We start from the raw sequence: 72,089 nt of genomic DNA on the forward strand, positions 1-72,089 counted from the left end.
ATTTATAGGGGGGAAAAATAAAATCAGTTTTCCTTTTCAGGAGTCTAATATTGCCTTCTTGAGTGATAAGTAGAAGACTCTATTGTGCTAAAAATCTGGATATTGGAAGGGCTCTTTCATATTTCATCTTTTTAGTTGGTTTAACAGTTCTTTGGGTTTTGAACATAAAATTTGAGTCTGCATAAATAGGGAAGGGGTGTGTTGGCACCATCAGTGACCCTCTAGTGACCTTCAGAGCTTCAACATGGCTCAGAAGCATAAGGAAGAATTGGTTTTAGTAATGTCATCAAAACTGCTTGGGAAGAGAATTGATTATCATGATTGTATTGACTCTGTACCATATTGTGTAGCCCAATGATCCATTACATTTTTTTAAATGCTTTCTTTACTATTGTGGTCTTAACCTTGTGCTGCATTCTCTTTAAAAGCTCTTTCAGTTTTGCAACTAATTGGGAACTCAGACTTTTATGTTACTCAGTTTTATGGAGGAAACAGCAGTTGAGCCTATAAATAAGATATTTTTGAACATGCTTTATAACAGCTATTTTTTTGGATCTCAGTAAGTTTTGTCTCGTTCAGAAGATATTATATTTTACATTTTCCAGGATATCTTCCAGAAATAAACACATCTGTTAAAGAAATTACAGGAGGTTAGTTGTATAGCAACGCTGTATTTTTAAATAGTGTTTAAAATTTTATTCTTCCAAAATTTACCAGTTTTGTCGTGAAGTTATGAGAAACTCTAAATCTTGAATCCCAGTTATGGATCATGCCTTTACATACTGTAAGCTGGCCCCCACACAGCTCAACCTGCACTGTTAACATTTTCTTTGCTAACTCAAATATGTTGTACTTGATATGTTTATGAGGGCAATGATATTAAAATGGCATGTTCTCCAGATGAGGCTGGTGACATGCTGAAAGGCACCCACCAGGGGCTTCTGGTGTGCAAATGGCTGTGTTAAGGGCAGAGCTGAAGGCTCTGAGTTCTCCTCCATGCACAGAAATATTCCCCTTTTAGGGGAGCATAGTGGATGGGAAGGTCAAGGAAACTGCTAATTACATCTTGCTTCTGAGTCAGACTACTGTAAGATTCTCAGAATATGGATTTTGCTCACGAAGTACATGCTTTAGGTGAAGTATGTAAGGAAGGAAAATAGAACTTGTTGAAGATAATTCTTCTAGTTCACCTTCTCGTTACTGGCTGAATACAGAAGTTGGAAGGGAAAGTGGCAAGTCAGAACTCATAAATTTGAGATGATTATACATGTGGTAGATTGCCTTCCTTGGAGAAAAACAGACATACTGGAGAACTTTAATCTACAAATAAACAAGCTTTTTTCTCTCCCTTTTATTTTCTTTTTTTTAAGAGCTAGTCTGTGGAAACAATAAATCATAGTGGAAACTCAGTCAGAAGTCTGCAGTTAGTTGTGGCTGTCTACTGTCACTCTGACAGCTACTTCTCAGTTCAGTTTACTTTTGAACATTCCTCATTACTGTGCTTCTGAAGTGTAACGAGAGGAATCCAGGCTGAAAAAACTTTTTCAGTTGTGTTGTGCTTTTGTGCATTTCTCCAGTGGTGGTGAAGCATGCTCCTATGTGGTGTAAAGGCATGCTAAATCTGGTTTGTGGGTTTATTGGGGTGTCTATGTTTTTTTTGTGTGGTGGTGTTTTTTGTTTGTTTTGGTGGGAAACTGTACCCTGTTTATCTCCCACAACTCCAGAGACGTGGGAAACATACGAGGCACAATTACATAGCTTGCTTAACGGGCTTGGATGCATCCATGTGCCTCTTACAGGTACCCGTCTCATCCATCTTCTCTTCCAGGTATCTGCCCACATATGCCTTAGGTCAAGGTCATGCAGATCACTGCCATGGTTACTACCTGACCTTTCTTTGACAATGTGTATGTATTTATTTTTTTAATACACAGAGGTATTCCTAGTGTATTTCCAGTTCCCAAGCTTTTACCATGATCTCTAGCAACTTGTTTATTTGTTTGCTGGAAACCATTGGTGAATTATTTTACAATTGTACATCTTTGTTCATTTAATGGAGAGGCTGATGCACAGTTTTTACTCTTCTGAGCAGTTCTGGGTGGGATGTAATCTGCAAATGGGAGACTGTTTTATGTAGACACTAGAACATGTATAATACTGCATTCCATGAACCAAACATTTGTTTACCATTATAAGCCATGAGTTTTAAAGATAGAGAGATTTTAATGGCATAATGAGGTACCATGCACAGATGTCCTTCGATTTTTACAGCTCACTCCTACTCCAGAGAAGTCCATGGTAATTGAATTCAAGGACTAAATGTCAGCTCCCGCGTGGTTGCGAGCAGTGTCCTCAGTTTTGGCTTCTCTGAGGCTACTGTACTAATGCCCACAGCCCCTGGTAGAAATTATGTAGTAATCTCTGTCAGTCTTCATTCAAGATAAATAAGAACCATGTGGGTGTACGATGAATGGCTGCAGCTCTTCACATACTTCTTTGCCAAGGTACAAGGAGAGAGGTCACTGCTACTTAAAGCAGTCTTGGCATGGCAGTTCCTGGCTGAGACCTTGCCAGGCAATTCACTGAAGATAAACTATCTGGTTTATAGTTCTTATTTATGATGCAGCCAGATCCCTGATGGTAGCAGTACATAAGACTGAGTAAGAGTGAGATGTTTTGATAAACTTTCACTGGATTTCCTAATATATTGTGTCTTTCACACAAGTGCTAAAGGGTTTCCCAATTTGCATGTGAAAATGAATTCTGTTTGTCACTGGATATACTTTTTTTTTGGCCAAATGTGTGCTCTCTAAGGCTTGTTTTCAAAACAGAACAGCTGTTTTGTGAATGTAACTATCAGAAAGCTGTCTGGAATAATTACACTCTAGTAACTTCAGCACCCTAACTGGCATGAAATTCTTCAGAGATTTTTTTCATGCCTTCCTGTTGAACTTCAGTATAGGGTTTGCATTTCCTTTTTACACAAACTGACTTTACTTGTGGAAATAAATGCCAGGCTTGGTAATCCCCTCCAGTCCAGTGACTGCCAAGATGCCTCTGGCAGGCTGTGTGCTGGGGGAGCCCTGCCCTGCCAGGCAGCCCATACCCTTTGAGGTGTACCAGTACCCTGCAAGTGTGGAGGGCTGTGACCTCCTGCTGTATGCTTGGTTTCATATATGTTTGCAGTTTGAGGATGATGTTACAGTTTGTTGGAAAGTATTACCAAGAGTGTGTGTTTGTCCTCTTGTGTGAGGAGTACAGTTAAACTTAAACTGGATAGCTCAAGTCTGTATTACATACACCTGAGTGGAGGGCAGGGCTTTGTGCCAAAGTGGATGGTGAAGCAGTAACAGTCTGCAACTAGAATTCATCGTGGGTTTTTTGTGAAGACTGAGAATTTTGTGGTTCATTTGCTGGGGAGTACTGGGCCACAGTGGTAACTTGGGGTCTGAGTAATTGCTGGCTGTTTGCTGCTGCTACACCTCGATCTTCCTTGCACAGCTAGAGCCCTGGAGTCAGCACAGCGATGCTGCTGGGGACTCGGCCCATCACTCAACCCTTCAGTATGACACTTGCCTGCACTATGGGCTCTGGTGCTGCACTGAACCTCTGCCCTGGCTGGGCTCTTCGTGGGACCAAACCTGCTCGGCACAGCAGGGACACTGGGTGGCTGTAGCTAAAATAGATGTAGCTAAGCACATCCTGAAATGGAAATGCCACTTGGATAAGCTTACTCCCCTGGGAATCTGTGTTGTACTCGCGCATGGACACTCCTGTGAATTCATGAGAGTAATTTTGGCTTTGTGTTATTAGTAACACATAATTACAAATGGGACAGGTGTTCTAAGAGGTTGTTGTACCCTAAATGTAGCAAAGAAGGAATAGATTTTTTTTTCAAAGTGAATGGAGTTATAAGGTTAAAAATAAATTAGCAGAAGTATGTGGTGGTCAGCATTCTCTTCACTTGCTTCCACCGGAAGAAATAAATACCACCCATGCTACTCTTAGTGGAACTCTGCCAGTAAAACTGGTGCAGGTTGTCGTATAAATAAAGTCACAGGAGCTTACAGGAATTACATTAATATTTTTGTAATGTCTAACTAGCTAGAAGAGAGTGGTGCTGCTTTCCTCATTTGGTTAATAATACTCTAGTGTGTCAAGGTAACTAGTATTTAATGCATCTTGCATTGTCTGTCCATACGCACTATAGACAGAATAAAAGCATGTGTCTCTGAACAGACACAGATTGCTTTAAACCTCCACAAAACAAACCCAAATAATCAAAAATACTACCACCCCTCCCCCCCAAAACCCCAACCAACAAAGACTAAGTCTATAAAGAAACTCTAATTCTATATGACCTCTAAATGCTATAATTACACTTCTGCTGTACTTAATTTTTAAGTACCACATGCACCTAAAATTCTGTCATGCAGCAGAGACATGGAAATAAAGCCTTTTAAACCTCTTCATCTGTCATTTTAAAAAATTGACCAGTGGTAAGTATGCTAAAAAGAAAACATTTCCAATGTGAGTAATACCTTTATAAAAATAGCTTCCTGTTCTGTAACTGTTTGCAAACCTGACTCAGGCAGCATACTTAGATTGCTTCACTGGCTGTGAGTGTAATACAGATTCTTTTGCAGTTTCTTGTCAATATGAACTGCATATTATTTGTCTGCTCAGCTTTCTCCATTTCATATAGCCCAAGCTGAAATGCCTTATGATTTGGCACATTGTTCTCTTGCCTCCTATTCCACAAAAGTCAAGTAACATACGAGGCTCCAAAGCGAATCTTGAAATACATGAACAGTGTGTAGGTGGAATTACTGTGTGTTCCACTAAAAGTAACAATATCCCATACAATATCCCATACAGAACAGTAGATTATTTTTTGCTTGCCAAACTGTACTTTTATGTTGATTTAATACTTTGACTTAGTGACTATGGGAACACATTTTGTCATTTACATCATGTTGTGAAGTAGAGATTTTTTGAAATCCTTATTGTTAGCATTCCTCAGGAAGAGGTAGGTGTGAAATATGCCTATCCCAAACCAAATTCCACAGTTATAGTCAGTGCTTGACTGGTCACCTAGGAAACTTTCAATAATGGATTCACTTGGCTTGGCAATGCAGGCTGGTATGCTCAGATTTTTCCAGTTTCCTCTAATTTGAAAATGCAGTGCTTGAACAAAAAAACTAATCATAACTTAATCTGTTCCATAGAGAAAAATCCTATCCTCTGTCTTCAGTTCTGTTTTAGTCATAGGCTGAGATATCATGTTCTTTATTCATTCTGTAGTAACTCCTGTGGAATTACTTTAGATTGCATGACCTTTAGAATAAATGATTTTGAAGGTATCAACCATTATTGCTGTGTTTATGTCTGTCTGTGAGTCAGTGTGTCTGAACACATTGCACTGGAATCCTCTGTGGAGGTCCTGCTGCTCTTATGAGATGTACTCATGGGATTTTCTTTTGATTTTTGCCTACAAAAGATTGCTGGCACTTAAGTGGGAAAAAGATGGAGCAATTAATCTTAAGCTGTCTTCTCAAAATTTTGGGGTGTTCAGGTTGAGTTGATTGAAGCATTTAAAGTATTTTCAGTTTCTTTGCTGTGTGTTGTATTGGAGCGTCTGATTCAGTAGAGCCCACAGTTAAAATCTTTATTAGAACTCTTGAGGAAGAGGAGCATCCTCCCCATGCCATGCCAAAAAAAAAAAGCTACAGCAGCATGTGAGAGAAATCCACAAAATTGTAGGGAGGGCAGGTAGAGATGTCTGTAGTTGAACTTGAGCGGTGTCACATAAAAACTGTAGGAGCCTTGCTCAAGGCACAGAAGATTTTTTTTTTTTTTGGAGTAGGTACTGGATAAGTGGTGCTGTCACTGCTTAAAGGTTACATCAGTTCAAGGAGTGACTCAGTAAAAGCAAGGTCATGGAGTGGGCCGAGGGTTTTGGAACATATGGAAACTACATCCAGGTCAGGAAAACCCATAAACTGATACCGGTAGAAAAAGCAGAGAAAGTATTATATATGCCTGTCTTATCCTTGCTGTTCCTTGTGTATGCCCTTACAGCTCCTGTTGAGGAGGGACTAGCCAGACCACCGTCTGACCTGGTAGGAGTGTTCTTGGATGTGATTTGTTCACAAGAGCTGAATCTAAGCCTTATTTCAGCTGAAAAAATGTCAGCGGCTCCTGAGACTAGTCTCCATAATTTGCCTGCTGTGGTTATTTTAGACAGACTTGAATTTTATTAGAACAAGTGTCTCTTGTGTACAGGCATTTTTGTTTGATTGAGCAGAGGTGCGCTTGAAATAATACCCCGGTGCTTGGCTGCAGAGCATTGCATGAATAACTTGCAAGATGCACTTCTGCAAAGTGGGGAGCAGATCATCATCTTGTTTAATTATGTTGGGTGTCAGATAAAACAAAATGGCAAGCAGTGATTGATTTGAATACATTCAGGATGACATCTTGTGTGTCTGAGGGCTGTTAGGTCTGCGGTCGTGGACAAGGCTGAAGGGTTAATAGGACCGTTTTTCCCAGCAGCCACTTCTAGTACATGTTACTGTGCTGGTGAAGATAAACCCAGAGGATGTTTTGGGGAAAATGAAACAACAACAGGCGCTGTGTCTGGAATGCTCATTAGAGGCAATTAATTTTACTTTCTTGTAAGGATTGATCTCATGGGCTCTGTTTAGAGTGCAGCTGTTGCTTGAACTCAGACCAAATTGGGGGACTGCAATGTGCCCTGTGATCCAGGCTGGTCTGATTAGATACTTGATGTTGGATAGAGGTACTGTCTTACTCATAGCTCTGAATTACATACCTTGATTATGCAGCATATTGCACAGGGTACTGAATGTTGTTCAATAGTTTAATCGGGAAGCTGCTTAGTAGGAATTCATGGCCTCAGTTGAACTATGGATTATGAAAGCCCTGGGATATGAAAAGGAAATTGGTTGCGTAGTCATTTGCCTGCATACATTAAGAGGGGAAAATTAGCACTGCTGTAATTTACAGAGGATCTGAATAAAAAAACAGACCCCCTTGCCCTTTTGTCTCTGCCCAACAACTTAAAAGCACTAAATGCTGCCTGTTGGGGGACTGGTTTCCATGGTTCCATGGTTGGGTTTTTTCCCTGTTTTCATGAAGAATATGAACCACTTCCTTTCAAAGGAGTTATTGAGGTTGGGTGGTGTTCTCTGGTACCATTCAGTCCTGTGCTAAGAGGTCACAGGCTTAGCTCAGACTGCAAAGTAATAGGTTATTTTTATTTTTAAGATTCCTTCCTGTCCAGTAGTCATACTAGTTTTGTTTTCATGTCTTGAGCTAGTTGTTTACATAGTAGGTAGACTTCTTTGCTTTCGCTTCCTGAGGATAATTTTAAATACAGCACACTTGTCCATAGCAGTTCTTGTTTGATAATGTCTCATGCATATAATATGACAGTGTACTTGCCTCTTCTCGTTGAACAAAATGCAGGCAAGTCATAAAGCCCCCTGATCTAGTGCTGCTCAGTGCATTTTGTTTGTTATAAGCTGTGGCCTTGAAATATATTTTACATGTTCCTTCTCTTTCTCCCTCAGATAAACTACTGGTTTTCACTGTAGCAACTAAAGAAACTGATGGCTTTCACCGTTTCATGCAAACTGCAAAGCACTTCAACTATACCGTGAAGGTACTGTATATTTTCATACCAAATATTCATCCTATGAAGCCTTTAGGAGAGAAACAGTGTAATAGTAGCTGAAGTTATGTTAGTTTCCTTCCATGCTGGGACAAAGTAAAACAATGACAGAGCTTGGGGGCAGGTAGGGCGCTTGCATGTGGCCCTGTAGCTGTCCCTGTTGCTTACCTGCTGGTCCCCTTTGACCATGGGAGTGTGCTTCCTCCATGGCCTTAGGAACTGTTTTATGGATTAGTAGCTATTGTGATCAGTGTCCTCAGTCACTTATGGTTTATTTCATGATTTATCATACAGCCTTGCTTTTTAGTGCAGCTGATCTTGTTTGCATGAACGCTTCTGGAGCTGTACTGCACTCAGAGGGCTTTGCATGTCTCCTTCCTCCTTAAACAAGGCTGGATCCCTGCTGCGGGGAAGGAAGGAGAGTCACAACTGAAAGTTTCACTGTTTCCCAGGAACCTGTAATTCTCTGAGAATTTTGTCATTCTTTCCAGCTTTTTCTGTCTTGCTCCACATCTCCATATGTCACGTACTGAGGTTGGCCTCTGTGTGACCTTGGGAAAAAGGGAGGGCACTAACCTTCTAAACTGACCCCACAGATTGGTGTGGCGTTTTTTTTCCTTAAGGAGACACATTTGAATAAATAGTGGTAGCAGGCAATTGCTCAATACTTTTTTGGTTAAGAAATGTGTCTCATGTTTTTGTAGTGATGTCATTGTGCTGAATCCTACTTCAGACATGGAAAACTTATGATGCTGGAAATGCTGCCTTGCTATGCTTTAATGTGTTGCTTCTGCTTTAACATCTGTTTTCAATAAGAGTCTACTTTAAAAAGCCTCTGGTTTTTGGGTACTAGCAAGAAGTGCTTTTTTTGTTATTCCAGGTACTTGGAAAAGGTGAAGAGTGGAAAGGTGGTGAGCTGCCTAACTCTATTGGTGGAGGACAGAAAGTTCGGCTGCTGAAAGAAGGCATAGAAAGCTATGCTGATCAAGAGGACTTGGTCGTAATGTTTGTTGAATGGTGAGCAAACCTGGCTTGTTGCCTTTACATTTTAGTCTGGGTAGGCATACAAAAGTAGCTTCTGTGACATGCTGAAAGTTGCATGCTGCTTTTCCCCCTCACTGTTTATTTTTAAGAGTTTGCTTCCATTTTTCTCCATTCATAAAAATAGTAGATTGTTCTTTGGGCAATCATTACTTTTTTAATGGATTTACAGATGTAAGAATTGTTCATAGTTCTGTTGCCTCAAGGGGGTGAAAAAACAGGAGCTGACAGGCTTTTAGACAAGCATTTGTTCTCTTCTCTCCCTGTTCAGCTGCAGAGCAAGCAGGACGTGGCTGTGGGCTGGGAGCGTGGAACGGGGGGGAGCAAAAGCGGCTCCAGAAATAAAGTGGCCAGTTAAGAACAAGAGTGTGATCACAGCTTGTTTTAACCAGAGCAGGGTCACAGCTCTAAAAGAGTTGCTGCAAGGAAGGTAAAGGATCAGGTCTTGAATCAGGGATATGAAGCCATGACTGCAAACAGGCACTGGGGAGGTGGCTGAGTGCGAGCTTGGAGAGGTTCATACTTGGGTTCACGCTGCTGTTACTGAGTCATGTTGGAATGTCTGCTCCAGAATTTTCATTCAGCATTTAACCTGCTTTTAAAATTTATTTTTCTTTTTAAAATTTTACTTCTGAACAATTTTAGGGACCCTTTTGCAGGGTAGAGCTTTGGCAGAATTTGTGCAGCAGATGCCATCACAAGAGAGAAAGTGGTCTGACAGTGGTATTTACTGGAAAGTTCCCTTGTTTGCATAAGTTAAAAGTTTAGGAAAGTTGGACTAGTGTATTAAACTGGTAGCAAATTTAAAGATGTTACTCAGTGTTCTGTTTTAATTTTACCTCTTGTGATATGTAGAACATAAAGCTAGACAGCCAATGTCTAAATCATCTTAATTCATGATCAAGCTTTATAAGGGAAACATTATGCCAAATATTTTCTTTATATGCTTAGTTGACAGTAAAGGTAACATAGTGTTAGGAGGTACACATTCATTTTTTGAATTTTTCTTCTTGACTTGAATAGTTTTGCGTTTGGTAAGTGGAAAAGGTATCTTTCTAAAAATGTTACATTTATTCCTAGTGTTGTCCTACTGATCATGCAATAACTGAAACTTTTTAAGATTAATTTGGGAGATTATTTTGTTCTTGATGTTCAGATGAATCAAAGGTTTCCCAAATATTTGCTACTTACATTGAATTTCTTTATTTTCAGATTTATTATCCTGATTCATTGTTATTTTCTCCCTGTATGCTAAAACATGCAAATTTGTTATCAGATTTGAATATAGTTTAAATTCTACTGCAACATAATTTATTCTATTGAGGGGCAGGCTGTCTACTGGCATGGAGGAGAGAGTACAAATGTCCATGTGTGTGAAAGTGCAGATGCCATAATCTCTCTTGCCATGGAAAAATCACAGGATTTAAGACCTCCCAAGTTCTTGAGGTCCATAATCCGAAGTACATACTGCTTTAAAGCTGGTGGAACTGATTCCAAATAGGAGAAAAATATAGTTTGCTGATTCTAGTGTTATATTTTAATTCTAATGAGCTTTTTCATTTCCAGGAATTCTGTTTTGCAATTTAAACATTGATCAATGTAACAGTAAGTTTGGAAAAGACATATATAGTGAGCTTCCTTTCTTTTTCAAGTGTTTTTATTATATTCTTTGTGAAGCATTTGGAATATTAATCTTGGGGGTGGGGAAAGGAAGTGTCTGATTTACTTAGTGTAGCTAGGCAAATATTTCTAATGAACTGTTTACTTAACAAACTTAGCTTCTTGCCTTTTTTTGAGCAATTTTTTTATATGGGTCACAATTATGGAAATAGTTTGAACTTCTGTGGACATCTTGTGTCTAGGTGCAGGTAGCAAAACGCTTTGTCTGCAGATGGAACTCTGTTTAAATTAGGCTTGTTTTTGCAAGGGCTAACTATTGGTTTACTTTGGACCATTTCAGATTGAACTGGCTAATGGCCAGTGTCGACTGGATAAAATGGTTGATGCTGTGACTGTTCATCCAGAACTCCCACAGTTGTCTATTTGTCTTTTGGTTTTTTTAAACATTTGTCAAAGTAAGGGTTGATTACATTTTCAACGTATTTCAGAATGTCTAAGGTGTGGTGTAATCCTGTTGGGTATACAGTGTAAATGACAAAATGGCTGTGTGGCTGAACAGTCCTGTTAAATAAGATAAGGTATGGGATCTGGATTGCTAGTTACTAGTAAGCCCACTTGTTTGTATTTTGAGCTCTTAACCTGCAGCTGCAATAGTAACAAGTCCTTGTTGTTATAAAAGTTGTGTATGCAAAAATTGCATATTCAGTTCTAGAGGACCCAAGCCACAGCTGCCATTTCCCTCTGTTGCTGGGAGCTCTGGATGTGTAGCTAGGATGCTTTACTCCTGCAAAAGAGGAGGAATGGGTCGATTCCAGCCCCAAGCATCTGCCATCTGGGAGCTTCAGGAAATAGGATTGGAGCTGTGGAAACTTTCTGGTTTATTATTTTTATTCTTTCTTTCTACTTAATTGAAAGGATTTATGAAGTATAAATAAAAGACTGTATGAGCTCTTCCAGCTTGCTAAGGCAGCCTGCTTTTTCCTGGATATATCCACACTTTTTCTTCCCTGTCAAATTTTGAAGCCGTTTGGAGTAACTCTTGTGTGTCACCCATAATAACAGTATAAGCTGTCAAGGATAGTCCAGAGGCCCACTTTGTGATGGTCTTAGTGGTGTAGACCTGAGGTGAATCCTCCCTCACAGTAGGAGTTGAGTGCTGGACAGGCTGAACATAGTCTGACAGGGCAGGTAAGCAAGGCCAATAATGGATTTAAAAGTTTTAGTTTGACTCTAGAAGTGTTCCTGTTGCCTGGAGAGAAAAGCAGGAGCCTCATAAAGCATCTGATGGGGAGACTGGCAGCAAGGGGTAGGAGGCTGGTGGAGGTCCTGCACAGGAGGAGGTGTGGTGACAGTAAGTCACCTCTTGACAAAACAGAGGACTATGAAAATCAGTGGAAAATGTAGGTCCATGCTGGATTCATACTCTTGCATAATATCCATTAGTGTATAAAGTTTACAATAATTGGTAATGCAGTTTAACAGCTCCGTACTGTGCTATTGTGAAATGGGCTATATTAAGTAGCCTATCCCTTTCAGAAGCAGAGCCTGTGGCTAGCCCAGCACGTTGCTCAACTTTGGCTTTCTTTTACAGAATGACGGTCCTTGGAAGCAATTTTCCAGGGGTGTTTGGTTCCTTCCCGCAGCTGTAAATCATTGCAGCAGCAGCACTAACCTGATCAAAGAGGAGAAGCACAGCCTGCCATAAGCTATTAAGCTATCACAGATCTCTGTTTTTGTCTGTCTTCTGCTTGTGTCCTGTTTCTTGCTTGTTCTTCAGGCTCATTCTGGCTTTGAATCAGGCCATGCCAGTTGAATGGAAGAGGGAGAGAAGTGTATCCCTGTATATTTGGGCAGAAACAGGCAGTTTTTGCAAAACTAGGGAAGCTCCAAAGTGTACTTTTTTTTTCATACGTTCTTCTGCCAAAGTTACAGAAAAACAAAACAGTTTTCAGAAACCCACTTACTTTATATAGACTACATAATACACTTCCTCTCCAGGGTTCATGCTTTGTTCTGCGGTGGAAGCGTTCTCTTTTACATTTGTAAGCCAGCTGTTGTTCAGTTCTCTTAGGCCAATTGCTTGAAATCCCCTTTGAAGAAAAGAAGATTTAAATAATTTCAGAACTGTAATAAAGAAGTACCAGAAGTCAGTAACAGTTGATCTGTTGGCACTGTTGTTGGGTAATACATTGCAATGCAAAAGGTTCTGTGTACTGCAGGTGGGGGCCCTGCTGTCCTTAGCCCAGCTAAAAGACTTTACAAGAGCAAAATCTTGGTCAGGGTTAGACATTGTGATTTTTTTAGCTGTATCATTCCTTTGCCCTATATCAGGGCTGATGATTTTCAGTTACTAAGGTAGATGTATGGAATAAGAATATGTCAGCATTCATGTAAGGAAACTGTGAGGCTGGGATGCTGCCATTAAATCCAAATATTCTGCTTCCAGCCAGAGACTCATCTATGACATGATTCTGATATTACTGTGTCATGGTTTCATGCTGTGTTTAATAAACCTTGAAGTGGTTTGCACATTTGTATGTAGATCTCAAGTACAAACAAAGGACCTTTATGCTTTGAATAATTAGTCATTTATACATATTTTGTGGTTTTGGGTTGTGTGGGGTTTTTTTGAGGCATCAATTTAGATACAGGATTTTTACATGGAAGTAAATTATAATTTAATGAGTCATTTTTCAGAATAAGTGGGCTGTCTGTATGATTTTAAAAATTTGAATACTCCAATCACTTGCTGTTTTAAATACAGAGGCATTAAAAATAAACTAATCTAATGGATATACTTTGTTTATTTTCAGCTATGATGTCATCTTTGCAGGGGGCCCTGAAGAACTGCTGAAGAAATTTCAGGAAACTAATCATAAAGTGGTGTTTGCAGCAGATGGACTCATTTGGCCGGATAAAAGGCTAGCTGATAAGTATCCTGTTGTCCGGAGTGGAAAACGATTTCTGAACTCAGGAGGCAAGTGTGATTCTTGAACGCATTAAAGTCCTGAACTTCAACATGACTCACTTCTGTTATCTGTTTTATGTATTTGGATGTGGAACTGTTCCTGAATTCTCGAAGTATAAAATCAAGGACTGGATTTGTTGTCCTCTTCTCTTACTCCCCACCTGAATAGCTTCTCTTCTGTGCTCAAGAATAGTTTTAATTCAAACTTACATAGTATTCGTTGGCAATAACTTGTAAAAAGCAGGTAAATGAAGTAATGGCCTATCAGGCCGCTGTGCCTTGCAATGAAGTGCTGTGTAGGGGTGACCCAGTGCCACCAATTGCTTCTGAAGTAATTCAGTCTAGTGTACAAGCCCAGTCAAAGCTGTACATGCTATCCAGAATTTCCTGACTTGACTACTTTGTTCTTGGGGATCTCTGCATACAGTGCAGGTGTGCTGGCAGCTCTGCCTGGCCCATCAGCATGGCTTAGGTAGCTCATTCCAAGAGAAGTGTGAGTCGCTCCTGTTAATCTCAATGACATGTTAATTCTGGAGTCCTCCTTTAAATGCCAGTTTTGTTAATTTGCCATTGATTAATACATGCACTGACACTGATAGTGTTTAACCACTACAGAGCTCTGTATGTCACTTTTTCTAGGTACATGGTGCTGGGCAGCATGCAGATCTGGGAGTGTCCCTGTTCCTTTCCCTCCCTTCTTTACCTTGCCTGTCTGCCCTATCTTTTTGTTTTGGCATAAACATAGTATATGTTGGTTTTGAGTTGAATTCTCTTTGCAGTTCTAGCAGTATTAAATTCAGGCTTCTCTGCCAGCAAGAAGCATTTGATGAAAATGAAACTTTTTCCACAGATGGGATTCTTAGGAACAGTAGTAATCTAATCTTATGCTTTCTAGTTCTCAGGACCATCCTAAACAGATCTGTTTCCTATGTTTTCCCTTAAAATAGCCTTAGTATAAAAATAACCCTTCATTATGAACTCTTTAAAACAGAGCTGGTACATATCACAGGAAGAAAACTGGGGTTTTGAGCCAAGGTGTATGAATTTCCTACTTTTCCTTTGCTGGCATCAAACAGAATGAAGTCTCTGACTGGTGAACGGCATTGGCAGAGTACTGCTTTTTATGGAAATAACTTACATGTGTGTGATATTGCAGGATTTATTGGTTATGCTCCATATATAAATCGTATTGTACAGCAATGGAATCTGCAGGATAATGATGATGACCAGCTGTTTTACACCAAAATCTATGTTGACCCATTGGCAAGGGTAGGTAATGACTGGCTTCCTCGTTTATTTCTGCTTGAAATAACATGCTGCTCCTCATAAAACATCAGGAGATAAAAATAAAAGGAATGCTGTCTCTTTCTTCCTGAATGCCATGTTGACAGTTGTGTTTGTTGTGTGGAGGCTTCTACTGTCGGAGTGATGAACAGGCTTCCCAAGGGTCATGACTTGATATATTATTTCAGGCTGTCTGCAGATCCAGGCAGGTTGTGCTTCGTTGTTAGAAATAATAGCTTTGAGGGATGTGATCAGACACATTCATCTCAATGAGGGTCCCATGTACTTGGCAGTTTGACAGCCATAGAATGTGGCATTTTTCCAGGGTGTCACTGAACTACTTGCTGATCCAGTGTTTTATATTTTTGGCTTGCTGCCATTTCAGATCCTGCCTGTGGCTGCCTCTGACTCTTCAGCTTTTTGTGCAGATACATTCAATAAAGCTGCATCATAAATTTTTGGTGAAGACCTCTCTGATATAGCTTAACAACGTTCTCTGCTGAGTAGCAGCATTAAAGCATGATAGATGTCAGAGGCATGGCACTGATGCTGGAAAAAGAGGGCTAAGGAGAGTTAATGTATTGATGCAAAAAGACTTTTAAAAGCTGATATTGCAGAATTTTGAGGTTGATTTTGAGCATTTGTATGCTTAAGGTAGATGTGAATTTTCTGAAATACATATATGTTTTTCCATTAAGTTATGCATGAAACATCAGGCATGTTTAGATACGGGTACAGAAATAGAATAAATAGAACATTTCAGATGAAAGGGACCTAAAACAATCACCTAGTCCCACTGCCTGATGAATACAGGGCTGTTCAAAAGTTAAAGCATGTTATTAAAGGCATTGCCCAAATGCCTCTTAAATACTTTACAGTCTTGGGGCATTGACTACCTCTCTTGGAAGTCTGTTCCAGTGTTTGACCACCCTCTTGGTAAAAAAAAAAAAAAAATCTTCCTAATGTCTGGTCTGAACCTCCCCTGGTGCAGCTTTGAACCATTCCAACATGTCCTATCACTGTATACCAGAGAGAAGAGCTCATCATGTCCCTGCTGTCTTCCCCTCCTCGGAAGGCTGTAGACAGTGGTGTGGTGACCCCTCAGCCTCCTTTTCTCCGAACTAGCAAACCCGAAGTACTTAACTGCTCCATATAGGACATTCTGTCCAGCCCTTAATGTTTGAGTTGATTTTGTACAAGTCAGGTGCTAGATATGCATTTGAAAGGACAGGATGTAGAGACATTAAAGCTGACTTGGTATGGAGTCAGACTAGTATAAACTAGCTGTCTAAACAGATTGTCTTCTAGACAGAAAGTATGTACATCTGCACAGTGCACTGCTGCACTGTGATTCAAAATGCCTTTATGGTACTTGGCCTCGGGTACTGGACTATACATTAGCACTGATTCTCTGTATGGTGTTGTCCACCTCTGTAGACTGTAACAAAATCTTGGAAGACTGAAACAGAATGCTATTACATAAGTAGGTTTTAAGTGTGTTTTAAAGTTGTATGCTTTGATCAACATGTTAAAACTTCAGAACATGGTACTTTAAACAAGGATCTAAGTAGGATTAATATAATATTAGGAACATGTATTAAAACCACTGGTGTTTTCTATTCTGATATGATACTTAAATTTGACTTTTATTTGAGACTGTGAAACACAGTATGTTTTGTTGCTTGGCCAAAACTTGTTAAATTTATTTTCAAGATAAGACACAAACTTTCTCTGGCTTATGCTGCCAAATTGTAGGGTTTTTTTGAGAGTTATGATCTTTATCCTTCAACTTTAGATAAATATATAAAACTGGTTGCTCTACATTTACACAACTCAGGAATATAGAAAAACAATATAAAAGTAAGAATTGCATCTAAGAGTTAAATATGTAGAGTAGTTTTGCCTCTTTGCTTGCTGCCACTGCAGTATAACTGCAACATTACCATAAAAACATTGGTTTTTAGAATGCCTCAACATCTTTGGTACTTTTATTTCAGGAACTCATTAACATTACTTTAGACCACAAATGTACAATTTTCCAGACCCTAAATGGAGCTGTTGGTAAGTGTACGATTTGCATGTCATGTGTTCTGTTAACTGTTACTAATTGTTAAGCCCTTCCGTTGATTAACAATGAATATCATTCCCATAGCATATGCTTGTTTTAAAGAAATATTTGGACAGGTAAACCTGATTACCAGATTAGATACAGTTCTTTTGGGTTTATTATTAATTATTTTCTCCCGTTGATAAAATGTTTGATTTTAAAATGGAAAAAATAGTTTTCAGTAAATAAAGTTAGCAATAAGCACAAAGTTAAGAACCATTTTTCCATCTGCCTTTTACAAAATTAATTACAGGAGTGAGATTGGTAATTAAAATAGCATTTTAGATGTTCTTAAGCAAATGGCAATATATAATGAAATGTGATGTAGACTTTCCTTTATTAAACTGTCATGAATTTAAATTGAAAAATGGCATCTGTGCAAACTTCCTTTCTTGCCTTTAAACTGACACAGCTTTTTATAATCAGGTTGTATCTGAAATAACTATGATTTCTCTGAATAACATTTGAAAAAAATTAGTTTTATTTTTAAAGTAGATTTTATTCAAATACTGAAGGCTGCTGAAGGCAAACTAAAGTCTGATGTAGCCCTATATAGCATAAAGAGCTTAGAATTCAAGATCTAGTTAAAAAAAATTAACAAAAGCTTCTAAATAAGTAATATTAACAATGATAGCAACACCAATGTGTATATTGTATCAGCAAGAACTTAGAACTGTGAAATTTTTGCTCTTATTTATAAACTGTAAGATATATTACTATATGATCTTTGAGTTACAGATGAAGTCCTTTTGAAATTTGAAGAAGGGAAAGTAAGAGCAAGGAATTCAGTGTACGACACATTACCGATCACTGTTCATGGAAATGGTCCAACTAAAGTGAGTGACAGTTTTTTATTTTCTGCAAAGATGGCAAATTTAATAGAGGCAGAAACAGTGGTGGAAAAGTCTGAAACAGTCATAGCACACCGCCACTGCTCATTTCCAATTAATATTAATAAGAATTGCCATGATAAAAACCCCATTCTAATAGCTCTCTCCATGTTATTTTGCTGTCACTGTAACTTGATGTCGCTGCTGAAACAATTCGTTCTGCTCCCAGATTCATTGTAACGTGGGATATTAGAAGCAAGTAAGCTTGTGTTCATTATCAGAAAACAGTTCTTGAAACTAGTGAAGAATGTCTATCTGGTTATTAAACAGTAACCAGAATAGGTTTTAGGGGAAGAAAAATCTGACCAGTAGTCACAGACTGGGGAACAAAGTAACACATCTGATCCTATCACAGACCTTGGTGTGTGTTTTTATGAACGTGTATAAAAAAACTAAATTGTATATAGGCAAAAATATATATAAAAATGTGTGTGTGTGTGTATACCTACACATGTGTGGATGACTTTTGTTGCATCTTCAGTGTCATCGATCAGTGCCTGCAGTGTACCCATGGCTCATGAGCTTTGAGTTCATGTCTGCCCTGTGAAATAGCTGTTTTGGCAGATTTTGTCCACGTGTAAGGATTCAGTAGTTTAGAGGACACGGCACAGCTTCTCTGGGAGAAATGGCTATATTTTGGACATATGGCGGTTATTTTTTTTGTCATATGACAAAGTAGTGTAAAGGTGCATGATTTCTAATACCTTCTGTTGACTGAAGGATCGGGCATGACTGTTTTCTAAGTTCTTGTGAAAACATGTTCTTACCATAGTTGCTTATTTTCAGAAAAATGTCTACCAAGAGAATGAACAAAGTTTGAAACTCATTAACATCTCAATGACTGCTTAGTTTTTGCACTATATTTCATCTTTGGAATTGGGGACTATAATGATGCTGTTATCTGTTTGGCTTATAACTACTCAGTAGTGGTGAATTACATAACCAATTTCTTCCATGTTGCTACAGTTTATTTTTGCTTCAATTAAATCCTGAAGTTATCTATCATCGGTGGTTTTGCTGACAGTTTGCCAGTGAAAAGAAAGGTACTATATTTTGCAGTTGGACAAGCAGTTTAGGTTGGAACTCCTTATATTAATATGTTATGCTACATTAAACAAAACTCAGTCTCTGCATGCAGTGATGTACTTTTAAAAACAAAGAGAAAAACTTGCAATATGTCACTTTGTCAATGTGATTATTCTTCTGTTTAAATCAGAGTAAAATTAAGAGGACAGTAGTGTAATAGTATTGGAAAATTTTTCACTGGTTAGTAAATAAACTAGCATGAAAGTGATTTCCAGAATTAACTCCAAATAGTAAAAGTTTGTTTATAAGAACCTTTGGTTTTGTATTTAATATTTTCAGTTTGCAGATTAGTAAATTGTATTGGTCAGAGACACTTCTTCAAAATGGGTGCCGAATTATTCTGCCAAGACTTTTATGTGAAATACTCATTTTTGTAGACTTCATTGTACATCTCTGAAATTAAGTTCAAGCAATTCTATTCATAATCTGTCTAGAATGATTTTCAATAAGCATAAATAAACACCCAAAATATTATAAAATGCAGATTGAGTATTGGACTGGAGTATATTTTCTGTGAAAAATGTTCTATCTTTCCATTTTTTTGAGGACAGTAGAGTGAAATGAATAAAAGGCTTCCTTCAGGCAGACTCTTCCCAGCATAAGAGATCCCTTAACCATTGCTAATGGCAGTAGAGAAGAGTGAAGTTCTGCACAGTTCCTGTGGAATCTGGGAGGACAGGGCAGCTCAGGCAACACATTGATGGAAAAAATACATAATTTGATCAGTGCCAATTCAATGTAAAGCTAGATACTGCTTAAATATGTATCCTCCTGGATGGATTCTGAATCTTGGCATAGCTTGTCAAAAATACATCATCTGGGCATTTATCTTCTACATTTTCTGTGTGTTTCATATGGTCACTTTTTGTGTTTTATGTAAAATGTTGATGATTCTCAGACTCAGATTTGGGAAAAGAATTAAACTGATTTTTTTTTTTTCCCCTTGAAATAATGCCTAGTAGCTTTTGGGAGCTGAATGATCTATAGTCTGTGTCTGGGAAGTTCTACAAGTATTTAGTTGGTAGTTATACATGCAACAAATATTTAACTGAAGCAATAAATGTAGATGCTAGGAGAATATAATCTGTTTTGTAAATAAAAAGAAAAAAGCCTTTACCAACTATTTTTCTATTCTGTTGTTTGTTTAATCTTAAATTTAAAAAGACAGTCAATTGCCTTTAGGTATAAGAGATTCAGTGAGTAAGCCTGAACTCTTTAAAAGGCACACATTACCATTTGCACCCACCTTTCATTAATCTGAATTGTTCATTCATTTACCAGATTCACTTGAATTACCTGGGAAACTATATTCCTAATGCTTGGACACGAGAAACTGGTTGCAGTATTTGTGATTTAGACTTACTAGACCTGTCAACAGTAATGGTAAGAATACTTTTCACTAGAACAAAACCCTTTTGAATGCACTTGATAAATATATAGTGATTTCTGAGACAAAAAAAAAGTCTTTAGTATGCAATATTATGTTTTATAGACACCTCAGGACACTTTTTTTCTTGTATATGAAACTGCAAAGATGGAATTTTACTGGAAATAACAATACTTTTGGAAATGTTTTTATGTATGCATTTTATTATAGCTTCCCAGTATTACTGAAGATGATCCCATCCCCAAAATCCCTCCAGATCCTTTGCTCTGTTCACTGAAGGTGAATAAATCATTTTTGAATCATGAAAGATACAGGTGAATAATTCAAATTTTTAGGGAGGTAGAAAGACTCTTTTAGATATTTCCGATTTCTAACAGCAGAAGTACAAGAAACTTGATATGTATCAGTTTAACAATTTCTATTACAAATAGAGGTTAACAGTTAAATCTAACATGGTTACAGTTACTATTTTTTGAGAGATAGAGAAATAGTCAAAACTGCTTTACCTTGTAAAGGATGATACAGATATCTGTATATGCAAATGTGTTTCTGTAGAATAAATCTGATCTGAGATTGGATTCAGTTTTTCGGAATTCTTATAGGACAAACATACATGTACATGTGGCGTGTGTGTATATTTGGGAACTCATTTTGGCTCTTTGGTTCCAAACATGATATCTTTAGTGTCTTTATGAATATTTCAGCTTTTACTCAGTAAATTTTAGGCAGAGTAAATACTAGGATCTACCATGTGGAAATGTAAGGCTTGTACTTAAAAGAATGTTCTGATTATTAACACACTGTTTCCAGCAGCTGTTTCATTTGTTCTGTATTGAAGATTTGAATGAGAACAGGTCTTAGAAGGTCATGCTGAGGATAGCATGAAAGTAGTAGTAGCTTGTGATCTTTGTAATGAAAGGACAAAGCAAAATAATTCTGAACAATAAATAGCTTGTGAGCTGGAATATAAATTTAAAAAGTATTGCTGGAATTGTAATAACTTTCAGGTTCTTTTTATATCTTTTAATTTCAGTTTTGAAGATATATTAGAATGGTGTTCTACTGAAATAGTGTTTGCACTCCCAACATAAAATTTACCTGAGAAAAGTTGTCTAAGTTTTTCCTAATGGTGTTGGTAATGAAAGCATGATTGGGAAGCAGTTAAGTCTTAAAGCCAGTAATGGGGAGTGACTTGCAATGGTTTACTGGATAGCTTCCTATAGTTTATGTATATCTACTTGGAATGTGTCTTCCTTACTGTAATTCATTCTTTGGACTTCATACCTCACTCACTGTGCCAGCAGAAATAACGAGACTTTTCCTTGGCCTCAGTGGAAGTGTTTACTTCAGGCACTTCTAAGTACAAGCAATATTTCATTTTCTGAATGCGTTTTCTGTTCAGGCCTGGCTGGTTGCTACTTAACAAGAAATCTTCAGTGAAAAGAGCAATACTAGCTCTGTGCCTCTAATCATTCTTCCCATATTATTTTATTTAACTTTCTGCATTGATACACTCAGATCTTCTACTTATTCTTCTCATAAGCAAGTAGAGAATCAGGTTTGCTTGTTACCAACTATGTTTTGGGCTTTGAGTTGCTTTAGATGAATTCTGATGTGAATGGATCCTTGACTCAATGAGCTGAGGTGTTGCAGATGCAGTGTTTTGGGCTGGACTTACCTACAGATCTTGACTTTATCAGTACAAAACAAATAAGCTCCACTGTAGGACAAGGAGCTGAAATAATACTGCTTTCATCATGGACATAGGGATATCCTTCTGTGAAGGTTGGGGTAGGCATGTGCAAGGCAGAGATGGGTGGAAGGATTGCCATGGGTTGTGCAGGTCAGTCTGAGATGGATGAGCACAAGAGCCCAAGGCACTACCAGGGTCAGTGTGAGTAGATGCTGGGAGCATGGCCTGTGAAAAGGTGAGCTTCAGGGTTACCTGTAAAGAAGCTGAGCCACATATGCAGAGTCTTTTGCTCAGTCCTTGTCCTCTTCATGGAAGCAGGACCTCCCATGCTCTGATCATGGCTGAGATGTGGAAATACTTGGTAGATGCTTGCTTCTGCTAATGTCAGCAGCCGCTGCCACCCCCAAAATTAGCTACCTGCCCAGGTCAAAGGATGGTAATGGCTAATGAATTGAACATACCTTGACTTAATAAGTGTAAATTTTTGCCACTTTTCTTAAAGGTTTTTTTTTACTAAAACCTAAATTAAATTGGACAGGAAACTTAATCTCCCTAGAGCTGCTACTTAAATTCTGAAGCTTGTTACTGGTATGGAGATTTCCTGGTATGGGTGGAAAGGATGACCTCACTCATTCTCTAGCTTCACTGGCAACTCTTGTGGCAAGGGTTCCTGGACTTTGCTCTGTATAGTCATACTGAGATATTGTCCTGTATTTCTTCCAAAAATTGTCATAGGCTCAACTCTTGCTTGTGAAAAAGTAAACTTTAAAAGGCAAATGTATGACCTTGGTGAAAATGAGAAATTCTGTTAGAGAAAATGTAACATCTTGGTAAAGACTGGGTATTTCCGAAGTGGTTTTGCTGAGTTACAACTGGAAGAACCAAAATTTCTGACTTGATGTACTCAAAATGCTGGTTATTAAAACTTTTCAGTGTGGATCTAGATTAAGATTATACAGTAACAACTGTATATAGTATAGTGAACCTAGGTCAAGTTTGAACTCTGCCTTGAGGAGATGCAGTGGGAGATGCAGCGGAGAACTCTGCTTTGAGGAGATACAGTTTGCAGGAATTTTTACTCTTAATTTTCTAAACACTATTTTGCTTTAGCGACGCTCCTGGGGCTCTAGTGTAGAGCCAAGTGTTTCATGCTTTGGTGTACTGAATTCCTCACTGTCCCTATAATCTTTGCAGATCCAACCTGAACCTGCTTCTCTTTGTCCTGGAGAATAAGGGGGAAATGGCTTGTAATTACAGAAATATGCAAAGTAAATTGTTGCAACAGTTCTGGTATTGGTAGCAAATGTGCATGTTCGGTTTAGTAAGCCCGAAGGTACACCTTGTTTTCCTTGTCACTCACAAACAGTGGTGCCAGTTACCATGACACCAGCCTCAGTGGAGTGGTTGCCAGAGAACACCACGGTTGCTTTTTTCAAGACACATTAGTGTACTTGTCTGCATCAGCCATTTTGAAGTTATTAGCATGTCTGCATAGGTAGATATTAGGTTTGCAGATGAATTTGGGAATAGGAGGTAGTCAGGGTAAACGTTGGTGCCCAGTGTTTCCAATCTGATACACTTGCCAGCGTATTTCTGGATTTCCGATGTAGACAGTGACACTGTAAAATCCCAACATCTGCTGATGGTTTATCCAGATGCTTTTCAAGTGGGTGTTTGGCTTGCTTAAGGAAAGCTAACTTGCAGCCTTTTATACTCATATAAGGTTTCTCTGAGCCTTGTAGTGGCTTAGACATTTATACGTTTATATGTCTGTTTTAGAGAGGGAGAAAATTTTTGTTCAGTCAGTGCATTCCTTTGTGTAGGAGTCGATGCCTTTGAAGGTTAACTTTGTCTTGCATAATGTAATAATATATTTTAAGAATACACAAAAATGCTGTCTAGATTTGTTTTGGTGGTCATGATCTCTATCAAGTACATACAAACCAGGAATTAATACTACTGTTCAAAAGATGTCAGTTTACATTAAGGTGCATAAAACTTCAGTATCCCTGGATGCAAGGAAAGAAACTCTAGTTAGTTCATCAAAGGTCTGGATAAAATCAGTTAGTAGGGAAGCAATGCAGAGCCCGCTTAGAATGATCAGGGGAGAAATAGTGCTTATAAGTGTATGGAAGGGTATTGCAGTCTGTGGCTTAAAGTACAGATGAGTAATATATTTTATGATATTCTTTACTTTTAAAAATACTGGTCTTCTCTATATGTATGTTACTCTCAAATGCATTTTCCATGCAGTTCTAGGTTTATTTCCTTAGATACTTTTTTTCTGTTCTAATATTTTTTTAAAGTAAGAATTTTAAAAACCACAATACTTTATTTTCTACTTCCAGTTTCTGTTATTGGAATTCAGAGTTTTCTAGCAATATTAAATCCATTATCTTTGCCTATTTAATGAAGCCAGTGGGGAAAAAAAAAAGACAGGGGGCATATACTTTTGAGCTAGTTGGTTTTTGATTGTTTGAAAGCTGTGTGGCCTAAGTTACTACAACATGACACTAGCTGTTTTTTAATATAACTAATCTCAGAAAGGAGGCAAGTCTTATTGGTTGTGTCAAAATATCATTTTTTTTAGGAGTATCCAAGAGTAAAAATTGGTGTTTTCATTGAACAACCCACTCCTTTCCTACCTAAATTTTTAGACAGACTGTTGACTCTGGACTACCCAAAGGAGACACTCAGTATCTTCATTCATAATAATGTAAGTATGATGTTACTATTGTGAAAAGCTTCAGTTTTGAAATTATGGTATGAATGAAAATGTGTGAGGGAGTATATGGATTCTATATATGTAAATAGTTAAACTGCATAGGAAGAGATAATATTTCAGAATTTAGTAGGGAGAAGTGGAAAAATACACAGATGAAATTGTGACAGTGCTTATTGAAGTCTATTTAAAGAAACTGCTTAGATTCTCTCTATTTTATTAATGAAGTAAACTGTATTTTAAAGTGTATGCTTTTGGAGTAGGTACTGATTGACATAAAACAAGAGAGTAGAATGAGAACAGAATAGTTCAGTTGGATGAGACCTACAGCAATCATCTAGGCCAACTGCCTGGCCACTTCAAGACTGACCAAAAGTTATATCATGTTATTAATAACTATTATCCCATAGTTAACATTGGATTGCTTTTCCTCTTGCTGATATCCCAGTACATTTCTGTTTCTCATGGTGCTCCTGTTGGGTGCCATGGGAAAGACTGGTGTGTCCAGTATATTTTGAATGGCAGTACAGAAGTTGCTCTTGTGAATATTATTTGGAATGCTTTTTGCTAATTAGCTAATGATCTGGTGTTGCTGATAATTCACTAGTAAGTCAGTATTGCTATTTTCATGAGTGAAGTGACAGATGTGTGTAAGTCTTTTAGAAATAAAACTGGGCTGGAGGAAAAATGGGAAGAATATATAATTCTGCCCTTTTTCACTTGGCTTGCATTACTGTTAACGAGAGCACAAAAGTCCTGGCTAATAGAAATAGAATTTATCTTTAAAGTTTTCAGTGTGCTTTTGTAAGGGGATGTTGAAGGTAGAAATGTGATATGCACATAGGAATTGTAGACTATGCTAGGGTTCATTGTTTCAGCCAGAAGTCATATGGTAGTATTTGAAATTAATATAAAACACTGAATAGCTTTTTTATCACGGAGGGGGGGAAAGCCCTGTCCAATATTTCAATTATTCAAATATCAGCCATAACACACAAAAGCTACAAATGAGGGTGCTGGGTTGGAAGCATTGTATGCAGCTGAGATCTCTTAAATTAAAGGTAGGGTATTTAGAAATTAAAGAAACAGTCACTGTGACTACCTCTTAAAGAGACAGTAACTGTAACTGTCCACATGGGTACAGGTGGCAGTTCCCTCTCTAAAGCCATTCTCGAGTGGCATACACTCCTGTGTACCACTGAAGTTGTAGAGTGGGTTCTGAAGATGGTAAAATAAATACCTTGAAGAAATACAGTTTGTGAATCTAGCATCGTTGGTCTGGAGGTACAGCTTTGCTGATGTGTTGGATTCTTTTGCTAAAATTTTGGATAGAAGAGCTTCATTTTAATGACAGATATACTGGAATATCTTCAAATACTGTTTGCTAACTGTTTGTTTAGGATAGAATACAATGTGTTCTTGGACACTATGTTTATGATTTCACAGCAGTGTGTACTTTTCATTCACTATAAACAATGTTAACATGATTACAGGAGGTTTACCATGAAAAGCACATCAAGAAATTCTGGGAAAAAGCCAAGAACATTATCAGAAATATAAAAATTGTTGGACCTGAAGAAAATCTGAGTCAAGCAGAAGCCCGGAACATGGGAATGTAAATTCTAATTTATAAATCTGTTACAGTGATGCATACACTAACATTTTTTTTAAATCTTTTATGTATATTATTTTGTATCTTAAACACTAACAACTTTCCATCTTAAGTTACAAAAGTGGGAGCTTTTGTGGTAGAACGTGATCTAGATAGAAGATATGAACTGTTGAGTGTTTTATGATTTCTGTCTAATATGAAAAGCTGTTGGTCATGATGACAACATATCTCTGGTTTGGACTAGTTTGATAGTCTGTCATAGTGTGTTCTAATGCCGGCATAGACAATAGTAGACTACAAAGAAATAAGAGGTGTCAGATTATTTTTACATTATAGTTATTTCGAACACAGGTATATATTAAAATGAGCATAAACTGTAAATTTTACATATTTTCATGAAAAAGAATTCTATTGAAATAAAATATAAGGCACAAAAAACTTTTATTAAAGTTTGTGCGGAAAATTATATGTAGTAGTAACAAAAAAAGGTGCAAGCAGGTGCAAATATAAATAGAAATTATAATTGCAGTGTATTTTCAAAAAAATGTATCTGGTTTTATTTTTTTATCCAAAACCTTTCCAAGCTAATCTATCAGAGTAATTTCACAGAACAGAAGTACCTCTTGCACTGGATATGCATTTAACACTTGCACTTTTGTTGTCCTAGTGTCTCTTTTTTTTTTTTTCAAAGTTATGTTAGATTGAAAATACTTCAGTATAAATGTAGTTAAAGCTTGACCTGGGTATACAGGTGGCAATTACGTTTCTTCCTATGGTTCAAAGACAGGAACATCCCTTAGAAGTGCTCTAGCAGAAGTTTCTTCTTTCAGGGGAAGAAAAAAAAAAGACTTGCAGAGACAACGGACTTTTTTATCTTATCTTTGTTCTTGCTTGTTTTATATTTTTTCTTTTTTCCCTTTCATTTTTACTAGGGAATCCAAATCTTTAGCTTTTAAACCTGGCGCTTGCCAGGCCTAAATCTGAACCTTGAAATATGTATCCTGTGTCAGACCTGCCTGTCAAGGGATCTCTTTAGTGGCTGCAGCACTGGCTACTACCACAGGTTGCTCATGTCTCTCCCAGTATGTCCATCAGTCAGATTATGGAGTTTTACAGACCAGGATCCCAGCAAGACCTTGCTGTGGCCCTTGAGCAGGCTTCATTCTCACATAATTCTTCTACTCTTTTCTCTCAAATCTTCCATGAGTGTCAGAGCAGAGAAATTCATTTCAAAAGGCCCTTTTCTGTTCTATTCAGAGGTTAAGAGCATAGCATGGGCTGTTCATAGCATCAACTAAAAGAATGAAGGTCTAGTCCTGACTCTGATGTTACTGGAAATTTGTTTGAATGGGGTTTTGTTGTGCTGAAGCCACTGGGAAACAGATCTTTGTCTGGGGTCCAAACCTCTCCCCTAGCCTTTCCAGGAAACACTACAGATGTAGTGTTAGTGTAAGCAGCCATTTACATGTTTATAAATCATTCTTTATTTCCGATAGTGTCTAAAGCAAATGTACCATGTTTGCAAACTTTTTGAAGTAGTGTATGTTATGTGTAACCAAGGTGGACTTTCTGGAGTTGTGTTTTACTCTGTTATATAGACACTATAAGGCGGAATTTTTGGTGTAATCCATTTCTATACTGTTACTAAATCTCCCCTGAAGATCTTTAAACCTGTCATCTTTTGATAGACTTATGTGACAGTTTTTGATATGATATGTGATCTTTGCTTGATCTGTGGATAAAGAGGAATAATTTAAATGTATATTTGCACAAAATAATTTCAAATTCTGTCATGTAAGTCAGGAAGATAATCATACTTGTTATGTGTACCACTGGATACGCTACACTGCGTGATATCCATTGTCTGGATATAATTTTATCCATGTTGCCCCTGCTTTGAAGGGCCTCTTTAATAAAAGTTCTGTCCCAAAGAGATAAATAGCATATAGAGAAAATGTGAGGTATAATGCATGTGGAATGAGACCATATCAAAATATTGAACCATCCAGAAGGTATGGGTGTTAGTAGTAGGATCTTTCATGTGAACAATGTAGATATAATTTGACAGTTTCTTTCAATTTGACTGAAAGAGGTTCAGTTCATCTGCTGCTTCCTTCGCACTGCTGGTCTGCTTGGCTGCCCTTGTGAACATCACCAACTTCTCTGGAACAACTGCATTTTACTTTTCCTCAAAAAAAAAAAAAATTAGCTCAAAAGTACAGGATGTTCATGGCAAAGGCATTTTACTATAAAAAAATTATTGCTTTCAACCCTTCAGCTGGCTTTCAACACAATAACCTCATTTATTTCTCACTAATACTGTATCAGGAATAACTTGAAAAGAGTGATTCTTCAAACCTGTTTAATCGTTTGATGTACAGAGATTGATATATTTGGTGTTCTAATTAATCTTCTGCCTCTGCCTGAATTATTGACTGATAATTTTATTCCATCCACCTCAAACTTGCTTTCTGTCTCTTTTGATATTAGCTGATTTTAGTATCTCTATTCATTTCCAGTAGATTTAGAATTTGCTCTCCTTACTTGCACGTTTCACACACAGTCTATTTGTCTGAAGCAGCAAAACAGGCTTCAATTAATACAGAGAGAGAGAACTTAATTATGGAAGGTATGGCTTGTTTTCAACAGAATACTTTTGAGTGTATAATACAGTTGGCTCAATTTTTTTGTCCTTACCTCTCTTTTCCGTTTTGGCTCAGTAAAAAGTGGTGATAAATCACATTGAGGTTTTCAATAAATATGACTCTTATGGAAGTATAAATGTGAGAAAATAACATTTTTAAATTTCACTCATAGTTATGCAGCAAACCTCTGCCTACTTTTCTCATTCACATAATAAAGAACAATTGAAACACTTTCTTGCTGCTTCTTGACATGCAAAGCCCTCTCCTGCAATTGTGGAAGTTGGATAGGTGTTGGAAAGGACCCAACATTGTGCAGTCATCAAAAACTTGTTGAAATTCAGCAGTATTAGCAAACAGGAGTACACAGCTTTCCTTACTGTGAGCTGAAACAGAATAAAAAGGGAGAAAAATAAAGTAGAATAAAGAGAAGGAAACTGTAGTTGCATGTTGTCTGAGTATTTTCTCTTCATGTACATCACTTCAAATCCCAAAGTAGCATTTCCATGTCTCTTTTCTTAGTCTTTGTCTGCAAGGAATATATTAGTGATCTTACAATTGGTTCTTTTTTCCTTTTAGAAAAAACGCATTTGTGGTTTTGCCTTGTTTGGTGATGAGATTTCAGCCAGCTGTTATAGAATTGGTTATGACAGAAAATGTAAAGTAATGATATGAAATATGTTCAGGCAGTAACAAGAAGTAGCAAAATACAGGAATTTAGCTCATGCACTTCTCTGAGGTTTTACTTATAAAAAGTTTGGTTTTCACCCCAGTACTTACAGACTTCAGGGTTTCTTGGGGGGGTGGGAGTTGGTTTTTTTTCTTCCATCAAAAATATTAGCAATAGAACTAGTTAGGATTTTTCCTGGAAATTTTTAAAAATGTGATTTAGCTCAAATTTTAGTGGGAATGTGCACATTTTAATGAAAGCTTACATTAAAAGCTTTCAAAAATTTGGGAAAGAATAGTGGAGAGATCAGAATCAGTTAGAGTACATTGACCTCATTGCTGAATTTTGAGTTGAATTTGGGATCTCCTATGTCTGTCTTGAAAGAGGATATTAGGATGTCATCTCTGAGCTCCCATCTGGTGTTGATGAATAATGACATGAACATAGAAGGACTCCATTTCAGCCCTTTGTGTAGGGCAAGTATCTTGGCTGTGGCTGAAGGAAGAGCAGAGATTAAATCTGTGTCTCCTAGTTGTCTCCCTGTGTCAAGTGATTTCTGTTGGAGACTTGGATTTTCTGGAGCTGCTTCTCCTGAATGCATCAGCACTTTTGGGTTTCAGCCTCAGATAGGAGGAACACTTTGAAATTTTGAGTGCTGCAGAAGAAAAACAACTTCCCCACCCATACCTGATTTCACTATCTTCGAGGTGTGGTGACTGTGATAACAATACTTAAGCCTGAGAAACAAAACTAAACACTAGTGCTTTATCTGGTTTGTAGCTACATTTGTTTGGTCTTGGTGACAGTTGATAAGAGTTTCTCTATATTACTGTGGCTGTCTGGAGAAATGCAAAATGTAGCCCTAAATGGGAGGCAGTGTCGCTCAGTCTTTCAGCGAGTGTTGCAGACTTGTACCTGGGACACATTTTCTTTCAGAGATCTGTCAAGTGGTGTAAGTGCTTTCCCTTTGGGCTCAGTCTACATCTTGAATTTTATTTCCAAACTGTGAGTGGGATATATAAAAAAGATACATTGATTAATTGTGAATTCAAACTATGTCTAAAAAAAATGTGACTCAAGATAAATGATAAAGAAATTGGGTAGACCATATGTCTTACATCTATAAACAACTAGCCCTTTGGAGTATCTCAGTGGAAAGTTTGAAGAGAAGAGCAGTGACACTTTCCCTTTTCAGATGAGGTCACTGTTCCAGATGGGCTTGTAGTTTGTAAGCAAAGCTAAATATTGTTCTGATTGCAAAATACTTTAAACTGATCTGTTAAGCTTCATTTCACACTTCCAGCAAAAAAAAAAAAATTATCTTGGTCTTCTACTAAATATTTAATTGCTACATTGAAATGGCTTTGTTATCTACAAAAGTATCTTTTCAACATTTGGTTTTAGTTTATAAGCAGGTAGAGTGTAAAGCAAGTAGATGAAAGGTTTTAGCCATTGAGTGTAGATTAGTGAGTATATTGATATAGATATGAGTAGTGCTAGAAAGCACTTTCCACTTGTTCCTTGCTGTGACCTGCATACATAATAGTTTCACATATCTGGTATTTCTACATCTGGAGAAGTTAGCATACACTGTAAGAAGGTAATATTTTAAAGCATGAGAATATCTGGGATTACTTTAATTCTTTGGGAAAGCTACTTGACAACATTGAAAGCCTACAGAGAAGATGAATTAATTTCTTGGATAGGCTTGCTTTGTTAATTTTGACAGAAACTTTTACAACTTATTTCCTGTATATCTGAAACCTGGAGTGTTTTGTGGAGATTTGTTAGTGACCTTAAAGTGCAAAGGCAAAACTTCGCACTTGATATGGTGACTTGTATCTGGAAATGCAAGGATAATTATGCTTTGAACATGAAGTTTTGCCATTTGGTTATCCAGTCTTCAATGCTGTATAGAAAGAAATAGGGGGGAAAAATGAGTTACAAGTACAGTCAGAAGAATAGCCCTGATTTTTGCCCTTTTTATAGCTATGTTTATTTTTCTTAGTTGCAGAGGTTGAAGTTAGAGGTTTCACATTGAGGTGATTTCTACTACAGCTGAATTTCCAGCCTACTTAAGGCAGCAGTGCTTTCAAAGAGTTCTTGATATGTCATTGAATGACTGAGTGTGACTTAGACCAAGACTTTTAATTTAGTATTTTGTCGTTTGAATTACTATGAAGGATTTGTAACACTAAACACATTGGATCGGTTTTAATAGAATTGTCTGGCTTTGCATTTAAGGAGGGGGAGAAGAAAAAAAAAGGCAAAAGTTGAAGTATCATACCTTTTGAAATGATCTAATCACTTTTGCAGTCATGTTTGCTTACAACTAAATATAAATCTGTTTCACTTAAGATTTTAATAATTAAAAAATTAATTTATATTTTATATAAAATATATTATAAAATTATATATTATATAATATTTTATATTTATATATAAAAATAATGAGGATAATGTAGCTGAATGATTTTGTAAGAAATTGAACATCTAATGTCAAGTGCAATATAAAAGTCACACTACTATTAATAATTTTAATTATACTAATAATAAAGCTACATGTAAATTGAGTGCGATAGTTGTAAAGCTTTGCACAGAATAGGTTAATAATGGAAAATGCCATAAACACTTAATTGCTGGATTGTGCTATGGCCAAAATAAAACCTGCTGGTTTCAATTGTGGCAATTATGTGAGAAAGTGCTGATTAAAGAACTGCTGTCATAAAAACATGTATATGTAAAGATAGGAAACTGTCAGTTAAGGCAAAACCAGAGACTGACCAAAGATTTAAACTATGGGGGTGTGTCCAAACACGGTGATTTCAGCAGTAGTGGGAAGACCATTTCTGTCATTTTAGCATTTTAAAAATTTGGTTTAAGTCATTACTGTATCTTTAGTGGTTGAGTTTGAAGGATTGCTTAGATTTATGGAATAAAAAAGCTCTACCTTCTACTGTCACTCCAACAAAGTCATAGCTCTAAAGTCTTTTGAGCAGAAGAAAGTTTGATCAAAAAGACCCAAAAGGAGTTGATAAGTATTAATCCTTACAGGCAACAGACTAAATGCTGACCGAAGTGCTGTGCTAGGTAGTGGAGGGGAGCAGAGGAGCAGGCAGGAAGCCATGCCAGCAGTTGCCTTGACTTGTATGTGGCCTGTCACATCCACTGTTTGTCAGATTTTCTGAAGTGATAGAGATCTTTTCCTTTGCAGAAAACAGTCACAAGCAATCAGGTCAAGTGGAACTTAAACTAAAGCAGTGTTTATAAACATTCTAAAACAAGAAAGTAAAATAATCTTAATGTTTCAAGCTGTCACAATTGAATTAACGTTCTGTCTATAATAGTGGGGAAAATAGACAAAAAATCAATAATATCACCTGCATGATCGAAAGCTACTGCTATAGTATGACTTGAGGAAATTGTTCCACTTTCTCTATATTTGATTTACTATAATCTCCTACTATTGTGTTGGCATAGGAAAGCTGAATTCACTATACTGGATCTTGGCATAGCAAGTGTACACTGCCAGAAACACAAAAAAATTCTGTGTATCTTTTATAGTAGAAAGTGTCTTCTGTTTGGTAGAAGCTTGCCCTTGAAGGTGTGGGAATCTATGCAAGTTATTTATTTTTCTGAGATCAAAGTCACAACTGATAGAAATAGTGTACAGGGTAAATTAAATTCCTTTTTCTTAACTACCATTTACAGTCTGTGCAATTGTTTCATGTTTCTCTTTACCAACTGTGTTAGTCTTTTTGTGACCCACAAGAATAAGAAAAGGTCTTTAAGTGTGTATTTCTTAATGCTTTGTCTTACGCTCTCCATAAGGTTTCAATTACTGTTCAGATCAGCAGATCACATCTGTACCATCTTTGCCCAAAGGCAGTGTTACAGCCACATGCAGCTAGTTACTAGAGAAGCTTACTTAATAAGCTCATACTTCACTATTAAGTGACTGTACTGATATCCAGCTATATAAATCATGGCCTGATTCTCCCCACCCCACCCCGACCCCATTTTTAATTAGGACAGCACATAGTAGCTCTTACTGAACATGGTAAAGGTTAGAGATCACTTGGTTTATTAAAAAAACAACATAGGGCATCTGATTCACGTTTAGTTTATCACACTACTGTAATATAAAGTCACTTTTTCTTTTACAACACTACACTGCAGAGGGCTCTTAATGCAATATGCAAGTATAGCACTTGGTTGTGGTTTGGGGTTTTTGAGGTTTTGTTTTGTTGTTTGTGAATCTTTTCTGGACATGTGAGTTAACCATTCCTTTCTGTCTCTTTAGGGACCTTTGTCGCCAGGATAAAGCATGTGAATATTACTTCAGCATAGATGCAGATGTTGTGCTGACAAACCCAAAAACTTTAAGGATACTGATAGAACAGAACAGGTGTAGTATATATCTTTATTTTATAGAATTTCCTTTATCTTAGAAGGATTCTCCGGGGCCTATCCAGAGAAAATAAGAACTTACCTGTTCTTGGAGAACTAGATCCTCTTTGTTTACCTGCGGTATTTGATTGCCAAAGTTCATAACTGGCTTGGAAGCCACTAATTCACAAAGGGTTTTTCTCCTGTCAAACAGCAATTCCTCATGTGAATTTCAAATGCTTCAAAGTTCCTCTAAAGAAAATGGTATGGTATAAGCAGATTTTAGAAAATCAATTAAGGTTTTACTGACTAATGATTTCAGTTGTTAACACAAAATGTTAAAAACAACCCAACCACAAAAACCTGAAACAAAACCAAGCAAAAACTCCCTAGAGTTGACTATTACCAGAGTTTACTACTCTGGTATTGTAGTATTATTACTTTTTTCCAGTCAGAGATGCAATAAAATAGTGGAAAAGTATTGGAGTTGATGCAGCTGTAATGACCAATTTCTCCTTTTATTAGTATGATTTCTTAAGTTATACAAAGCTGTGAATTTATCAGCAGCAGCTTTCAGCAGACTGGCCCACTGTGAATGCTATGCCCTTCACTCCTGGCAATTTGTAAATTGTCATGTTATGAAGGTAGGTAGTGTTTGCCTGTTCATAACAAATCTGGGTATCTCAGGTGTATCACAGAAAAATAAATTATCAATGTCTGTTTTGACCTACTAGTGACAAGGAATGGAGCTTAAGTAAAGATGTGGCTGCCAGTCGTTTGCATTATATCCCTTGTAATATTTACTGTTGTAGAAAGAGGCTAAAAGCCGTGTACAAGCCAGAGGGAAAAGCCAGTGGAAGAAACAGAAGCTTTGCAAAATATATCTAACCAGTAGGCCATTTCATTGTTTTAATTTTGATCAGTTTTTATTTCCCCTTTTGACTCTCCTAATTTTGAATAAGCCAAGTCTATGTTGGTTTTTTTTTCTTCATGTCTTGCTTTGCTTTTATCATTATGCTATGGGCAAGGGTTTTGGGGTTTTTTTGATTGTCTTGAAATGAAGTGACCTCTGATTTATAGGAGTCTTTGCTTCTGTTACACTGTTGTTTCTGGGCAGTGGGTGCTTGGATGCTATTTCTTCCAGCTTAAGTTCAGAATAGCTGTTCTAAAATTTGACAGTCATTGATGTTTTAGCTATATTATATTCCACAAACTGAATAAAGCTGGTATATTTTAATGTGTAGTATGTATAACAGTTCATATTTTCTTATTCAATATGTCACTTCACAGAAAGATAATTGCTCCGCTCGTAACTCGTCATGGGAAGCTTTGGTCCAATTTCTGGGGTGCTTTGAGCCCAGATGGTTATTATGCTCGATCAGAAGATTACGTTGATATTGTCCAAGGAAATAGAGTGTAAGTAATTGTAAGCTAATTTTTAAAGTCAGGGCACCCAGTATGGTTATTAGCAACATATTCTTACATTTTCATGCAATATGGTATTATTTCTGAAGAGCTTAAGGTTAGTTACATTGTTTAGCTTTTTCTATTTCATAGAAATGAATCCCTTTTTCCATTTGTTTTTTCCTATTCACAGCTTAAATAAAAAAGCCAAGTGTTTAACATGATGAGCTGGTATTAGTAATGGAGATAGTCATAACTATCTCCATTAGTCTCCACAGTTCCTGACTGTGTCTGGTTACTCTAGCAGTGCATTAATACAGAAAATGACAACACAAACGAATAGTGAACCCCAACCTTTGTATCCCAGGAACCTCAGTCAAAAGAAATGATTGTTGGATCAAATTACTTCATCTCTTTGGGGCAAATGTTTAATCAACTGAGCAGCTATAATTTCTTCACGTGTTTCTTCCTGTATACTATGTCAGATAAGTCCAAAGGAACTCTTAAGAAGTACTTTTGTCACAGACTTTTGAGCTTGTCCATCCCCTAAATGAATATGGTGCAATTTGTTCTAAGCTTGACTTTCCCATGTGGTGTTGCCTTTTCATTGCCCTTGAAGAACAAAAAGGTCTGAAACAGATTGACTGCTTGAATAAGACTGGCTCATTTTCAGTTGCACTGAGAGACGTGCTCGTGGCGCTGGGAGGGAGGAAATCTGCAGAGCGAGCATTGTGACAGCAATGCTTTTTTGTTGATATTGGCCCAACTCACATAAATACGTGGCCTGCTGTGGTCTGTGGGTATTTGTGTGAAGAGGTCAGACCAGCTGTGTGAAGCCTCAGTGAAGTCTTTGAACTCATTTAAAAATCTGTTTTAGAATTACTTTCTCCATCTGGTAGTGTAGAATAACATTACAGAATAGTTTGACTGATTGCCTTAATTCTAGAAACATGAAGTACATTTGTACTTAAAACTCTTTAGAGAATTTGACTTTTCATTTTTTGTATCAATGCTTTGTAAAAGTTGAATTACTGCCTACGCCCACTTTTGTGATGTCCACAATGTGTAGCTGTAGTTTTTCAAATGTCCTGGGAACTTTCCAGCTTTATTTCCTTGAAACTTGTTTAATCTTGTCAGCAAATATAGAGACCTGAATTGATAGAATAGGCAACAAATTAGTTTTCATGGCTTTAAACTATTTACATTTGTTTTTTTTTACAGAGGGGTATGGAATATTCCTTATATGGCTAACATATACTTAATTAAGGGACAAACTCTCAGATTGGAGATGAAAGAAAAGAACTACTTTATGCGTGATAAATTAGATCCTGACATGGCACTGTGCAGGAATGCCAGGGAAATGGTAAGCTGTATCTATAACAGATTGCTTTTAAATACATGCGGACTTCTTTGTGTTCTGCTACACTCGACTGCTTCACTTGATTGATCTTGGATATTGTATTTTTACTTCTAATTCAAAGTACTGGCCAATTTTTATGACACGGAACACTTTAAGTGAATTTAAATCGTTGACAACGGAGGTTTTTGCAAGGCCAGTGCACTGATGCACTGACTGCATGATGGTTTTTATTTAAATTTACAGAAAATTCCTGTTGAGGTTAAAATACCTTCCTTGCTGGCACAACCTCAACAGATGAAAGAGAGCTCAACTTCTCTGCTGTATATGACTTTAAACTTAGAGATGCTCTAAATGCATTGATATTATGCACAGTTTTATACAGTGTGAAACTTCTAGCAGACTAAGTTGAAATATTTTGCAATTTTATATTTAAGTAGATATATATTTAAACTAATGATGGGCAGTGTTGAGATAAAAAGCCTAAGTAATATATGAAATGGTAGGAATATTCTTAGGGAGCATGAATTACTCGTTAATCTTTCCAGATAGTTTTAATCTATCAGAAATTTGTTACTTGCATTAAGTTGTAAGTAATGAGAGAACTTATTTGTACTGTAAAACTATGAACATGTAAATCCACATGTCTACTGATATTTACACTAGTTTTGGCACAGAAACAAATAGACCTAAACCAGACCTATTTCCAGACACTATAGCATTGAAAATTAATTTTGCTGAATTGAACAAGAAAAGTTGGCAAGTATTAATTTTTTTATTTCCTTATAACAAGGCATGATCTCCTTTTGTACTTATTCTTCAGAACATCCCCATTCAATTCTGTTGTATTCAAACCTTCTCAGCATCAGTTACTGCAAACCTGTGCTTCCCATGCGCTCATTAAACTAATTTGACTGGCTCATCAGAAAATTGCTTTCTCTTTCCCTCTTTCTTGATCTGTGCTGTAAGATGATCTGGTACGTGCTTGTTTTTGTATTGCAGCAGATAAGAAGGGGCTGGTGGAAACAGCTTTGACATGTGTATCGTGAGCTTTGCTTGGAGATGCATGTTGTCTGTAAAGGCATATCAGCTTTTGATCAAAGGCTGCTATTTTCCTAATGTAACTGTGGAAACCTAATAGTAGTCAGAAAGAGAGATTATGTATCGGAAAACTGATGTGATAATTCTCCTTCATTTTAGAGTTTACAAAGGGAAAAAGACTCCCCTTCTTCGGAAACATTCCATATGCTCAGACCCCCAAAGGTGTTGCTTTACTTTTTTTATTCATTAGTTGTTATTACGTGCAGTATTATTCTACCACAGGAAGATACTTCTCCTCTGTCCACTTACTCTAATGAAATACTGCTCTAGATTTCTCTCAATCTTCTAAGGTTCAAGTTTTTGCCAGGGACAGGTTCTTGATGACCAGCTTAAAGAATATTAGAGAGGCTAAATTTTCCCTCAGGGAGGTTTCTCAGTGCTTCTGAGGTCAAGGTGTGTTGAAGCTGTGCTTCCGTAGCTAAAGTTAATTCAGCAGTTCTAGGAAGGACTAAAGCAGGTCTGCCAGGCTTCCTCAGTGACCATGTAGTGCAGTTGTGAAATCAGTGTCACTTTAAGCTGTTTTTCTTGAGCCAGACCCTCCTTATTCTCCCTGCTGCAGCTATTTTATGATTTGGTAAGTGCCCAAAACTGGGCATGTGTTTAACATAATAGTTATCTTTCTAACAGTTTAACTCTTTTTCAGACAAAACCATACAGAAATACCAAAGTATCCCAATGGTAATGTCTTCATCTGCTGCAAATCCCAAAGTCACATCCACATCAGAAATAGTTTTAGTCTGAAAAACAGTAAACTGAAAAACTCCACAGAACCTGTTTCTTTAAAAAAAGACTATTTTCTGCTACTACTTCTAATTAAGAGAGTTTTGTTAACATCTCCTGTTAATAACTCGATAATAAAGCTATACCTTACCACACTTGATATCTTGCACATATTTTGCAATGTTTGCCTAGGTGAACATGCTTTAAAGCGCTCAGCTGTTTTGTACCCTGATGCTGTATGTGCCAATATCTTTTTATTTCAGGCCAATTCACCAGAAGGATCACATAGTGAATACTCTGAAATAAGTTTCTTGTTCTGACTTCCATTAGCCCTTTTACTGTTAGCTTATTCTTTCAGTTTTTAAACAGAAACTAAACCCTAGATGTTGATTCTCTTGTATTTTTAGTTTGAGTACAGGTGTTTTCTGTATGTCTGCTTAGGTCTTCTAAAAAACAAATCAATCATTTCTGTTTTTTCCTTTCTATAACTGTATGTAGGTTTTCACTATGAATAATACATGTTTTGGTTTAATGTGTTAAATTCAACTAAATGCTTGTAAACAAGAACATACGAACACTAGTTGGTGATTAGAATCAACCATTTGAAAATTTAAAGATGCTAAATGAACAGCATGTGTATAGTATGTATAAACAAGTGCGTGATATATTTCATGAAAGTGCAGGCATAAACAGACTTTTCTAAAACATCATTTTTGCTCAGATGGACAGTTTTGCTAATGATATTTTCTCTACTTGGTATAGGGTGTTTTCATGTACATTACCAACAGACATGAATTTGGAAGACTTATTTCTACAGCCAATTACAATACCTCCCACTACAACAATGACCTCTGGCAGATATTTGAAAATCCCGTGGTATGCATCTTATTATTGATGAAACATTTATTTAAAAAAAGTGAAGTTTATTTATTATAAAGAACTTGTTATTTAAAGATTTTACATGGAGAACATATGTTTATTATGTGCTAAATATTGGTTGTGTAAGAAAAGGTGTTCTATACCACCCATTTAAGCAAATGACAATATATCATACCAACAAGCCAACTGGTGACCAGACTAAGGACTTGGAGAAATTACTCTGATGTAACAGGTTTCATGGGTTTTGACACGATGAGAGCCAGTTTGTTTGTGGGTATAAGTAATTTTCTAATTCTTTCCAATGCTTTCACTAGGGCAAATTAATAGAATATAAATTAATTTTTGTCACATATAAATCAATTTGTTCTGTTTTAATAATTTAAAATCATGGTTTTTAGGACTGGAAGGAAACCTATATAAATCCCAACTACTCAAAGATCTTCACTGATAATATAGTAGAACAGGTGGGTATAAGTGGTTTTCTTAAAATTCATGGGACTGGCTGATAATAAATTGGCATACTGTAACTATTTCTATGCAAATGTCATTTTGGTCTGTGGCTGAGCAGCTTTTTGATATTTTGGATTAGAACTGAATTTTTGCCACTTTGAAAACTAGGTGAGAGGAGTCAAATAATTGCTAGATTGCTCAGAATAATGTAAGTGCCTTCTCTGTAATATGGATACATTTAGCTTTTTTATTTGAACTATTTAGTACCACTAGTAGAAGGCCTAATAAAATTTCTGTAGCAGATTGCTGTGTTTTCTGTTATCTAGTAAAAGCAAGCTCATCTAGGCTTTCATTGGGCTGTGCTTTTCCCTGCGGATTCCTAAGGTCTGACAACCATGAATCCAAGGTAAAGCCTTTTGCTGGATATGAAGAGGTCTTTTTTTGTCTACCTGGCTGCTTACTTTCATGCAACTGATCTGGACAGTGCACTTCTAAAATGGTAACTCTTGTACCAGTGTTGGATGATCAGTTCTGTGACAACTGGGGACAGTGATTTAATGAAATTTGATTCCTTAAGAAGGTGGGATAAATTGTGCTTAAAACAATGTTAAGTTTTAAACTGTTCTTAATAGTTTGTAATGTAGAAGATCAGAGTAGTTGTTTAGAGCAAACAGGATACTGAATATGTGGGTACACTGATGTAGCCATTAATGCTGAGTTATAACTTACAAGGTAGCTCCTAGTGTTTGCTTCATTCTGCGAGAATGTGCTTATGGATCAGGACAAAAAGATTACTTACATGTATTTGAATTATGGCTCAGATGAGAACAGCTGATATTCTTTAGCAAGCAAGATATGTCCTTTTTTTAACAGCTGAAAATAAAAGATGTCAAAGCTTAACTCCACTGAAAGAGATGAATGTAGGTTTTTTAAATCTTTCTTTTATTCTTTTGTAGCCATGTCCAGATGTGTTTTGGTTTCCCATATTTTCTGACACTGCCTGTGATGAACTGGTAGAAGAAATGGAACATTTTGGACAATGGTCTGGTGGAAAACACCAAGTAAGTGTCAGCCTATATAAATGACCTTAATGAGTATGATTGCTTATAGTAATAAGTCACACTGTACTGCAACAAACAAGCATTTCACTAATTGTCAGTGGCCCCGGACATCTGCTTTGTGGTATAAAATGCTTAGTTTAGTCTACCACATAGCTTGTTTTTCAGTAGATTTAGAGACATTCCTCAATTAACCTCCTGGTAGGTTGACCCTGACTGGATGTCAGGTGCCAACCAGAGCTGTTCTGTCAGTCCTTCTCAGCTGGACAGGGGAGAGAAAATATAATGAAAGGCTCATGGGTCAAGATAAGGACACGGAGAGATCACTCACTAGTTACCATCATGGGCAGAACAGACTCAGCTTGGGGAAAGTCATTTAATTTATTACTAATCAAATCAGAGTAGGATAATGAGAAATAAAACCAAATCTTAAAACACCTTCCTCTCACCACTCCCATCTTCCCTGGATTAACTTTACTCCCAACCTTCTCTACCTCCTCCCCCTGAGCAGCACAGGGGGACAGGGAGTGGGGCTTGCAGTCAGCTCATCACACATTGTTTCTGCTGCTCCTTCCCCCTCAGGGGGAGGACTCCACACTCTTCCTCTGTTTCAGCATGGGGTCCTTCCCATGGGAGACAGACCTCCATGAACTTGTCTAACATGAGCCCTTCCCACGGGCTGCAGTTCTTCATGAACTGCTCCAGTGGGGTCCCCCATGGGGTCACAACTTCTGCCAGCAAACCTGCTCCAGCCTGGGCTCCTCTTTCCATGGGCCCACAGCATGGGTTTCCCACAGGGTCACAGTCTCTTTTGGGCACCCACCTGCTCTGTGGCATCCTCCATGGGCTGCAGGTGGGTATCTGCTGCACCGTGGACCTCCATGGGCTACAGGGGCACAGCCTGCTTCACCATGGTCTTCATCATGGGCTGCAGGGGAATCTCTGCTCTAGTGCCTGGAGCACCTTCTCCCCCTCCTTCTTTGCTCTGGGTGTCTGCGGAGTTTTTCCCCTCACGTATTCTCACTCCTCTCTCTGGCTGCAGTTGAGCAATTATTTTTTTCCCCGCTTCTTAAATATGTTATTGCAGAGGCGCTACCGCTATCACTGATGGGCTTGACCTTGGCCAGTAGCGGGTCTGTCTCAGAGCTGACTTTGTCTGCCATACATGGGGGAAGCTTCTCTCAGCTTCTCACAAAAGCTATCCCTGTAGCCTCCCTGCTACCAAAACCTTGCCACCCAAACCCAATACAAACCTTGAACTAGCAAGTTCAAGCACTAACAGTGGTGAAGTTGCTATAGTAGTTATCTGACGGTTATCCAAGGCTGATCTTGAATGGCTGTTGATAACTGTTCAGAGAAGTTGTGGAGGTTTGAACTCAGCCGGCAGCCAGATGCCATGCGGCCAGCAGTTCACCTCCCCCTCCCCACTCTGATAAGATAGGGGAGGGACAAAAGAGGAGAATTCGTAGGTTGAATAACAAAAAAGAATTTACTAAATGTAACAAGAGAACAACAGTAACAATAGTGAGTTCAAAAAGAAAACTGGTAGAATGCAACAGTGGCTTATGGAACACAGCGACCACCCCCTTGGGCAGTATTGTTGCTGTGGGAGCAGGCAACATGCCTGAGTGAGAGCCAGCCCCCACCCCACCTGGGCACGATGTCACGGTGTGAAATACTGCAATGAAAATTTACTCGTCCTGGTCAAAACCAGGATACAAGTCTTACCTACCTCAAGTACTAACTTGTCAGACTTGTCCCCCTAAGCAGTTACTCACAAATGTTACGAGCTTTTGTGTTTGCAGAATGTTCAAGGTATTCATTCACTACCCCTGAAACTGGAGAAATGTATGTTGTATTCACAAATGTGGTACCTTGGAAATGAGATAAATTCCAGTCCTTATCTTATTGCAGGTAGGAGCTTCCAGAGAGTATTTTAACATACTTTTATCTTCAAATTATTTCAACACTTATTACCATGTCGTTGAGGCTTGTACTTTCGTGATCTGATATAACTTCAGTTGCATCTACATCTCAATCAATAAAACCATTACCCCAGGAAGCCCTTATTTATAGGCAACATCCAAATATCGACTAATTTTTCAGAAAGTCTCCAATTTTTGCTAGCTCCAATTTTTGATAGCTCAGCACTTTTTTTTTCCACAGTAGTTAGGTGTAAAATTATTGTATAGCAAGCTCATATATGCCAACTGAAGCATTGCTTTGCAGTTTTGTGATTCTGCAGATTTCAAATAAATATTTGTAGAAGAGCCAGAAGCATTCCATGTCCATATTTCAAGGCTATTTATGGTGTTTTCTTTAGGACAGCCGTATTTCTGGAGGTTATGAAAATGTCCCAACTGATGATATTCATATGAAGCAAATTGGACTGGATAATGAATGGCTGCATTTCATAAGAGAGTTCATTGCACCAGTGACGCTAAAAGTGTTTGCTGGCTATTATACCAAGGTATGGGTTTAAAACTTCTGCAAATAATTGCTGCATAGCATGACTGATTCTAAGTATTTTACTGAACATACCCTGTTTGGTTTGGTTGGGGAGTTTATACATACTATGTCTTGAGTTTAACTCTGTCTGACTTGGAAGCTCACATGTTGAAGTCTGTATATTTTTTTTCAGGGGTATGCTTTATTGAATTTTGTTGTAAAATATAGCCCTGACAGACAACGGTCACTCAGACCTCATCATGACTCCTCTACATTCACAATCAACATTGCTCTCAACAAAGTAGGAGAGGACTTTCAAGTAAGCTGACAATTTACTGATTTAAGAAATGTTGTCCTTTGAGTGTCTAATATCATTTCCAAACTAGAGCCAAATAGATATATTTAAAGACCATGCTGAAAAGGAAAAGACGTGTTATGAATTGCAATGTAGTATTCCTTGGTGTCTTTTCACAAGTACTAAATTGGCTCTATTGCAGGATACAGAACTGTTGATGCAGTCAGACTGAACTAGTCAAAATGGTTTCAGATGGGAGATGGGGTTTAAAGAGAAGCTTTGGAGATGTTAGCAATTTCATGTTTAACATTTCTGAAATGCTTAATTTCTGTACAGTGAAAACCATTTTTTCAAAATACTTTAAAGAGTCCCAAGTTGACTCAGATGGCTTCTTTACATTACAAGTTTTTTAATTATTCTTTTTTAGATCAGCCACAGAAGGAAAACTTTCAACTGTTGTTCCTGGTTTGTTTTTTTTGAGATAATTTATTTCTACTCTGATGCTGCTTTGAATAAAACAGTCCACAGATTATGGAGATAGACAGGGCAGTGACAGTAATATCCAGCTTTCACTAGCAGGGAAACTTAGCCTGTCTATAAATCTCTATTATTCAGTCCCACTTAACACCCATAAATGTGTTTTTGAAATATTACTGTAGAAAACACACCTTCATTTTGAGAGCAATAACCAGTTTAATTTATTTAAGATTTTTTAAAATGTTATCCTGGATAGGGATACAGTTCAGGAACAAGGCCTGTGAATGTTTTGCTTCTCTTGTATCACCTACAGTAAAGTTATTGAAAATCTGTTTGTCAGAGTTGCTGCTTGAATGACTTGTTACCAGGGAATGCTAAAGCAAAGCAAGGGGACATTTTTGATTGCAAGGGCTAAGTCTTATGGGCATCCCATGTTGTGGGATGGCTCCTATAACTGGAGTGTTGACATGGAAGGATACAGGCTCTTTAGGAAGGATGGGCAGGGTAGATGAGAAGGTGTTACTCTGTCAGTGACCATCTGGAATGCATGGAGCTCTGCCTCAAGAGGGATGAGGAGCCAACCAAAAGCTTTTGGGTCAGGATTAAAGGGAAGGCAGGGACAGGAGATGTTATAGTAGGGGTCTGCTAGACGCCACCTGACCAGGAAAACCAAGAGGATGAGGCCCTCTATAGACAGATAGCAGCCTCACATTCACAAGCCCTGGTCCTCATGGGGATCTTCAACCACCCTGATATCTGTTGGAGAGAACACAGCAGGGCACAAGCAATCCAGAAGGTTCCTGGAGTCTGTTGATGATAACTTCCTTGTCTAAGCGGTAGAGGAGCCAACAAGGAGAGGTGCTATGCTGGACCTTGTTCTCACCAAGAAGGAGGAGCTCATGGGGAGTGTGAAGCTCAAGGGCAGCCTTGGCTGCAGTGGCCATGAAAGGGTGGTGTTCAAGATCCCTAGAGCAGTGAGGAGGATGCATAGCAAGCTTGCTGCCCTGATCTTGTGGAGAGCAGACTTTGGCTTCTTCAGGGATCTGCTTGGCAGAGTAGCATGGATAAAGTCCTGGAGGAAAGAGGGCTCCAGGAAAGCTGGTCAATATTCAAGGATAACCTCCTCCAAGCTTAGGAGTGATGCATCCTGATAAAGAGGACGCCAGGTAAGACTGCCAGCAGGACTTCATGGATGAACAAAGAGCTCCTGGACAAGTTCAAGCACAAAAAGGAAACCTACAGAGGGTGGAAGCAAGGACAGGTAGGTTGGGAGGAATAAACTGTCAAAGCAGCTGGGGATCAGGTTAGGACAGCCAAAGCCCTGATAGAATTAAATCTGGCCAGTGATGTCAAGGGCAAAAAGAAAGGCTTCTATAGGTATGTTGGTAATAAAAGGAAGACTAGAGGAAATGCAAGCTCTCTCCAGAAATAAATGGGAGACACGGTTACCTAGGATATGGAGAAGGCTGAGGTACTCGCCACTAAAGACTGACGTAAATAAGTGGTTGAGTGCTCCAGCCATACCACCCAAGATGCAGAAGGCAGAGACTGGGAGAATGAAGAACTTCCCACTGTAGAAGATCAGGCTTGAGACCATCTAAGGAATCTGAAGACACACAAGTCCGTGGGACCTGAGGAGATGCATCCATGGGTCCTGAGGGAACTGGCAGATGAAGTGGCTAAGCCACTATCCATCATATGTGAGAAGTTGTGGCAGTCTGGTGAATGTCCTGACTGGAAAAGAGGAAACATAACCCCGATTTTTAAAAAGTGAAGAAAAAAAAAAAAAGACCCAGGGAACAACAGGCTAGTCAGTCTCACCTTTGTGCCTGGCAAGATCGTGGAGCAGATCCTCCTTAAACCATTGTGCATGTGTGAAATAAGGAGGTGATTGGTGACAGACAACATGGCTTCACTAAGGGCAGATTGTGACTGACAAATTTGGTGGCCTTCTGCAATGAGGTTACAGCATTGATGAATAAGGGAAGAGCAACTGATGTCATCTACCTGGACCTGTGCAAAGCATTTGACATTGTCCCACACAACATCCTTCTCTCTAAATTGGACAGACATGGATTTGATGGGTGTACCACTTGGTGGGTAAGGGATTGGCTGGGTGTTTCTACTCAGAGTTGCGGTCAATGGCTCAATGTGATGAATGTGTTGTGTTGTCCATCTTTGTTGGTGACATGGACAGTGGGATTGAGTGCACCCTCAGCAAGTTTTCCAAGTCTTGACCAAGCTGTGTGGTGTGGTCAAGATGCTGGAGGGAAGGGATGTCATTCAGAGGGACCTGGACAGGCTTGGAAGGTGGGGCCATGTGAACCTTATGAAGTTCAACAAGGCCACCTGCGAAGTCCTGCACATGGGTTGGGGCAATCCCAAGCACAAATCCAGGCTGGGCAATGAGTGGTTTGAAAGCAGGCTGGTGGAGAAGGACTTGGGGGTATTAGTGAATGGAAAACTGACTGTGTGCTCGCAGCCCAGAAAGCCAACCATGTCCTGGGCTGCATCAAGAGCAGTGTGACTCTATATCAGGAAGTGTAGTGATAGGTTGAGGGGTAACAGTTTTAAACTGAAAGAGGGTAGATTCCAATTAGATGTAAGAAATTCTTTACTGTGAGGGTGGTGAGACACTAGAACAGGTTGCCTGGAGAGCTTGTGACTGGCAGTGCTCAAGGCCAGTTGGATGGGGCTTTGAGCAACCTGGGCTAGTGGTAGGTGTCCCTGCCCATGGCGGGGGGTTGGAACCAGAGGATCTTTAATGTCCCTTTGAACCTAAACTGTTCTATATAAAATACGTGTCTGTTATGTATTGCTCTGAAGATGGTGTTGTTTAAACAATCTTTTTAGTAGGAATAGTAAAAAAACAATAATTACTGTTATCAGCCTATTAATAACTGCAAAATATTATAAGTTGTGGATGAGTCAAGGAACTTCTCTACTAAAACACAAGGTAAATGTTTGGGGTTTTGTTTATGTTTTTACTACAGGGAGGTGGATGTAAATTTCTTAGGTACAACTGCTCCATTGAGTCTCCCAGGAAAGGATGGAGTTTCATGCACCCAGGAAGACTTACTCATTTACATGAAGGACTTCCTATCGTGAATGGCACAAGATACATTGCAGTATCATTTATTGATCCTTAATTTTTTTTTCCCCTCTTCAACAGCAGTGTTTGATTCTTTATGTAAACATTTATTTATAGATTTCTTCTGGAAGATGGTGATAAAAGAAACTTTAAGTTACTGTTCCTAGACAGCAAAGTTACTTTGGGCTAAAAGAATGAAAAAAAGCAAATGTTCTAAAATAGTTGAAGATTTCTCAATATCTGCTCTGAGCCTTGAGTCACAAAGTAAACATGTCCTGCTTGTTTTTCCATTCCACCGTCTTAAAAGAGTAGGTAAGGAGGGAAGATGGAAAAGCATTTTATAATAAATCCATGTCTTTGTTGAAAAAAGCCAAACCCTAGATACAAAATTATCTGAAAAATTTATTGTGGCTTGCGTTCAGTGAAGTGACACAGCTAAAGTTTTTGTGGTGTGTGTATATTTGGTACCAAGCAATTAAAAACCAGAGTGTGAAAACAAAATCAAGTGACTCTTGTATACAGTTGTTGGGATAAGCAATAATTCTATATGCTGGTATATAGTGAAGGGAAAACACAGAAGCCTCTTTTCTTAATTGATTTCCAATACCAAAATGTACACCTTTAGAAGAAAAAAAATAATTGTGGAGTTGGACAAGAATTAAATAATTTAACTAAGAAAAAATGGTTTATCATTTGTTTTGGGAACTCTTCCTGTTGAAAAACTACTTTTCTTCACCAAGTGACCTTCATTAAAAATGAGTTATTTTTCTAAATGTGTAACTGCACCCCACTGATACTGGAAATTTGATGTTTATTTTCAGAATGCTGGTAAATTTTCATAATAGGATGTTTTATAAAGATAATTTTCTACTCTTAGAATTACTTGAATTTTGTATCAGGAAAATGAAATGGTGGCAGTCTCTCTTTTAAAGCTAAGGGTCTTAACTTGCCATTTGTTTTAAAGCAATTGTTTTAAAATATTCTTACTGTATCTACTGTTTGTAATTTAAAGAAACTTGAAGCTATCTCAGTCTACCATGCCAAAATGCACAACGTGTTGGAAAAACTTGTGAAAAATAAAAGGTAATTTTAAATTAATTTAACAGTTTTTACTTGACTGTGTTAAATGACTTCTTTGCATTTTGCCATTGTTCTTACAGAAATTATATTTACTGGTGAATATTTTTAAAGGAATTGTAGATACATTTACATTGGAGGTTTCTAAGTGTCAGTTCTTGGCTAATTTACTCTGTTACTATTGAAATTTTTTCTTATGTGTTGATGCTTGTGTACCAAACCTTTCATTACACTTTCAGAACAACCCCAGCAGGATGGATGTTTCTTGCTTTCTGTACCAACTTCCCATTTTTATATAGAGGCTTTTTGGTGATCTAAACAGTAGTTCACTTTTTACCTGCTAATATTTGAAGAAGCTGTATATCGCATTTCCTAAACAAGGAGCTTGATTTGGAGGGTTGGGAGAGGAGTTCAAAGGAGCATGTCTGTTTTTCTGTTATCCTGTCTGGTAGGTTGACCCGGGTTGGTTACCAGGTGCCCACCAAACCTGCTGTATCACTCCTCTTCCTCAGCTGGACAGGAGAGAGAAAATATAATGCAAGGCTTGTGGATCAAGATAAGGATAGTGTAATAAAGTCTTGTGTGAAAGCAAAGGAAAACAGAAGATAATATTCTTTACTTGCTGTCAGCAGGTGCTGTCCAGCCACCACTTCCCAGGAAACAGGGCTTCAGTACCTGTAGCAGTTGCTCAGGAAGACAAATGTAAATAACAAATGCTTCCTCCTTTCTCTTAGCTTTTATTGCTGAGCAGATGTCATAGGGTATGGAATATCCCTTTGGTCAGTTTGGGTCAGCTGTCCTGGCTATGTCCCCTCCCAAAATCCTGTTTACCCCCAGCCTACTGGTGGAGGCAAGAAATGTTGGAGAGACAGCCTTGATGCTGTGTGAGCACTGCTCGGTAGTAGCCAGAACACTGGTATGTTATCGGCACCTTTCTAGCTACCAGCACAAAGCACAGAACTATTGTCATGGTTTGAACTCGGCTGGTAGCCAATCACTGTGCAGCCAGTCACTTTTCCTCCCTCCCTGGTTGAAATAGGGGAGGGACAAAAAGAAGGGAGAATTCGTAGGTTGAATAAAAAAAAAAAAAAGCTTAGTGATAGTAACAAAACAACAGTAACAATAGGAAGTCCAATGAGTAATACACAATGCAGTTGCTTACCACCTATCAACTGGTACCCAGCAGCGATCCCCACAGCATGAAAAATCCCACTGACTGGAAGTGGAAATGAGAGAGCACCCACTTCCTTTATATACTGAGCGTAACGTCACATGATATGGCTTACTCCAATCTGGGCCTGGTCCTCCAGCTCTGCTCCCTCCCAGCCCAAGGACAGTTAACTCTATCCCAGATGAAACCAGGACAACTGAGGGCTGCTATGAGGGAAAACTAACCATCTCAACCAGACTTCATGTGTTTGCTTCAGCATTACTTTAAAATGTACTGACTTCAATACTGTACTAAAAATGGGCTGCCTTGAAAAGAAATGGCTTTTCACAGGAAGCTCTTTGCTTTCTTTTAATTTCTCTTTACACTGACTTTTCTCCATTTCAGGCTAATATTTGGAGATTGATATCCCTTGTTCTTGTTTCCAGACATGAAACACCCATGTCTTAGTGAGTGTCTCTTTCTCGATAGCCTGTGCTTAAGCAGGCTTTACAGATAAGAAAATCTTCAGGCCTTCAGAATGAAAGCCACCTTTGTTAATCACCTTTTTCTGAGCGTTTGCCTGTGGTCTCTTAGGCTAACTCAGAACAGAATAATATTTTTACCACTGGATCAGTTACAGACAGTTTACTGTTATGAGGAGCTTTCTTGGAAAAACCCACAAAAATACAATCCTATAACATACAGGGGAAGTTCTTCTGCAGAATTATCTTCCATAACTTGCACTTTATTTATATATTTTGTAATTCTCAGTCATACTTGATTTGATGTGTATTTTTTCTTACAACATACATGAGGGCTTACTTGCAAATAAATCTAAAAGTAAATAATTTTCTTTGTTACATAGTGACATGTAATGCTACATTTACTGTGCTGCACATCTGTTAGAAGGGAAAAATGTGCTTACCATGCCATTGTTGCTAAGATTCTCTCTTGTTTTTTATTTTATTTTTTTTAATGAAGTATGGCTTTCGGGTCAATGGCAACATATATGAAAGTGTCTTCATTAACTTCTTAATAATTGACCGATACCAGAAAAAAGGTGGTTCTTAGTTTGGAAAGCTTTGCTGTACTGTTAGCATGCGAGTACATGACCTCACACAAACTAAAGAGAATTGTCACTATTAGGAAATCAATTTTAATATTTATTACTTTTAAAAACATTTAAGGACTCTTGTGTCTCTCCTAACAAAGTTTGTTCTGGGGCATAGAGGATATATGCATCAGGAGGAAAGCAACAACCTTAATTCCAGCAGTGTATGAGAAAGCTTAGGAGTGCAGGGACATAGAGGTGCACTGCAGCAGTTGAGACATTTATAAAGTATTTGATTTGTTCTGCTTTCATCTATCTTTATTTTTCACCTTTAAGTACTTGAAGAGACTATGGTGTGGGTAAGAGGTGGGAGAGCAGTATATGGGCAAGAGATTTCTCAATATTTTTAACCAAAAGGAGATTGAGCATAGCTTGATTTTTATTTCATATTCATGAACTATTCCAACTCCTAAAAAATGTTCAATGCATTTGGTAGTATTTTACACATTTAATTTTGTCTAAAATCATTGTGCAACAAGTAATTTCAATGTGTATTTGTCACTTCATTTTTTTTCACAAAGGGCTGCTCTTTCACTCTTACTGTGAGCTGATAGGAGTAAGACTAGAAGATAGATTTTTAGTGAGGCAATAATAATGAAGTCTAATTGCTTGTACCTTTCTTCTGTAATGGCTCTTCCCCCACATCTACTGTATTCATGGAATAAATGTTAATTCACTGCAGGGCTTCCACAACAGCTTCTCTTCTGCAGTTTGTAAGAAATAAGGAGACAAAGACGTTTAAAGAGATCAAAATTCTAGAAAGGACCCTTATAACTCTTTCTCATGTGCATGTACTAGTTTTGCTTTTGTTTTTCTGCTTGAAAGAATTTGTTCAGATTTTTCAGCTACTGCAATGAGCTTTTAAAAGAATATATGCATTATGGTTTCCTTTTGATTTATTTCTGATACGGTCTTCAGTGGATTCAGTTCTGAAAGAAGTATGTATTTTTTGTCTTCACTTTCCCTGAATCCTCATTTTCTGGTATGTCAGAGTAGATCACTTTGCTATTTTTGTGAGAGAAAAGGAAGAAAATACCTGTCTCGGCAGCCCCCTGTGATTGAGGTTTCAGATATTTTTCATTACAGGATTTTTTGATTGCATAGCCGCGCATGAATTAGAGGGCAGAGCCTTTATAATATGTATTTGTAGACGTGATATTGGCAGTTCTTAGAGCTGAGATTTGCACTAGTAGAGTTAACTGTAAAGTTGCAGGAATAACTAATTAATTTATGACTGCCAGGAGGCCCCAGTTCTGTTTCTTCCCTGTAGCTGCTGCCAAGAAAGATGGTCCCTGACAGGAAGGTAGATTCCAGCCAACACTAAACTGAAATGCAAATTGATGGTTCAGGGTTTTGTTGTACCCAAGTGGGGGAAGTGTCACTTCAAATGGCTTTCCAGCATGGTTTCCCAAATGCTTTCTCTATCTTAATATAAAAGGTTATTCTAGATCTAATGAAGCAAAAGTCTTGCTCAGCAATAGTGAAGAACCTTGTTTTTGTGTACAAATGAAACTGTAAACACAATTGGAAACAGATGCTTCTATCTTCAGTGAAATATTTTATTTGCTAGTTTTATTTTTTTCTCTCTGTAATTGTCTTCCCATTTGACATATCTTTTAAGATCTGTTTAAGTGCATCCCATTGATGGGATGACTGCTGTCAGTGCATTTTGGGGCTGGGGGGAGGGTGAAATGAGAAGGATATGGGTCAAAGCTCAGGAGAGTTCAAAATTCACCCCCCATTTTGCAGTCATTGGCAAAGAGCTGTGCGGTGTGTTCCTACGGCACCTTGATCCTAAACTAAAAAGAGGACATCTGAGAAGCAGTTGATACCATGATATACTAAGGCTGCTAAATGTAGAGAGATGATCCTAATTTTCTTTTCTTTTTCTAACATTGCTTTTGGAGTTAGTTTTCTGGATTGAGCCTCACTTCAGAAAATTTGGTTTTCCCCCCCCCCCCGGTTTATTCTGCTCAGGAATCAAATGTACGATAAGATGTCTGATAAAAGCATATTCATTTTGAGATATTTAATAGAGTGAGGCAACAGTTCAAAAGTAGGATTTCATTCAGCATGGTTACAGCCTTTATTGGCATCAGTGCAACCACAACTTCAGAAGTAGCAAAGCTGAGAGCCTGGCCAGTGTGGAGGATATTTGCCATATTGCAGGCAGCTCTTTGGGGTGAAGCCATGCTGCCTAGGTAGTAGAGAAAACTGTTTTCTTGAAAAAGCTCACTTAAGTTTTGGGTCCTGAATGTTGTTCCCCTTGTACTTGCCTGCTCCGCTGGTTTACAGCTGTTGAATGTCTCAGAGTGTCTGAAGTTGGCAAGGGAGATGCAAAGTCACATAGTAACAGATTTATTCAGGAGCTAGTCTTTTGGCTTGAAACCAGAATTCTTCTATTTCCAAGAATTTTGCTTAGTTGTGAAAGGAGTTGCTCAACTACTAATGGCTTTGTGCCATTTTTTTCTGTACTCTTTTGGGAGTGGGGAGCAGGAAGAGGAGAAAGGTAGCAGAGTAAATTTAGTGTAAGTTACTTATTACAGTGTCTGTAGTACAGATAGAGCATGAAAACACTGCATTTTCACAGCTTCAGTTGGAATGGCAGTTAATGTGAGCAGTGCTTTACAAAACTTAATACCTTAAAGACATCAGGACCTACCTTTCAAAGTGGGCTTGACTAACACTTCAGGCTTAGCTTTCTTGGACTTGGGCTGCTAATGCCTGACAACATATAGTCATCCATTGACAGTGTGTGAAGAGGAGGTTTGCAACATTACTGTTTTCTATTTTGTTTTTAGAGTAGTAATTTTCCATTTTAAATTAAAGCATATTCTTCCACGCATATAAAGTAAATTATCTTCTCCATGTAATATAGCAGCAGAACTAGCAGAATAACTGCTCAGGTCTTTGTTCCTTAAAGTAACTTGGTGACTGATAACAATTGTTACTCTTCTCCAAGGGGAAGTTATGTTCAAACTGCAGTTGTTAATATTTGAATGATAGGTCCTGTGGCAGCAGTGAGGCTGGAGAGATGGAGTTGGGGAGCGCACCTGAGAAAGCGAGCTGTATGCTGCTCCAGTCCCTGGATGCATTCAGTACACAGGTTTTTTGCTGCTATAGTTGGTCCAGCTTAGTTGCCCCCAGGATATGTATAAAGAGCTTGGGCAAAACAGATCGTGCTTTTATAAGGATGAACTGGTATTTTAGCTCCTGAATTCTAACAAGTCTCTGAGCTTACAGAAGATGAGGATCTTTCAGGGTTTAACTTGTTTTTTCCCTGAAGACTTCTAACTTGGATGTGATGGTAACTGAACAGATTTCTGTAAGAAGTGGTGTCTGTTAATGAGTTTAAGTCCCAAAAGCACAACACCATTGCAGCTGTTTAAAGGAAGGTTCTCCAGCATGAAGTTGTTGTGGATGAAAGTATCTCACGTAGCTATAATTTAATATCAATTTAAGATTTATTAATGGTGTGAGGTGGATCAAAAGGTTGAATTTTAGCAACATTTAATGATTGACCAATTTAGATAAACAAGGTGAGTTGGTATATTGTGATTAAAATAACTTAACTACAGATTCAAGAATGACAAGATTCACACTAACTTACTATAAGGTATTCTGAATTTTAGAAAAGTGTATCTGTATAAACACAAAACACACACAGCACAGAAATACTTGGATATCCAGTGGAATGTATAGACATCTACCCTCATGAAGGCAAATGTGCGTGTTCAAGCACATAGGTAAAGAGGTGGACAGAAGAGGCTAGCCTATGGTTAAAACTTCCTTCTTGACTTTGGAGCAAATACATTGCATCAGTATTTCTTAATGGATGATAATTGAGATTCAGGAAGCAGTCCAACTTTACTCTGGCCTTCTGTTGGCTTTGTGGGTAGACAATCTTCAAACTTCAAGAATTCAGAGCCTGAGAGGTGTCCCAGCTCAGGGGAGATGTTGGTCACAGTCTGCTGCGATCCTGGAGTGCTCAAAGGGTCTGCTTAGAATCGTGATTTATAGGGTCAGAGGTAATTGACTTTTGTCATGTACTTGTTCATTTCAGCCCCACTCAGGTGATGGAATATTCTAGTACTTTCTAACAGAATAGGCCCAGAACTTGCTAGATCTTGGAGTTCTGGTTTCACTCCCTTTGGGCCTCAAGCCAAGTACAGGTGTACTAGGCTGTCAGGAGGTGATTGATTGTTCCTATTGTTCTTGTGAGTGGTAGGAGAGGGAGGCACAAACCAGGTGGGCTGAGGGATACCTTAACACTCTGGTCTACTTTCCCAGGCCATCTGAGTTGTCAAGCGGTCTGCTCCCAAGCATTAGGGGAGGTAGGAGTCAGGAGTGTTAAGGGAGTACCTTTATGCTCTGGTTCCCTACCTTTCCCTATTCATCTTGTGTTGGCACGTGACCCAGGGCTGGAAAATTGCACAAAGCACCAAGCAGCCCAAGGACTGGGGAGGGGTTGCATGGCCACAAAAGTAAACATAATGAATGAGAAGTTGAGGCAGAAAATATTAAGTATAAGCTACTAAAAGTTAGGTTTTATTTTTGTAAGTAATGGGTGAATGTAAGAGGTGAATGGGTGCACAATGTGGCAATGAACTTCTGGCACGGCCTCATTTAGAGATTTGTCATCTCTGAATCACTTTTGCAGACTGTGATTCACCAGGGAGTGATTTCAAGTTGGTCATTCTTTAAAACACGTACCATGTAAAGTAGGACAGGTCCTGATATATGTAATAGTGTTTTGCCTTAAAATTTCCAGATCCAACTGTCTTAGACTTGTCTTTGCTGTGACATCATGAATTGTAGAGTGGAGATCTTGATGGCATTATTTGTAAAAAGATGAAATTCTCAGTTCTTGTAATTTAATCATATGCATTAATCTGCATGAGAGCATTTTGGCCATATGAGGTATGAACTTTTTGTTCTCCTAGACTTCTTGCCTGTGCCCCCATCACTGAAGCATACGTGCACAGGTCTCTTTCCATCCAGACTGTGCCCCCTTCGTGTCTCATGTGTCTGCCAGATGTCAGATTTTCAGCAGGGACAAAAAAACCCACAACCTGGGTGGCCGATGGATTTTGCATAAATGCAGGCTGGAGCAAAAAAGTCAGAGACAAGGGATCTTTATTTTAAAGTGTTCTTGAAGTGCAAATTTTAAACTGCTGCTTCTGTGGTAATGAAAGATGCCTTAGGATCAGAACTAGGGGGCTATTATATGTCAAGGCTATAGCTGAGATATGCTCTGTAGAAAAGCACAGGAGATGTTTTCTGATTAAACTTTTTTTCCTGTAGTTTATAAAGCCAGTGGGATGAAAAGGATACAGAGGGCCACTGGCGAGTGCAGTTTCTCAGATCCTGCAGGCGAGCCTTTCACCTGGCTTGCAGCATTGCTGGTGGCTGTTAGAGCAGGTCACCGCTGCAGTGTTTCACTGTTGCAGTATGTATGTGGTGAGATCAGCCTGTGCACGTGTGTGTATGAATACAAACCCATGCTTCATCCTTTCTATAGGCTGGATCTGCCTTGGCCTTGTTCTACAAAGAGGATTTTTTTTTTTCATTGTGCTGCTCAGACTTGAAAAAAGTGTTTCCCTTATTCTGAAAATTATGGCATGCAGAAGAGTACACAGGCAAGGCTTGATTATTTTTTTTTTTTTTAATATCACTGACACAAAAGGAATATGAACTTTTCATGAGTTAATTGATCCATACGAGTTGTTCAAATGGCAAAAGTAGGGAAATGAGATGTTCTTTAGCTGAACAGAGGTATGGGAAATACTGTGCATTTTTTTGTCATTAGGTAGACATAATCTACCTGAAGCTGGATAACACAGATGTGAAAGGCTGAATGTAGATACCAATATGTTTCCAAAATAGCTGTGCAGGTGTTCTTGGAAAGTTGTTTGAGCAAATAAATGGATCTGTTCTTGGCAAGTTGTTCCTATTCTTATTTACTTTTTGTCTGAAGGGAACAAAAGCATGTTATAAAGCTATAGCAGCATTTAAATGCTGGGAATCAGAAGCTCATTAAAAATAAAAATAAATTGAGATTATATTGCAGAGAAAGGGAAAACGTTGCAGCCATTAAGACAACAAAAATACTCCCTACATGGAGTATTTTATGACCAGAACCCTGAGGAGGCACTTAAAGAATGTTGTCAAAATACCACAGCCAGAAGAACTATTTTTATTTTTATACACATTTAACTTTCTTTAAAAATAATACTAAAATCCCATAAATGGGAAAAGCTCCTAGTTGCAGACTTTCTTCCTGAGGGGTCTTTTCATGTACAATGAACGATGAGAGATATCATTAAATTATATGTATTCAAAAATAAGGCCAAGCTTCTAACCTAGTCATTGTTCCTCAGGTGAGGAGCCCCCAGCATGCAATACTCAATGTGGCTCTAATGCCTACCAGGTCTCATGCCTGGCATTAAAACTCTATGGCAAGTCAGTTATTCAAAGTTAACAGGGAAAAAGATAGACAGGTGGTTTTTTGACAGATTTCATGGAAGAATTGAAAGTGACTGCACTTGTGAATGTGGCTTGCTGATATAAGTATTAATTTCAGCTAGAACAAGTGTGTGTGTATGGCTTCAAAGTGACCTTTGCCTGCAGGTACCTAGGAGCTGATAACAAGTTTGCAAAAATATTTGCACCTATAGTGCTAATTTATCTACTTCCTGCAAAGCAGCTGATGCTATTTTATATTGAGACCACTGGGGCCAAGGGTTGAGAGGATGTATGTTCACCATTCCGTTCTCTTAGTTTTCCTGGACAAGCTCCACCTTTAGGATAAATAAGTTGTTGAATTAAAGATTTATCTCAAAGGTGCTGCTATCTCACCTGACTCTCACAGTTTGGAATTCATAACGCTTCCTTGTGTACGGGTCTGACTGCAGCTTTTCTTGTCTTAGTATTTTAGAAATCTAAAATAATCTGCACTCTGTTTCTGATGCATTTCTTGTGAAGGAGCAGGCTGGCAATTGTAGAGTAGCACTAGGGCTTGATGAACATCTAAGCAGAGGCACTGGGACAGAGCAAAGCCCCTGGAAAAGACAAGGCTGATAGTGTACTTTATGTGGTTTTTCCATGGCATTGATCTAGCGTGTTTTGCTATGCCCTATTTTTGATTTTGGTTGGGGGGAGGGTTGTGATTTTTTGTTTTTTTTAACATGGAGGATGAAGGAAGCCAATATAATTCTTGAGCAATGTAAATCACTGGCACTATAGAAGTGTGTTAACACAAAGGAGAAGTGAACACTTCTTTCTTTCTTTTAGGGAAATAGGTAAAATACATAATCTGAGTGTTCAAATATAAAGTAATTCTTGTTGACAAAGTGTAGAAGGTCTGTAATAAATAAAATTTATTATTTTGCTGGAAATGCTCTTACAGAATTATTTGATTTCTTTAGATGAAACTGCAGCTCTTTGCTAATGCAAAAGGAATTGATCTTGTAAGGCTCTAAAATATTATTTCACAAAGAAAATTTAGAGAAGCATACCCTTGCGTTTATTATAAGTAATATATAAATACAGCTACTGTATAGTTACTTTTATTTTGTAAATGTAGGTGACTTTTTTTCTTTCCCATATATAAAAATACTGTTTCTGTTCTTTTGTTTTTCATGTGTTTATCTTCAGGCTGAAGATTGTGCTGTATACTGTATTGCAGTGCTACTTCTTTACTTCAAAGACAAGCCAAGGAAGCTCTTTCAGACTGAATGTCTTCCACACAATATTTGCTCATGATAAAAACTTTATAGGATGCTTTAGTGGATTTTTATATTTTCACTTTTAGATAATTAAGAAGAGATTTATTGTTTATTACTAATCTTGTTTTCCTTTCATCAGTGAAACTTGCTGATCCAAAAAAAACCTACTGAAGAAAACTGGTTTGGGATTCAGTTTTGCTTTTCACAAAGAAACAACACTTTTTTTTTTTTTTAATAATGGAGCCAAGTGATTGTATGAGAAGTAAAGTTATAAATCTTCATGCACAGGAAATGAGTCTAGAAAAAGTACAAGGCAGTAGAATTGAGTAAGCTAGCGACAACATTGCATATCATGGCCTATCGTTCATGAGAAAAGTAGCATTAAGTGTAGTGTCTTTTTTCAATCCAGTTCCCAAGCTATAATGGACAGTAAAATATATTGATCATGTCAGAAGTTAGTAAATCATCTGCTGTCTTTTATTTTTTGCTCTAAGGAGCTGATTCCCCAACAAATATCTCTTGGTCAGCTGAAACACTGAGGGCTATTTGTAAGGCAACTGATACACTCTGAGAGACTCTGTCATCCCCAACTTAAGTTTACTCTTTGTTTCCTTGTTGTCAACTTTTAGGTAACTTTGAATCATTATTTTTTTGACTTTACTGCTGCATTGTGTGTGTTGCTTGGTGGAATGTCTGCTGGTACAAGCAGAGTACTAAGACATGGCATTTCTCCATACTTCATGCCAACTTCTTTCTTTCTTTCTTGAATCCAGTGTTTTCCTAAATGCCTGTGGTCCACTGGTAAAGCGATTACTGAGATGTCTGCAGTCCTTCCTTATGACTTTGTTAAACGTTTCACTTCTCTCATATTCCTGGAAATTGGTTGTAGATACAGAGCTTCTTTCTGTGTTTCCACCTGGCTTTAGTTCAGAATGTTGGTAGCCCTCTGTATGCAATGAACCTTGATAAAGAGAATATTCATCTTTTTCAGCTAGCTTTCCAACCTCCTAAATCTTGAATTATGAATGTTTTTCTTTGTAACAAAGCATTGTAGGAAAGGAGGAAACACTCTAGCAACACAGCCAATACCATTGGCAGTATAAATGCTACTTAAATGTGAAGCATGGTTTCTTCATGGTATGCTACTTCAGGCTCCAGTTCCTCTCTTTGTCTTCACTCCTCCTTCAGTTCAGAAATAAATGTATTCAAACCAAATGCCAAAAAACCCCTTTCCTTTTTAGAACAGCAGTGGGTTCAGGACTGTGTAAAGACTTGCACAGATAGTGGGCTAACAACTTTGCACAGTGTCAATCTTGTACTTATTTATTGCTCAGGAAATTATTTGAAGAAGCTTTAGAACTCTGAACTGAACTGCTGCCCTCTGCAAGTTGGAGTGCATTATGCTTTGGTTAAATGACAACACATGAAACTCAAAGCCCTCTGCAGTATTTAATGGTGCTTTTTGTGTTCGTTTTCTTCAGAAGTTAGGGGAGAAGGCCATTAAAAAATTAAAATTCCCTAAATTGAAACCAAGAATAATAACAGCAAGAAAAAGATTTATAATTTAGGAGTGAGTTTTGGGTGGTCCTACAGTAACCTGTCTGCTAAGCTTCTGGTCATTTATTCTGCTATCCTGGGTATGTATTGTGTAAATATATTACCACAACATAATTTGTTTGGTGGTTACTTAAGGATACCTGCAAGAATAATCTTTAAAAATGTTAAATAAAAAGGAAATAACAGTAACTTTAAAACAATTAAAATAGCATTATGTATGAACAATACAGTAGATCTGTTCTGGGCCCATGCCTGCAAATTGCTGAATTTCTGCACATATGACTTAATCATCTTCTTGGAAATGACCTTCCTCAATTTAATTTCATGATATGTCTGCTCTATAAACTCTCCTCTGTAATTTGGTGGGGAGGTCAAGTATTTAACCTAGTTAATAAAAGTATGAGCAAATAGAGACAGTGGAAAGAAAAAATGCTTTGCCTTATGTATATACTTTTTCCCTGGTGATTAGAAGTTGAAGATGAAATAGTGCCTTTATACTCTGTCTGCCATCCTGTGGCTAAAATCGAATTTTACAGATGCTTATTAAAGACAGGATGGGGTCTGGATAATAGAAATTGGGGTAGACATAATAGCTGCAAAAATACTTAAACATAATACTTCAGATATAGTTTCATAATTCAAGTCTAATAATAGTTTCATGTTTGGGCAGTACATGTGTACCTCAAAACCCCTGAAAAATACTTGCATACCCACGTTTTCAGGTAGTAGTTGCAATTTATAACCTGAGAGAGGATGAGGTAATGTCTGGTAATACAGCAGTACTTGTATAGCCTTTCATCTAAATGTGTCGAAGTGTTTTGTGAGTAGGTGGGAAAATTGAGGCTGAGAAAAACTGATTTGTTCATATCGTTTGGCAACAGATCTGGGAAGAGACTGCAATGTCTCAGTTTGCAGTCATGGCTGTGACCTCTGAGTGACTCGGTAGCCAGGCGAGCATCCGCAATTCATCTGACTGCCTTCCCGGCAGACCCGTGCGAGTCTGGGGGTGGTGGAACGGGATGGGGCTGCGAGGACGGACATACTTCAAATACCAGACGGCTCTCTGTCAGCTCTACATGCAGAGCGAAAAGTAAGGCAAAACTCTCCCATCAAGCTGATGTCTAGTGCAGGATCTCTTCCCTGGTCCTGTTCTATGCCTTCTAAATATGTCTTCTGGTATGCAGCCACAGTCTTCTGGACTCTAGGCACCAAGAGCAATGCCAGCCAATGCAGTGCTGTGGGAACATCTCTTCCCTTCCCTTGTCTGCGGGGAGCCCTCCCATCTCTCTATGCTACACACCATCTCTCCTGCACCTGGCACTTATGCACTTACATTCTAATGAAATGTTTTTTCTGACTCTTATGCTGTGGTTTGAATATTAATATGTAGGGGTGGTGTTAATACAAGCTGGAGCAAATAACTTGTTTATAGTTTTCTTAGATGTTGGTTGGGTGTGCTGTTTCAGTATGGTGCATGTGGTAAGTATGAAGTACCTGGAGAGGTGGGACACCTTTTCCAAGCCCTTCTGCTAATTACTTGGATGTGAGAATCAAACCGTTGCCTGCCAGAATGAAAAGTAAAAATTCTTCTTGTTTCTTTGAAATCGCTTATTATTCCAAAGATAGGAACCCTAATTTTATTTTTTTGAGATTTTTTGATTTTGATATCTCCACTCCTTATCAAAGTACTGTCAAATATTTCAAGTGACCACTGACATACGCGTTTCATTGTACCTTGCCAAAGGGAGGTCAGAAAAAGAATACAGAATTTAAAACTATACTAAAAAAAATATTTGCACAGGACCCTTTCCTGAACTCTTTTAACAACAAGAGGTAGATGTTATGAGTCACTTTTATCAACTCTAATTTGATGGATTTGCCTATTCATTTTATTCAAGTAGGAAAAAATTAAATGTAAACTGTGTACTTCAGTGAATATATGAACTGGTTATGTGTTTGCAGACTGCAGAGGAAAAGACGAAATGGAAAAATTATTTACATTTTACACCTTAAAACTGTAAAATGCTTGGGCTATTACCTTTTATAAATATTCATCGTTAATAATAATTCTATTTCCCTTAAGTGCTCTGAACTAGATCTTGAGCTTCTGACTGATAGCACAAAGATTTCGCTTTCTATCTCAAATTCTCTGTTGGCAAAGTTCAATTGTTTCAATGTAATTTTGTTGTCAAAGGAAGTCATTATCAGGAGAAGAGGCAATTTCTTAGTGAGTAAAGCCCGTTTGGATTGGCATTTGAATTTACGGGTGTGACAGATCAGAGAATACAACTGCAGAATTGTTTTCTTATTAGAGATTATTAACTCCCTCTTCTATGTGAGATGAAAATTTATAGGTTTGAACCTAATGGAGCCTTTTCACGCTGTAAGATTTCCTTAAGAGATGTGGTGAGTGGAAATAGCATTTTTAAAATACTGACTAGAAAGTAACAAAATTCCTAAACTAGTCTTAAAGACTAATCCCGCAGAAAATCCTTACCTTTATTGGTTACTGGAGGTTCTCCTTCTCCTAAAGGCACTAAAAACCAAAGGACCATAAAGAGTTAAAAACCTCCTTCCCTATAGGAATGGAAAATGTAGCAAGTATCTGTTTAATTACCCAGGGACTTCTGTGGTTGCTTGTTCTGAGTCAGGTTAAAGCAGACTTCTGGGTGGAAGGGGAACAGCTTTCTTTAAAAAGAAAACATATTGCTGGAAATACCAAGGTACACTGAGTCACTCTTGTGCCACGTGTCAGCACTGTTTCACAGGTACCATGGCACTGGTCTTCAGTGTTCCACTGGATGCCCTGGTTACCCTACAGTACTCCGACCACAGCTGGGCTGTCAGCTGGGTAAATCATGCTGTGTTTATTTTAAGAGGTCATTCTTGGCCAGGAATGAATACAGATCTGACAATCCAGATAGTTTTGAAAGTACGAAGCAGTTCTGGAGACACCGTGGTTTCATCACATTGGTGGAAAGTTTAGAGATGCAGAGCAGGCTCGGTACGCAGGGCTGCTGGGCGGTCGCTGGGAGACCCGTCTGTTTTCGTGGCTCTGTTTTACTTCGACAGCCGCTCCCGCTGTGGGAGTGAAGGAGGAGGCACGGATGCAAGGGATGGGACTGCTATGCACTGCAAGAGGATCTACTTCCTCTATCACCCGTTCAGTTTTGTTGGACACAAGTGATATGGCTGGGAAACAACAAAAATGTCTTGTTGCCATTTTTAGTCTGGACTGACACAGTGTCAGGCACAGACGATGTTCCTCAGCTCTGAGTGAATGAAGCTTCTAAATCAAGAGCTGTACAGCTGCTAATAAAGCAGCTGCTTACACACTGGATCTCACCTCCTCGTAAATCTCTGGTCAGGTTTCATTTCCTAGATATATGGAAAGTATATACCCATCAAGGAAGGTACCATTACAGACAAATGAATGTCTGGGTGTGGTATATTTTATTTGAATTGTCATTTGAATGAAGGCACTTTCAGAAATGGCTTTTTAACGGGAAGACTGTGCTAGAGCTGAAGTGATTCAGAGGAAGAATAAAGCCTGTGAAACTTGCTTTGAGCAGGGCTAGTAGGAGGCAGTAATTTGTCCCTTGCTCCATTATATAATTTGACAGTAGCTTAAAAACGTTTTCAGCTGCAGAACCAGCTCTTCTAAAAGCAGTTTGTATGGACAATATGGACAACAGATTTTCCTGTGCCCTGAGTTTTGGTGAGGGGTGTTGGCTCCTGTATTTGCAACCTGTGAGGAAGAAGCTGAGCTTGAAGGCATGTGCCAAAGCTTATCCCGAAGGGCACAGACCATGAGCCCTGCTGGGCAGTGGGCTCTGCCCACCCTGCTGGGAGCCTCAGCCTCCTGCAGAGAGGCACTGGGAGCTCTGGGAAACAGAAATGGAGTGGTGGGTGCTCTTGGCAACAGGCACCTTTCTCTTTTATGAGACATAACAAACCTATGTTTTACAGCTCCTCACGGAACATAGTAAATTTGTGCTGCATCTCTGTCCATCTGATATTGGAAGTCTGCTCTGAAGGGGTGCGTAAAAACTGGCCAGGGAATAAGGAGTAATGAAGTTAAAGCTGCTGCAGGAGAGTGAAAAGTAGGTGGTTTTTGGTTGGTTTTTTTTTGTTGTTGTTTTTTTTTTTTTTTTCCAAACAGAAACAAGCCCCAGCAAAATTACCTTTTCAGGAAATGCACAGATTTGCTTTAAAAACTTCCCTGCTTCAACGTATTTTCTTTGCCAGCCAATCTCTGGAATTAATTTAAATTCATTGTGTCAGCAGTCACTGTAGCCTAAGCATTAATGTAGAAGTTTCCAGTGGCTTTCATTAATTTGACTCCTTGCATTATCCTGATCCTTAATCAACAGATCGATTGTGGCAAGAGAGTTTCAGAAATTTTACTTTGCCAGCATGGGGTAATTTCTGATATAAACTTGGTGATTGTTAAGGAAAAATGGTGACTTTTATAGGCTTTATTGGACAGATGTATATGAATGTTGATTATGCTATTTATTGTGTAGCTCTCAACTGACTGCATGCTAATAAGCTGCATTTTCCTACTCTGGAGTTGCTTTTCTAGCAGTTTCTTCTTTCCTCATTCCCTAGCCACGTATGTACTTTGTCTCCTAGCCTTTTATTTTACACAGATGCTCTGTTGATGGTCTTTGAATGCAGGCAGGGAAAAGCCCCTTGTCATCAATTTTTTTTTTTTTTTTTTTTTTTCCCCTTTGGCAGTGAAGCATTTGGCCACGTCTCCATGCTCTCTTCCTACTAGTATTGCTTCCAGATGTTTTCTTGGTGCTTCTTTCTTGTTTGCGTTTGGATTGTCACTTGATCATTAGCACTCTGTTTTCAAGAGGGAAGCCTGTGACTTGGTAGCAACTAGACATGAACCCAAGCCACAACTGTCTGACCTCAGCTTCCTCAGTTTGAGGTTATGTTTGGATTTGAGATGTTGGTTTGGCCTATAGCAACAGTCAAACCCAGCCACAAAGTTCATTTCTGAAATCAGAGATGGATTTTTACCAATGATCCAAGACAACACAATTTACTGCTTCATGTTGACTATGTGTAGAGTCAAAATCTACTGCTAAAGGTTTAATCCCCTTTTTTGTTTCAAACAATGCTATGGGCAACTTCCATCTTCAGTGAAATTAAATGACCCAGAAATTGGAGCTTGATGTGATTTTGTTCCAGAGTGCCATAAATATCATCTCAGGGAGGAGGACAGTCTTACTTTGTAGGCTTGGAGACCATCTCTTCCTGAGGTTTGCAGTGACCCTGGCACAGACCTGAGCTGTGCTGCTCTGATAAGAGGAATTGAAGCTCAGTTTCTGTCTGCGTCTGCCTCAAACACTTTTTCCTTCCCTTAGCACTGTGCAGGTCCTGGAGGAGTCTCGTGGGAATCCACCTTGCTAGAGTGACAGCTGTGAAAGCACTATGAATAATTCCCTAGGGGCTTTCATGCAGGAAGAATTATTAATTACAATTTAAATAACAAAACAGCCCTACTACCCTGTATTCCTCATGGCTCTCACCACTCAAGCATCATGCTCAAGAAAAGTAGTATGTTCTTTTCTTACATAGCCCAGGTACCCCCATCTTATCTCCTGGATGTTGCTTCAGGCATGAAGAGACCAATTATTAGCTTCCCAGTCTTTAAGTGCTGTCTGTGTTTCACAAGTCATTGTTTCAGGAGCATTTTCTATCTCCTACTGGTGGGGAATTTACCTCCTTATCCTATCCTTAGGAAGGGGAAGACTAACTGAACACCAGTGAAACTGTGTTCCATCCCAAATCAATTCAGCCATAGTTCAGAATTCAGATGGGTCCCAAATTCAGTCTCTTACAGGAATAGGGATCTACAGTCCCCAAGTGACAAAAACATGGGAAGTGTCACAGGAGTGACAAATATTTAACTGTGATATAAAGAGGCTGTTGCAGAAAAACACACCCTACCCTAGACAAGGGAGAAGCCTTCATCAGATTGGCAGTGAAAATGGTTTATGCCTTTATGTCGATGGTTTAACACTCCATTGTTGGTCACCTGTACTCTCAGGAGGCAAAGGATGGGGGAAAAAAAAAAAATTACTGCCATTTAAACCTGCTGAAAAAAATTGAAGAGTACTTATTTGTTCCAGCATACTTTATGTATCACCTCTCTTCCCTCAGCTGGAATAAATTCAGCATAAATACCATATTGTAAGATGTGGCTAATTTGGCAAGATGCAGATGTTTATTCCTATGGCAGACTTGTACCAAAGGTAGTGCAGAAGTGATAAAATCTGGAGAACAGTGTTAATTTACATGATTTGTCTCATCTGTGCTTACTCCCTCTCCGCTGGAAAGGAGCGGACCATACCCAGATTTCTCTCCATATGGTGAAGGTGTGAAGAAATACAACAGTTCTCCCTCTCTTCGGCCCACAGGAGGGCAACATCGAGCTGCAGCTGAAACTAACAGGCTTTGTCAAAGCAGGTGTACAGTTTACTGATTTAAGAATTAATGAATTGAAACAAATTAGCTAATTTAGAGATATTATAGATTATGGCTATTTAGTGGTGTGTTGGTCTGAATCCACTCTGACTTTGGTTGTATTTGTGGTTAATCTTTAATTGTCCTAAATTGTCTTTAACAACTGTGTCCAGTGTGAATGTGTTTGAAGAACAAGACAAAGTTGTCTGTTTGATGGTAGCTCTGGCTTTTTTTAGTTCATGTTTCTTTTCTCAAACTGTATTGTATAGTTAAATGTTGTGTTGAGGAAAAGGGACTATGAGGATTCTGATTTTGAATTGTGGCGTTATCTAAGTACATGTATGTTGAGGACTCTGTTAAAAGGATCACAGGCTGAGAATTGCATGATATTGATGAAGTTCAGTTATTTGGGCAACATATCAGCTGTAGTGTTTAATGCCAGGTCGTTTTCAGTAGTTGTAGTAGTATAGCACATGTAGCTGCACAAAGGGTTCCTGTTTTGCAATAACCTGTAGTCTCCATAAATCCTGATCACAGACTGGAGCTAGATACTTTGGGAGGCTGAGGAGCCTGATTCCAGGGGAGCTGAGAAATGAGGTAGATATGCCAGATCTGAAGAGGCTGAGAAGTCATGAGCTGGCACGCATGCTTTCTGAGACTGTGGACGTAAGATGTTTTCAGGTTGCAGTCAGTTACTAGAATAAAGCATTTCTTCCTCTGTACAGGTGGTAGAAAATGCTACAAATAGTAACTGGGAGCAGAGGCATGTCAGGGCAGGAATGGGAGCAGGTGTTTGGTACCTTTGTCTGTGTTACTGCCCAGGGGTGAGTGGACTCAGAGCTGGAGCATGGCAGAACAGTCCAAAAAGCATGTACAGCACTCTACCTACCTGAAGCTCTGGGCTAACCAAGTAGAATGAGATCACTGAGCATCGTGCTGATGCATGGAAGGGTGTGGAGCCCTTCAGGAGGACTAGATGGTCAGGCTGCTCCACGCACAGAACCTGTGAGCTGTGGCCTCAGGCTGGATGAAGAGGGCAGGACTCAGATGTTTCACTTTTATCGTTATAGGCATATAGAGACTTCTTTATCATTATTGCCACAGACCTTTTATGTAGATGAAACAGGGGAAAGTAGTAAAGAATAAATGGCTAAAGATTTTACAAGATGCCTAAGGAGGTGCAGTATGCAAGGTCTTACTCCACAGTCTGGTACCCATTTCTACTGGAAGATGCTGAACCTCATGTGGTGCCTGGGCTGGTGGTAAGAGATAAGCAAGGGAGTGAGGGCCAGTGGCTGCAACAGGGATATCACAGATCTTTCTTCAGACCTCAGCTCTGCTGTATCCCTTTGGCTGCAAAGCTCGTTTTGCCAGGGGTATTACCAGGGTGCCTGAACTTTCAGGCCCTTTTTTGCAAGGGAGAGTGGAGACCCAGGTGGAGGTTGTGGTCTACCAGGCACTAATAACAAAATGATTTAGGAGAAGTTGTGTCTTTTGATAGACTACTCTGCAGTCAGATTGAGGAAACCCATGCCCCATGGATGTTAATTGTATGGTTAAGAGATCTTCATTTAGGTGCTCTGTGGTCTCATAGGGACAGCATGTTGCCAATTCAGACAAAATTTATAATTTGGAAGCTTTTATTTCCCCTTAGCCATGTAAGCTGAAAGCATTTTTGAAAGTGAAAACCATCAGTCTGTAACAAGGCGTGGATTTTGTGCCAAGTTCCACGGTTCTGCAAGTGGATAATATCTGAAGATCCTTTTTAATTTACCAAGCAGGAAAGAATGAGCTAGTCCTCCTCCCTACCCCCCTTTCCTCCTTTTTTTTTTTCCCCCCTAGGGACTCCTGGAGTATATAGGCATATACTAAAACACCTTTGACAGGACATTATAGATGATAGATTGGTGTGTAAAGGATACCTTCTAGTATTTTATTAGAAAAATAATTGTTTGGATGTGTATCACTTGTAGTTTAGCCAGAGGCACATATATAGTTTCATATAGCCAGTAAGATTAACTCTCTGTAGATTGACATTTTGGGAAACTAGCAGTCTTGCGAAGACTGAAAAAAAAAACAAACGCCCAAGTAGAACAGGTCTGTGTCCATTTTTGGTTTTATCAGCAAATACCCTTTCGGGGTCCTTGGGAGCCAGGCTTGCATTTGAAAACCATTCTAAAGCATTATACTTTAATGAAGGGGAAAAAAAAAAGTCAGTCTAGAAATTATTTGCTTTTCAAACTTACTCTGTTGGCCTTGTGTTGTTGGACTGTACAACAGATTTGTTTGTGCTGTCCTGGCCTTGCCAGTAAGAAGTGTAGGTCTTCAGATGCATTTACTCAACTCATTATCAACAAAAGTACAGATAACAAGAGATTAATCAGAATGGTCTTTTTCAAGGCGAGTAATAAAAACCCTTAGTGCTTTTATGTAAGTTCAATTATGCTAATAAAATAACTTAAAAGAAAAAACCAAATAAGCCCAGCTAATTAGCAGAGAAAGTTTGTTAAAGGTAACTAGTTTCTACATGTGCATTTGACTTATTTTTGATGGCTTATGTGGAAGGGTTTCAGGGGGTTTGTCCCACTCATATTTTACCTTTTCCTACTGCTTCATCAAAATCCAATAGGAGCAAGATGGTCCATGCATCTTCAGGTGGGGAGGATTGCCCAGTAAAGATAACAGCAGTCAGGTATATCAAATTCACACAAAAAAAAAAAAAGGGTGAAAGAGGCACATAGAGGTGAACATGTGGAAATATGCAGGTGTGGTCATGCTGTGGATGGGGAGGAGAAGGGCTCAGGCTTGTGTCCAACACAGCACTTTGTCTGGCTATAGGAGTCCCTGCAACAGAGGTAGCCACTAGTGCTCAGCCAGCCCTGTCTGCCTTTTGCAGCGACGTGCTCACATGAGTGAAGCAATCTCAGCCTGCCAAAGTCCTCCCTTTCACTCCTTGGTTTACAGCTGGAAACGCTAGGTTAGTGTAACAAGAGTAGGTAAGACAGATGAGCACAATCTGCCCTGATTTGCCTCAGACTGAGGTTCCACTAGTCTGCTGGATTTCTTCTCCATCTGGAAATTCCCTTCTCATACAACCTCTGATGCCTGTTCTCCAACCCCACTTTTTCTCCTCCTGGAACACTTTATAAACTCCTCCTGACAATAAGTAGTTTCACAAGCTCTTTCTGGTGGCAGTGCTTCCCCCAGCCCCCTGCGCTCCTGCAATGCCATGGCAGAGCCAGATGAGCCTTTGCTGCTGAGGATTTGCATAAACTGTGTGTGGGAATGGGAACATCTCACAGGCATCACTGCTGCTACAAGAAATGCCTGTGAAGTTGGAGTGTTAAATTCTCATTGACAGTTGATTTATAGCAAGTGAGATGATATAGTAATGAAATAAAATATTCATAAAAACATAGCGTATCGAAACAAACCCCCCTTTTTCCCCCTGTACCTCCAAAGAACATAACATATTTGGACTAGATCCAGTTATAGCCCAGGTTTTTACACTAAAAAGTGTCAGATGTCAAAACCTAGAGGAAAATCTGAAATTGGGGGAGAAGAAAGGATAGAGCATTATTTACAAGGATTAGTATTGTTTTGACATAGATATGAAGGAATTCTGTTCCTTACTCCATACATAGCCTTGATAAAACTATCTGAAGCTTTTAATTTAAACATTGAACAATGATGATACCCTCTCTGACAAAGCTGCACACACCAAACTTACCAGTTAGGATGGTGTCCAGTCCAGTAGTTTGTTACTAGCAAATACTTTTGAGTACTTTCTGGCTTGGTTTGATTTTTTTTTTTTTTTTAACTGAAAAATATGAATGCATTTCTATGTGAAGCATGTGTTTTTGTATGCATGTATGTGTATAAACTAACTGATTTCAATTAGTTTCTTGCCCTCTGGGCCCTTGGTATGTATGCCAGGACTAGGCTATGATTCACTGCTGTTAAGACCTTCAGGAGTAAGTAAGGACGTGGCTGCAGTGATTGTCTTATTCAGGATATGCATGCCTAGGTCAGTGAAGTAGATGAAAGGATGAGAAAAAATAACTGATGTTTCCAAATTCTGTCACTGAAAAACTTGTTCAAGAAAAACCTGCACTGGTGCACTGTGGCGGGCAGAGGAAGCAAGCAGCCAATTCAATGTGAATGATAGAGCGAGCTTCAACTTTATTGAAAGAAATCACACCTTATATAAGCACTCTACAATAATCATGCATACTACTCACAAATCTATTGGACACATGTAAAAGGCTACATTATAATATTCCAGCCCCTTGTGGTATCTCAGGCATGTCACAACATCTTCCTTCTTCTGGCTTGATTTCTTTCCCAAGGCCATTCCTTTATCATACACAAGGTCATAATGTACCTCAGTTTCTCTCTTTGTTAACATAACAGTCCTTTGTTATCAAGACTGTACCCTGGGTTTTTTCCTTTGTTTACCTCAGATGGCTTTAATCAGCTTCTGCAGAGACCCATGGCCTTGCTCTCTGCAAGCCGTTCTCCAACAGTGCATACGCGCAAATTGTTTTCCATTAAAATGAGGTGTTCAGCATGTGCTGCACCCTCCATATGTAGTCCCTTAGACACCCAACTTCCTAGCTCTTGAATATTCAGCAATTATTTGAAATTTGTTCCCCAGCAGTGACTTCCTACTGTGGAGAAGGAGTCGCGGACTCTACAAAACGTTCTGGAACAAGTACTGAGTGACTATTAGCAAAAAACCTCAGATATACCTTTGAAGGACTAGGAAAATGAAGAGATCTGTGTAAAGCACTTGCTGTGGGAGGCTTGGGACGGCAGACTGGTTAGTAGGAGGCTGCACGTCATGGCCACAGAGAACCTTGTGGCAGCAGTGAGGTTAACAAGCAGACCTTGTGCAGCAAAAAAGCACAGTCCTACTACTGAAACTAGAAGGAACTTGCCATTAATTTTTGACAACACCGAGACTGGCGTTCAGCTGCATCTTGTGAATCTTTCCACAATGCAGCTGTGCTTCACAAAGTGGTGAGCCTGCTCCCTAGGTGGGTGTGGTGACACGGTGTGTATGTGGCAGAAACAAGCCCACTGTGGTGCTGCTCTGGGCTAGCCCAGACCTACGGCGCTGTGTTAGCACGGCACTGCTGAGTAAGTCCTGCACAGAAACAAGTATATCAGTGTGGGCTCTGTGCCACACTCATGCTGCCAGATAGCTTTTAGGTCAGGGCTGGCTTGTGTCCTGCCACCCCAGCAACCCAAGCTGGCTCTGAGTGTCATACGTAGGTAAAAATCAATTTGTTTGTTTAACTGTAAAAAGGATGGGAAGCTCTCAGGTGGGTATGTATATCTTAATTCTCCTAAGTGGCTGGCAATGTAGCTGCTACAAACCTCTTGCAGAGTTTGGAACTTGGCATGTGATGAGTTGGAAGTCCAGGAATTATAAAATCCTTAACAGCACTAAGGAATTAAAATCCAAAGCTCTGGATCATCAGTTTAAAGAAAGTACTGTGCATCTTGACTTCATAGAGTTCAGAGTTTTCATTCCCTTCTGCAACAGTGGAAATTTCTTTAAGCAGAGGAAGAGGTGTCTGTTTTAGGTAGTTTAAATAATGTGTCAGGAAAGCAGAGGAGTATGCATGGAGTAGGGGCATGATTGATGAGTGGGTGGAGAATAACTATTACTCTGATGTTTAATATTACGGGCTAGCAGAAACCGGAGACGAATGTTTTCATTACATTTTCTGTCTTCAAAAGATGGTAAATTAAGGGTAGTCCTAGATAGCAAGGTGCTTTTCAAAAAGAGCAGCGCTGAGATTGATGTATTAGTCATTCTTCTCTTTGTCCTCTGAAGAATGAAAATGCAGCATGCTGGGTTATGGGACTCTGCTTATGGTGTAATTTGTTAT

The 72,089-nt window shown here is 38.5% G+C and overlaps 1 protein-coding gene across 4 annotated transcripts; it reads left to right on the plus strand.

The window, feature by feature from the left end:
• Window positions 1–1,888: 1,888 nt before the first annotated feature.
• PLOD2 (procollagen-lysine,2-oxoglutarate 5-dioxygenase 2) lies at window positions 1,889–48,185 on the plus strand. Of its 4 annotated transcripts, none has more exons than XM_026855157.1 (20): window positions 1,889–1,907; window positions 7,596–7,687; window positions 8,577–8,713; window positions 13,171–13,334; window positions 14,482–14,594; window positions 16,607–16,670; window positions 17,449–17,552; window positions 19,974–20,075; window positions 24,363–24,488; window positions 25,988–26,109; window positions 33,722–33,826; window positions 35,098–35,223; window positions 36,433–36,574; window positions 37,769–37,831; window positions 39,152–39,265; window positions 39,667–39,732; window positions 40,675–40,779; window positions 43,100–43,246; window positions 43,418–43,543; window positions 46,990–48,185. In XM_026855157.1, the coding sequence occupies exons 1-20, from the start codon at window positions 1,904–1,906 to the stop codon at window positions 47,143–47,145; spliced, it is 2,178 nt and encodes a 725-aa protein (XP_026710958.1). In that variant the 5' UTR covers window positions 1,889–1,903; the 3' UTR covers window positions 47,146–48,185. The 4 variants fall into 4 exon arrangements, with proteins under 4 accessions (XP_026710958.1, XP_026710959.1, XP_026710960.1 ...); XM_026855158.1 differs by having other exon boundaries at window positions 17,455–17,552; XM_026855159.1 differs by lacking the exon at window positions 37,769–37,831.
• Window positions 48,186–72,089: the final 23,904 nt, after the last annotated feature.

The sequence above is a fragment of the Athene cunicularia genome (assembly GCF_003259725.1).
Source record: "Athene cunicularia isolate RWA chromosome 9 unlocalized genomic scaffold, athCun1 chr9_part1, whole genome shotgun sequence".
NCBI lineage: Eukaryota > Metazoa > Chordata > Aves > Strigiformes > Strigidae > Athene > Athene cunicularia.

What these genes read in the sequence shown, in the direction of transcription:
- PLOD2 (XM_026855157.1), top strand. An exon ending in ATGGAAATGGTCCAACTAAA is followed by an intron (nt 17,553 to 19,973) that starts GTGAGTGACAGT and finishes TTCATTTACCAG; the next exon opens with ATTCACTTGAATTACCTGGG. An exon ending in TTGCTGGCTATTATACCAAG is followed by an intron (nt 43,247 to 43,417) that starts GTATGGGTTTAA and finishes ATTTTTTTTCAG; the next exon opens with GGGTATGCTTTATTGAATTT.